Raw genomic sequence first — 72089 nt, 5'->3', positions numbered from 1 at the left:
CCGTGGCCTTGGAAAGGGCCATAAGTTCCACCATACTATTGGTGGTTCTCGCCGGGCAGCTTGGAGAAGGCGCAATACTCTCCAGCTCCACCGTTACCGCTAATATAAGTAAAGTTTGTAAAATTCATACCTAATAAACAATTTAGGACAGTCATGTCTGCTTACAGGTGTTATTTGTGTGTTAAAACTAGTCTACAGATTGTTTCTTGAATGCTTTGTCAAATTAAGAAAAAGTGCAATAATGTTTGAAGACAATAAGTGGTGGTGTATCTTGTTTCTAATAAGATAAACTTTTTTGTCTTTGCTTTATCTTATTAGGGAGTTGTATGTCAGTGTATAAAACATACTGTGGTATAATAGGTTTAAAATAAATTCTTCAAGAGAACTGAAACTAGCCCTGTAGATTTGTCTGGTGCATGTGATGAAACCTGCAGCTTTGTTGGTGATGGCAGTGCTCTGCTGGTTTACTTTCAAGTGGCTGGGTTTTTTAAGTTTGACAGGTACAGACTTTTTTAACTGTGCTTTAGAAAATCTGGGTTAGCCTGAAGAAAATTGCTTCCGCCTCCACAGTACCATTTTAAATTCACATAAAAAAGGTGAAAGCTCCTGGTTCAGGGCCGTGGCTTCATGTAATTCAATGATTAGTGGTAGTGGTATTAACACTGGTGTGTTTTGAAATTGAATGTGAGATACAATTAGCCTTAAGATTGGTAAGCCAGCAATGAATGCTAGGGTGGGAAGCTGGTAAGCCAGTGGCCATTAGATAAATTCCTTTCAAGTGTGAGAGGTCAATCCTAAAATATCTAACTGTAATGCTAATTGTGATCATTATGAATCCCTTCAGTCACATTAGGGGGGAAAGTAGTTGACTATAAGTACCTCATTCTTAGTCCAGTCAGTCTTAAAAACATCTTGGGTTACCCATTCTGCACTCCCATAGGCTACAGAAAAGGTCATAAGCGCATGGTTTGCAACTGTATGTGTTTTGTGCAGTTACTTCTCTTGTTCCTGGCCAAACTACCCTAAAACTCCTTACCATTCCACAAAGTTGGGCCATCACTTGTGCTCCCACTTTGAGTATACCACCACACTGCATTTCTATTTCTATCATGTCTTCCAGTAGACTAGACTGTTTCCCAGGGTGGATTTCAGTATAAAGAAAAGGTAGACAAGAAATTGCCCAATTCTAAATTCTGACTTTACTGACTTAAATTTAAATGCTCGTTTCTCTGAACCAATTTTCTCCAATCTTCTCTAGGGGTTTCAAAAGGCTCAGTTAATTGAATTCCAGGAAGTACTCATAGCAAGTTCATGGAAGTTCTTGAGACCTAAATTTCTTCACATACACACACACACAAAAAGATCTTAAGTCATACATTTTTATTGTGTAGAGGTTGTTCAACTAAAGGAATAAATGTCTATTAAACTAAAAGAAATGGACTTTCTGTTATTTTTTGTCATCTAGTGCTAATGTACTTTAAAGCAAACCAAATACCCTAGCCAGCAAAAAGGCATCAAAATGTGATTATGGAAATAACATAATTTGAGGTAGCATAAAATGTACTTACTCTCTCAGTTCTTTGATCATTGCATGAATTAAGTTTTTATCTAAAACTCTTCAGCTGGGTGCAGTGGCTCAGGCCTGTAATCCGAGCACTTTGGGAGACAGGCTGGAGGATTTGTGAGGCCATCCTGGGCAGCATAGTGAGACCTCTATTTAAAAACAAAAAACAACTTACACCTGGCTAATTTGGGAAAGAGAGAAAGGGTTCGGGCCAAAGGTCAGCGTTGTCTGTCTACAAGAAAACCTTGTCCCTGTCCTTGCTACCCTACAGTTTAATCTCCACACAGTAGCCCAAGGGATCCTATTAAATTGATCATGGCACTCCTGTGCAAAAAAATCAAAAGTCCTCATGATAGCTTTCATGATCTTCCCACTTTGTATGTGTGACCTCATGTCCTATTGCTGTCCTCACCACAGGCTCCTTGCTGTTCTTCAAATACACCAAACACTTCTAATACCTTTATGATGGGAAAACTTTATTCCAATATTAAGGGTCACTTTATTGGCTATTCCCTGACCGCCCCACAAGCTGTTCCCATTTGCTTTACTACTTCTGTAATGGCATGTAATTCACACAACAACATTGATTATTCAGTTTTTTTTCTTTTTTTCAGATGGAGTCTCACTCTCACCCAGGTGTCAGTGCAGTGGGGCAATCACGGCTCACTGCAACGTCTGTCTCCCAGGTTTGAGCGATTCTCCTGCCTCAGCCTCCCAAATAGCCAGGACTACAGGCACACACCGCCACGCCCAGCTAACTTTTGTATTTTTAGTAGAGACGAGGTTTCACCATGTTGGCTAAACTGGTCTTGAACTCCTGACCTCAAGCGATCCACCTGCCGTGGCCTCCCAAAGTGCTAGAATTACAGGCGTGAGCCACCACACCGGGCCCAAATTTTCTTCAGTAATAACAACAATTGGCTGGGTGTGGTGGCTCACGCCTGTAATCCGAACACTTTTGGAAACCAAGGTGAGCTTGAGCTCATGAGTTAGAGACCAGCCTGAGCAACGTGGTGAGAGTCCATCTCACAGAAAATAAAAAAATTAGCCAGGCATGGTGTTGCACACCTGTAGCCTCCGAAATCACACCACTGCACTCCATCCTGGGTGACAGAGCCAGAACTCGTCTCAAAAAAATAACAATTGGTTTCTTATAATCCCAAAAGGTGCAGTTACTAGTATTAATCCTTTTTTGCCAATGAGGAAACGCAAAGATGAAGCAACTTGCTTAAAGTCATACAGTGACAGACTGAATTCAAATCCTATACACTTAAAGTTTATTTTCTTTTTCTTTTTTTTTTTTTTTTTTTTGAGATGGAGTCTCACTCTGTTGCAAGGCTGGGGTACAGTGGCACGATCTCAGCTCACTGCAACCTCTGCCTCCCGGTTCAAGTGATTCTCCTGCCTCAGTCTCCTGAGTAGCTGGGACTACAGGCGCACACCACCACACCCAGCTAATTTTTGTATTTTTAGTAGAGACAGGGTTTCACCATGTTGGCCATGTTGGCCTTGAACTCCTGACCTCAGGTGATACTCCCGCCTTGGCCTCCCAAAGTGCCAGGATTATAGTTAGCCACTGTGCCCGGCCAACTTAAAGTTTTTGTTAGATAATACATTAATGTTAAAAATTCAAAAGATAAGTATAGGCTCTACAGTACAAACCCTTCTGCCTCCTAATTCCCGTCCTTGGAGGCAATGTGATCAGTTTAACAATATTTTTTTATTTTGAGACAGGGTCTCACTGTTGCCCAGGCTGGAGTGTAGTGGTGCATTCACAGCTTACTGTAGCCTCAACCTCCTAGGCTCAAGCGATCCTCCCACCTCAGCCTCTCGAGTAGCTGGGACCACAGGTGCACACCACCGTGCCAGGCTAATTTTTGTTTTTTTTGTAGAAACAGAGCCTCACCATGTTGCTCAGGCTGGTCTCAAAGTCCTGGGCTCAAGCAATCTTCGCATCTCTGCTTCCCAAAGTGCTGGGATTACAGGTGTGAGCCACTGTGCCCGGCCTACATATGTATTTTTTCCTTTTTTCCCCCAAGTTGTAGATATGATACACATTGTTGATTTTTTTTGTTTTGTTTTGTTATGTATCTCAGAGCTTATTCTTTATCAGTTCATGAGGAACTTTTTTTTTTTTGAGACATAGTTTTGTTTTTGTAGCCCAGGTTGGAGTATAATAATGCGATCGTGACTCACAGCAACCTCTGCTTCGCAGATTCAAGTAATTCTCCTGCCTCAGCCTCCTGAGTAGCTGGGATTACAGGCGCCTGCCACTACATCCAGCTATTTTTGTATTTTCAGTGGAGATGGGGTTTCACCATTTTGGCCAGGCTGGTCTTGAACTCCTGACCTCAGGTGATCCGCCCATCTCAGCCTCCCAAAATACTGGGATTACAGGTGTGAGCAACCACACCCGGCTGGAACTTCATTCTTTTGGTATAACTGCATGGTATCCCATCAGGTGGATGAACCACGATTCATTGGATATGGACCCTACTGATGGATATTTAAATTTCTTCCAATCTGTTGCTATTACAAAAAGAAAAATGTGTGCATACATCTTTATTGATCTGTAGAATAAATTCTAAGAAGTAGAATGGCAGAGTTAAAAATCATATGTATGTAATTTTTTATAGATATTGACAAATTATCTTCCATAAAAGTTGAACCAATTTACACTACCACCAGCAAAGTAGGAGAGGACCTGTTTATCCACACCCTCTTTAATGTATGAAATCAAATTTGGGGATACTGCCAGTCTGTTAGGGGGAAATGATATTGTTCTCCACTTTTATTTTGCATTCTGAGCATGGCAGAGGCAAAGTTACGTGCATACCATAGCTTTTTCTCTCCCCCTGAAAACACAACTAAACTACGTTGTTTTCCTGGCCTCTCATTCATTTACGCTGGGGTCATTTACTTCCCTCCAAGACAAACAACAGTTGGTATGCCTCCTCCACACTTCCCACAACTGTGGGAGCCAGTGACCCAGATAGCATAGCTATTAATACAAGATGGAAGAAAGCTGCTCAACCCCATCAGACAGCATGAGTGGTACGATTTTCTTGTGTCAAATGACTGCATTAGTTGTGTTTTGTTATTGTGGCAGCATAGCCTAGCTTGGCCCTAACTAATTCAATAAATAAAGTTGAGCATCATTTGTACATTTAAGCGCATTGATGTTTGCTTTACAGTGACTTTCCACTTTTCTATCAGAGAATCCCCCCTCCCTTATGTACCATGCTATATTAATAAATTGGAAGGTAGTTGCTAGCTCATTTCTGCTATGCTTCATTATTTTTCTGCTCGTTAGATTCTTATTTTTTGAGACGATTCTTATTTTTCTCTGTCGCCCAGGCTGGAGTGCAGTAGCGCGATCTCAGCTCACTGTAACTTCCACCTCCCAGGTCCAAGTGATTTTCATGCCTCAGCCTCCCGAGTAGCAGGGATTACAGGTGCGCGCCACTACTAATTTGTTTGTATTTTTAGTAGAGGCGGGGTTTCACCATGTTTGCCAGGTTGGTCTATTACCCCTGACCTCAGGTGATCTTCGCCCGTCTTGGCCTCCCAAAGTGCTGGAATTACAGGAATAAGCCACCAAGCCTGGCCCTGCTCATGAGATTCTTGAAGGTAACTTTATGTAGAATAAATTCTTCAAATTTCAACTGTTCATTTTCGCCTTTCAATTCTAAGTTCTGAGTTCATCCTTAAGTTCTGAAATTTCTAAACCAAATTAGTGGGTCTATTGTATCAGGCAGACTAAATGAGGCAACAATAACAACCTCCAAATTTTAGTGGCTTAAAATAATAAAGATTTGTTTCTTGATCATACTTCATGTTTTTTAGAGATCGTTCTCACTCTAGAATCCAGACTGTTAGAACAGACACTATCTGGAACACTGCAAGGTGTCCATGACAGAGGGCAAAGAGCATAGCATAGAACACCCTAACTTGTAGAGCTTCTGCTCAGGTCGTCCAAGCAAGTCCCATGGCTATGCCTGGGTACAAAGGGTGGGGAAGTGAAATCTTCCAGTGCTTGGAAAGAGAGAATCAAATATTTGTGAACAACTCTAATGTCAACCACACACAGTAATCCACTTGGTTTCTCTTTAGTCTTTGTACACATTTGAAGTATTATGGAGAACAGCTGGTATACCAAGGTGGAAGCAGGAACCAGCGCAGTTCACACTGCTAGAGAGAATATTTTGTCACTGACATTGCTTAGTATTGCCAGAATATGATGATGATAAAAAAGAATATACTGAGACTGGGCTTGGTGGCTCACACCTGTAATCCTAGCACTTTGGAAGGCCGAGGCAGGTGGATCGCTTGAGCTCAGGAGTTTGAGACCAGCCTGGGCAAGATGGCAAAACCCATCTCTACTAAAAATACAAAAAATTAGCTGGGCACAGTGGCATGCGCCTGTGGTTCCAGCTACTCGGGAGGCTAAGGTGGGAGAATCACCTGAGCTTGGGAAGCAGAAGCTGCAGTGAGCCAAGATTACGCCACTGCACTCCAGCCTGGGTGACAGAGTAAGACCCTGTCTCAAAAAAGAAAAAAAAATTAACAAACAAATATATATATATATATATATATATACTTTTACCCAGTTTTTGTTGTTTTACAATTGTCCTACAGATAATGCATTCCCTTATTGAGTTGATTCATTTGGTAAAATATGGTTATCTGCACACAACTCTGCAACCAATTCATTTGACACTTTATTATGTAATAGCATCCTTGCTGTATACCCACAAATGTTCACTGAAAAATACTTTAGCTGTATGCTGTTCAATATGATAGCCACTAGCCATCTGTGACTTTTAAAATTTAAATAGGATTTAAAAGTCAGTTCTCCAGTCATATTACCTACACTTCAAATGCTCAATGGGCATATTGGCTACCATAATGGACAGCACAGAAAACATTTTGACGGTCACAGAAATTTCTGTTGTATAGTGCCCATTTATGTATTTATTTTTGTTTATTATTATTATTATTATTATTTTTCGAGAAGGTGTCTTGCTCTGTTGCCCAGGCTGGAGGGCAGTGGCGCAATCTTGGCTCACTGTAACCTCTGTCTCCCGGGTTCAAGCAATTCTCCCTGCCTCAGCCTCCCGAGTAGCTGGGACTACAGGCACCTGCCACCATACCTGACTAATTTTTATGTTTTTAGTAGAGACAGGGTTTCACCATGTTGGCCAGGCTGGTCTCGAACTCCTGACCTTAGGTGATCACCTGCCTTGGACTCCCAAAGTTCTGGGATTATAGGTATGAGCCGTGGCGCTCGGCCAGAGTACCGATTTAGACCTTTGAAATTTTTCTTTATTTCTTCTTCTTTCTTCTTCCTCCTGCTCCTTCCTCCTCCTCCTCCTCTTGCTCCTCCTGTTCCTGCTCCTCCTCCTCTTCTTCTTCTTTCTCTTCTTCTTTTTTCTCTTCTTCCTCTTCCTCTCCTTCTCCTCTTTCCTCTTCCTCTTTTTCCTCTTCTTTTTTTTGTGTGTCATTCTCTAGTAGATGAAGATGAGGCATATGAAATCTAGTTTTACCATAAAAAGTTTTATGTATAGATTTCATATAAGAATAGTATTTGTTGCTATAGATATTTTAATTGTATAATTACCACTTTCTTTGTCAGGGCGATTTTAGGTTTTTAGAAGTTTTTGATAAGAATTTTATCCCAATGGTACAAACGGTAAAAGAATGAACTGCTACAACACCTTTTCTAAGAGAAAAGGTTTTGGTCTAAAAAGACCTTTAGTTTTCCATTGGCTGCAATTTGGCTGCATCTTTTGCCAAACTGTTGGATCTTTGATATCAGTTTTATAAATATTCATCATTCAGAGAAGAAACAATTCTTTGGATTTGTCCTAAAAGGATCGAGCTGGCCTGAAATACCAATAGGGGGTGACATGCACCAACAAGCTACACTTTGACCATCAGCTGCCTCAAACAGGATGAAGTCCACGTTGCAGTTTTTAACCTAGCAACACTCTCCACAGCCCCAACATCATTTCAGTTCAGCCTTGGGAAGGTTGGCTAGACATTTAGCTTGTCCATTGATTTTATTCTTATTAATGATGTAGTGAACATCTTCACTATACATATAGTTTTCAACCTATTTCTATATAGGAAAAATAAACTGAAAATAAAGCCTTTTAGTATAAAATGCCACTCAAATTTTCTTTAGAAAAAGAAAAATCTGCTGCAAGGCAGGGTGCAGTGGCTCACGCCTGTAATCCCAGCACTTTGGGAGGCCAAGGTGGGAGGATCACTTGAGGTCAGAAGTTCGAGACCAGTCCAGTCAACATAGTGAGGCCTCTATCTCTATATTTTTTAATTGAGGAAAGAAAAAAAAATCTACTGCAAAGGGGCTATAGTTGGCCTGTGCCATTAAACCTCATAATCACAGCATTCACACTTAACGAAATGCTGTAGCTGGAACACACACTTCAGCTCACTCTGAAATCCTGGCAAAGGGCAACTCACTCCTCCAAAATTGACAAAATCATTTAATTGGCATGCTGTGAACATCTGAACTCATTTGTTGGCAATTCTCATTGTCATTTAGAGAGAAGTTCATTATTTGGCAGTCCTAGTTAGTTAGAGACATTAACTGATGGATGATGTAATTATCAGTCATCAAATCACGAAACTTCTTTCTATGAGAGTGTAAACATACTACTTAGCTTCCAGAGGTTGATTATTAACTAAGCTAGGATGCTTTGCTTATCAAAAAGAAATATTCAAAAAATGATCATCCAAGGCTGAGCATGGTGACTCGCACCTGTAATCCTAGAAATCTGGGAGGCCAAATTGGGAGGACTGCTTGAGCACAGGAGTTCCAGACCAGCCTGGGCAACATGGTGAGATCCTGTCTCTACAAAAGATTAAAAAATTAGCCTGGTATGGTGGTGCATGCTAGTAGTACCAGATATGCGGGAGGCTGAGGTGGGAGAATTGCTTGAGCCTAGGAGGTGGAAGCTACAGTGAGCCATGTTGGTGCCACTGCACTCCAGCCTAGGCAACAAAGGAAGACACACTCTCTCTCTCTGTACACACACACACACACACACACACACACACACACACAGAGAGAGAGAGAGAGAGAGATCATCTGAGCCAGGAATCGTAGCCCACACCTGTAGTCTCAGTTACTCAAGAGGCTGAGGCAGGAGAATCGCTTGAACCTGGGAGGCAGAGGTTTCGGTGAGGCAAGATTGCACTACCACACTCCAGCCTGGGCAACAGAGCAAGACTCTGTCTCAAAAATAAATAAATAAATGTTATCATTTGAATACCATTAGTGCTCAGTAACCCTCCAATCCCCCATAACTCCTCGGTGAACTGACATTAAGTTTCTAAATATATAAAATGTTATTTACATTCTTAATTCTGATGTGTGTCATGTTTGACTTGCACAGAAAAATAAAGATCCTGTTGCATCTTGAATATGATCTAGAAAAAAATGTTTATACTATTTTTTTTTCCTAGAAACACTGTAATTTGAGATAATGTCATATGTGGAAACTGACTCCAAGTCAAGATTTGTGTGCTAGTTTTTTATTACTGAAGTGCTTTTAGGGGAAACTGACAAGGGCGTGAGGAAGTCAGACCAAAAAAACAGAAGCCTCGAAGTATGATTTAGGCTTAAAAAAAAAAAGAGAGAGAGAGACAGAGAGAAGCCAAATCAGATTGTGATTTCAGTCAAAGTCCTACATGGAGTTGTTTCTTCCTGACCCCACAGTAGGACTCTGGAGTGAAGTTATGCCTCAGAGTTTGTACCAACTCATGGCAAGAATACTGTTTTTTGTGGATCACTTGAGGTCAGTAGTTCGAGACCAGCCCAGCCAACATGGTAAAACCTTGTCTTTACTAAAAATACAAAAAAATTAGCAGGATGTGGTGGCAGGCACCTGTAATCCCAGCTACTCGGGAGCCTGAGGCAGGAGAATGACTTGAACCCAGAAGGCAGAGGTTGCAGTGAGCCAAGATTGGGCCACTGCACTCCAGTCTGGGTGACACAGAGAGACTCCATCTCAAAACACACATACACCCCCCCCCCCCCCGCCCCGCAAACAGACAAAAAGAATGCTGTTTTTTATATTCTTGCACCTGTCGGTCATGGGCGAGGGGCTACCCGAGGAGAATGTAAACTCCCAGGCACTTTGCTCCAGTAGTGGCTTCAATAGCTCAAGGCAAGCCTCCCAGGAGAGTCGCAAGTAAGGCCAGTAGAAACAGAAGCACAGAAGCTGAGGAGGGCAACATAGAAACAGTAGAAAGATCCAAAGGGATCTGGGTGACCATTAACACTGTTTGTCTCACAAAATCACAGTGATTTCCTTATCCTCACCTTAGTTGGGATTTTTTTCTGAAAGCATTTTTATTATCAATAAACCACCATTTCAAGTATGACAAAACCAGTGAACAATTCTGCGTTATTTATCTCACTGGATGTTTTAGAACTGTCATTAAAACTTAACCAGTTTTAGGTAAATATTTAAATTTGGTGTTTCAAAATACATTTGTGCCTGTACCAGAGGCATAATTATTTAATTACATACAGTCTGTCTTACATACAATGATTTTCTAATAAGCAACTAAATATTGTAAATTCTAGGCCAAGGATGTTCCAAAAAATCTTCTCACGTATCTTAAAATACATGAGGGTGTTTTTAACAAAGCTTGCCCTAAATCAGTTTTAATTCTGAAAAAGTAGTAAACATATGTTTGGCTCACTTCCTAATGAAGTATGAAGAGTATTCCAAGGAATGGTAAGTTGCTTTAAATTTTTCATAACATTATTATTATTGTTATTATTATTATTGAGACAGAGTCTTGCTCTGTCACCCAGGCTGGAGTGCAACGGCACAATCTCAGCTCACTGCAACCTCTGCCTCCTGGGTTCAAGCAATTCTCCTGCCTCAGTCTCCCAAGTAGCTGGGATTACAGGCACCTGCCACCACGCCCAACTAATTTTTTGTATTTTTAGTAGAGACAGTGTTTCGCCATGTTGGCCAGGCTGGTCTCAAACTTCTGACCAGGTGATCCACCCGCCTTGGCCTCCCAAATTGCTGGCATTACAGGTGGAAGCCACGGTGCCCGGCCCACAACATTATTTAAGATAATATTCAGGCTGGTGAAGTGGCTCATTCCTATAATTCCAATACTTTGGGAGGCTGAGGGAGGAGGATCACTTGAGCCCAGGAGTTCAAGACCAGCCTGGGCAACACGGCATGACACTGTCTCTTGAAAAAACTGAAAAAAATGAGCTGAGCTTGGTAGTGTGCGCCTGTAGTCCCAGCTACTCGCGGGGATGAAGTGGAAGGATTGCTTGAGCCCAGGAGGTTGAGGATGCAACGAGCTGTGATAGTACCACTGCATTCCAGCCTGGGCAACAGAGTGGAGTCTGTCTCAAAAAAAAAAAAAGAAAGAAAGAGAGAGAGAGAAAGAAAGAGAAAGGAAGGAAGGAAGGAAGGAAGGAAGGAAGGAAGGAAGGAAGGAAGGAAGGAAAGAAGGCAGGCAAGCCAGGCATGGTGGCTCACGCCTGCAATCCCAGCACTTTGGGAGGCCTAGGTGGGCAGATTACAAGATCAGGAGATTGAGACCATCCTAGTTAACACAGTGAAACCCTGTCTGTACTAAAAATACAAAAAATTAGCCGGGTGTGGTGGCACGTGCCTATAGTTCCAGCTACTCAGGAGGCTGAGGCAGGAGAATCACTTGAACCCCAGAGGCAGAGGTTGCAGTGAGTGGAGGTTGCAGTGAGCGGAGATCACGCTACTGCCACTGCGCTCCAGCCTAGGGGACAGAGCAAGACTCCATCTCTAAAAAAAAAAAAAAAGAAAAAAAAAGAAAATATATTTAAAACAAAAATTAAAATTAATTGTAAAAACCATGTTTTGTCCCTGGCGTGGTGGCTCATGCCTGTAATCCCAGCACTTTGGAAGGCTGAGACAGGCAGACCACTTGAGGTCAGGAGTTCGAGACCAGCCCAGCCAACATGGTGAAACCTCGTCTCTACTAAAAATACAAAAAAATTAGCAGGGCGTGGCGGCAGGCGCCTGTAATCTCAGCTACTCGGGAGGCCAAGGTAGAAGAATGGCTTGAACCCAGGAGGCAGGGGTTGCAGTGAGCTGAGATCACGCCATTGCATTCCAGCTTTGGGCCACAGAGCAGGATTCCATCTCAAAAAAATGAATAAGTAAAATAAAAATAAAAACCATGTTTTGGACTACCTGAAAACAATTTATTTGCTTGTTTATTTATTTATTTATTTATTTATTTTTGAGACAGAGTCTCGCTTTGTCACCCAGGCTGGAAAGCAGTGGCGTGATTTTAGTTCACTGCAACCTCTGCCTCTCGGGCTCAAGCAATCCTCCCACCACAGCCTCCTGAGTAGCAGTGACTAGAGATGTGTGCCACCAGACCAGGCTAACTTTTTTTTTTTTTTTTTTTTTTTTTTTTAGAGAAAGGGTCTCCCCATGTTGCCTAGGCTGCTATCAAACTCCTGGGCTCAAGTGATCCTCCTGCCTCAGCCTCTCAAAGTGCTGGGATTACAGATATGAGCCCCTGCACCCAACCTCTATGTTTCAATGTACTTGAAATCTGTGGAATGCTCAGACTTCTTAAACATAATACTAGCACATAAGAGATCTTTTATTTTTGAATTACAGGAAATTTGGAAAATCTAGACAATAAAAAATTACCTGAATCCCATTACTCAGAGAGAACCATGTTATCATTTTGGTTTATTTTCTTCCAGTCTTTCTTTTTTTTAATTGGAAAAAACTGATAAGATTTCTAGTTTTCATAATGATGGAATAAGTCATTGTGGAATGGATAATCTGAACAAACACTCCAAGGACAACTAGAAAGGCAGGTCGAATTATAAGTATATAGAATATGTCATATATATTGAGTCTACTTAAAGGCATTGGAGAGCAAATAAGCAATGAAGAATTACAGAACCCAGAGCTGGAAGAACATGGGGAATCCAGAGAAAGTGTCACATTCAGAGCTGCTTCATCCTGGGGGTATTTGCTGATTTTAGAAGAGGTAGCTGAGTATGTGAGAGGCCGAGCAACACCCTGACAGCCTTGGTGGGCTAAAGGGATAAAAATGTAGTGGAATAAGCAGTGCAGGGGGAAGGTCCTGCTAAGCTCTCTACACTTTGTGTTGGATTCCCTGCAATTTGTTCTCCCAAAGGCAGCAAGGGTGATGTTTCTGAAGCTAGTGAGATCATGGCAGTCTTTTGCTTGAAACCCTCCATTGATTTTGAACCTCAGAATAAAATATAAATAAGACCCCCAAAAAAGGCCGAAAAGTCTACACTATACAAACAGTTTTCAATCTTATTTGGGGTTGAAATGACCCAACATTCCCTTTTTATAATAGGAATTTACAATGCCCTCTTTACTGTTATGAAATTAAATTTATAGGCAATAACTAATCTATAAATATAATTTCATAATTATAATGATCATAAAAGTCAATAAGATGCCCAAATTGTAACGTGAAGAAAAAAATAAAAGTAATCTCTTTAATTTTTTTATTTTTTGAGACAGGGTCTTACTCTGTCATCCAGGCACAATTGTGCAGTGACACAATCATGGCTCATTGCAGCCTCCACCTCCTGGGCTTAGGTGATCCTCCCACCTTTGCCTCCCGAGTAGCTGGGACTATAGGCGCATGCCACCATGTCCAGCTATTTTTTTGTAGAGACAGAATTTTGACATGTTGCCCAGCTGATCCTCCTGCCTTGGCCTTCCAAAGTGCTGAGATTATAGGCGTGAGCCACCACACCCATTCAAAATAAAGGTAACCTGTGATAAAACAGTATGTATTTAAATATGTAAATATCTGGATACAATTCGATCACAGGATATAATAAAGTTGTAAGATGGTGTTTACACCTGTATTCAGAATCTTTGTGTATGCAGCCTGATACAGTTGTTTACAGTTGTGTATGCTATCAGTGGCTCTAATACCATAAACAGTGTTTCCATCATTGACCTGGTTTCTGAAGTGGTTTGAAACTCTTGGTAAAGTTTCAAACAAAACAACCAATCTTCCCTTCAATCACAAGATTATGTCTCTGATTTCATTTCCTACTACATTTCTTTTTTTTTTTTTTTTGAGACAGAATCTCATTCTGTCGTCCAGGCTGGAGTGCAGTGGCGCGATCTCGGCTCACTGCAACCTCCACCTCCCGGGTTCATGCCATTCTCCTGCCTCAGCCTCCCAAGTAGCTGGGACTACAGGTGCCTGCCACCATGCCCGGCTAATTTTTTGTATTTTTAGTAGAGATGGGGTTTCACCGTGTTCGCCAGGATGGTCTCAATCTCCTGACCTTGTGATCCGCCCGCCTTGGCCTCCCAAAGTGCTGGGATTACAGGCCTGAGCCACCGCGCCCAGCCTCCTACTACATTTCTCTTTACTTTTGCCTCTGTAGCCATTCTGGCCTCCTCGCTCTCAAATTTGATTAAGTATGTTCAGCTTTAGGCTCTTTCAATGCCTGTTCTACCTGGAACATTGTTCTCCCAAATATAGTCGTGGCTCAGTTCCTCACTTAGTTTGGGTCTTTCCTCAAACATCCATTTCTCAGTAGAATCTTCCTGGATTCTTTAAATTTTAAAATTCCTCGTCCTCGCTCTTGGCACTTCCTTGTCTCTCTTCCCTGTTTTGTTTGTCACCTTAGCATCACCATCTGACATGCTCTTGTGTTTTCTTATTGTTTATCTAGCCACCTTCCCACCCCAGAGGTTTTAAGTTTAATGCATCCTTTTTCTTGTTTGTTTTGTCCACCAATACACTCAATAGGTATTAGTGGAAGGGAGGAAAAAGAAATGGAAAGGATGGAGAGAGAGAGAGAGAGAAAAGAAAGATGGAGAAGAAGAGCGGGTTTCAGGAAGTAGCAAAGGGTCATGAGACCCAAATTTGGTTTCTTGCCTTCAACCACCCAGTGACTTCAGAAACTCGGCATTGGTTGTCGGCTCCTTGCCGCAAAGGCTGTCCCCTTTCTATGGGCACTGGGCAGAGACAGGGTGTTCTATCAAGTCTCTGTCTGGAGCAATGATGCTTATTATTAGTCAGCAGGGCCTGCTGCTGGTTTTTAAAATGGAGAGGTTAATTTTGAGGGGAGAGATGGGGAAGAAGTTCTGTAAGCTATACTACCCCAAAGCCAACTGACTACAGGTGATTAGAAAGGAGTGTGGCTTGAAGTGTTTGATTCTCTTTCCAATGAGATGTATATAATTATGGAACTGAAAACTCACAACTAAATGGAAGTCAGAAGTGATTATAGATGTGACAGAGTTTGCCAGGGGTGTTTAGAGTTAGTCCCAGGAGGCAACCTTTAAACATCTGTTATCGCGAGAGTGCCTAGAAAACAGGGCTTAATCAAAGGAGACTCAACAAAGAAAGAAATCACATAATGAAATTCCAGTGATTTGCATAAATTGCTATACTAAATGATATGCAGAGGTCCCTTACTTAACCTGTGATGTAATGATCTGAAGTGTACCTCTATAACAAATTAATCTTGCATAAGGACTATTTATTATTGTTTGCTACAAAATAACTTCTAGGCTGGGCTCTGTGGCTCAGGTCTGTAATCCCAGCACTTTGGGAGGCTGACGCGGGCAGATCACCCAAGGTCAGGAGTTCAAGACTAGCCTGACTAACATGGAGAAACCCTGTCTCTAATAAAAATACAAAATTAGCCGGGCGTGGTGGCGCATGCCTGTAATCCCAGCTACTAGAGAGGCTGAGGCAGGAGAATCGCTTGTACTCAGGAGGCGGAGGTTGCGGTGAGCCGAGATGGCACCATTGCACTCCAGCCTGGGCAACAAGAGCGAAATTCCGTCTCAAAAAAAACACAAAAAACAAAAACTTCTGTAGTTTCAGAAAGAAAACTGGCAGAGATCGCTGGTGCGTCTCACAGGAAAGAGCAGAAACTAGCAGTGTGTTCCACTTTTACTTCTTCCTCTTCCTCCAAAATCTGGGTGATTTCTCTATGCTGGGAGTCAACAATGTTAATATTAATAGAATCACTCCCTATGTATTTGTGGGATGAAGAATAATGGCCCCTCCGAAGATGTCCACTCCTAATACTGGAAATCTGTCAACATGTTACATTATAAAACAAAGAGGAATTAAGGTTGCAAATCAGCTGACTTTGAGATGGGGAGACTTTGGGCCCAATGTAATCACAAGGCTCCTTGAGATATGGAAGAGGGAGGCAGAAGAACACGAGAGCCAGAGAGAGATGACTTTACTGACGTTACTTTCAAGATGAGAGGCAAATACAAGCCAAGAAATGTGGGCAGCCTCTAGATGCTCCAAAGAGTATGAAAACAGCTTTTCCCCTAGAGCCTCAAGAAAGAAATGTAGCCCTGCTCATACCTTGATTTTAGTTTGTTAGACTCTGACCTACGGGAACTGTTAAGATCATACTCTGTGTTGTGTCAAGTGCCAAGTTTGTGGTAATTAGTTAGAGCAGTAATAGAAAACAAATACAATATTGTTTTGCTGTCTGCATTTGTCATTTAATCTCACACACAGAAGTTATTTTCTCTCCTGCCTCCCGCCTCCAGAATTCTTCCTCACTGTTGCTGGTTTCCTGTAAATTACTCTATCCTATCCCAGCGGTTCTCAATGGGTTAGGGGAACAATTTTGTCCCCCAGGGACATTTGACAATGTCCAGAGACATTTTTGGTTGTCACAACTGGGAAGTAGGTGGTATTGCTACTGGCATCCAGTGGATAGAGGCCAGGATGCTGCTAAACATCCTACAATGCACAGGACAGCAAAGAATTGTCCAGCCCAAAATGTCAATAGCACCACTGTTGAGAAAACCCTGTTGTACGCATATATCAGCTTATTTAACATATGGAGTTTGGGGACAAATATCTACATGAAAAGAATTTCTGTGCCTATCTCCCCCACTCCGACTCCCCGCCTTTTTTTTTTTTTTTGGTCCTGCTTTTTTTATACATGCATTCTCAAGGGGGTAACATCACCCCTCAGGGGATAAAAATTGGTTTTTGAGGGATGTCTTCATCATTTTGTGCTGCAATAACAAATTACCGTAGACCAGGTGGCTTAAAGAACATTTATTTAGGCCAGGCATGGTGGCTCACGGCTGTAATCCCAGCACTTTGGGAGGCTGAGGCGGGTGGATCACGAGGTCAGGAGATCGAGACCATCCTGGCTAATATGGTGAAACCCCGTCTCTACTGAAAATACAAAAAATTAGCTGGGCGTGGTGGCAGGCGCCTGTTGTCCCAGCTACTCGGGAGGCCGAGGCAGGAGAGTGGTGTGAACCCGGGAGGCGGAGCTTGCAGTGAGCCGAGATCACACCAATGCACTCCAGCCTGGGCGACAGAGCAAGACTCTGCCTCTAAATAAATAAATAAATAAAATTTAAAAAATAACATTTATTTATCACACTTTTGGAGCTGGAAAGTTCAAGACACCAGCAAGCTGGGTGTCTGGTGAGGGGCCTGGTCTCTGCTTCCAATATGGCGCCTTGATCACTGCATTCTGACATGGCAGAAGAACAAAAAGGGCCAGGACACTTCAACATCTTTTACAAATATATCATTCATGACTTAATCAACTCCTAACGACCCACCTCTTAATACTATCACATAGTGATTAACTTTCAACATATTAATTTGGAGGAACACATTCAAACCATAGCAAGAGATTTCTAAATTTAGCTCAAAGAATGGCAAAGTAATGAACTGAACTTTACATTAGTTCAAAAGAAATAGGGGAAGGTTTGTCTGTATGTTTTTATCATTTATCCCTCCCTTCCTTTGTTCCTTCACATGTATGCGGAAACTTTTTTTCATAAAAAAAACTAAACGTCATCTCATCTTTCCTCACCCCCAAACAAACCACTCCAATAAACCAAACCCAAAAGCCAAAAATAATTGTATCCTTATGCTTTGCCATGGGTATAAAGTAAGAAAGCACACATTTTAGGCAGCTGTGGGCCATGCTGTCATAATGATATGTCTCTTGTGATACTGGGAATCTGAATGATTAAACTGATTATTCAGTTATTTGAATGATGTCACTCTGTTGCAGTTCCTCTGGCTATTTTGCTTTCATACTGCAAATGTGTTAAAAATTTAAGTCCCAGCTTGAACTTTTCTTTATGCTGAGATCAGCCTTGTGGATTGTCTCATTATACAGTGCCTGCCCGGGTGGCACTTCTGGGCATGCTGGCAGCACTCTCGGGTCAGCGGGAACTTTTTCAACTCAATTAATAAAGCAAGAAAGGGATCTGGTTGACCTACAAGGTCCAACTCTGCAAGAAGTAACTCTAACTACAATGGTGATTATTCACAACTTGCCCATCTTCTGAGAAAGTAAAGCCTTTTTCAGAGGCATTTTTCCTTCCTTTAAATGAAAGCATCCATTCTTGCTCTCTTGAAAAAAAAAACTTTGAGAGAATATCAGAAGACTTATTATCTCTGAGTTTTTTTTAATCTATAGAAGATGGCCTAAGAGATCCATGCAATAAATGATTTCTAAATCCCGAAAGAATGGCAAAATAAGGCTGTGAGGTTTGCTCAGCAGGACCTGCTCCAATCCAATCCACCCTCTCTTTCCCTTTGTACCTTGAAGGTGATCTTAATGCTTTTTCAGTTTTTATTTTTATTTTTGAGACAGGGCCTTGCTATGCTGCCCAGGCTGGTCTCAAACTCCTGGGCTCAATGGATCCTCCCGCTTCATGAATTGGATAAAAAAGAAGCAGAAACCATCAGGCTTTAAAAGAATATCAAATTCATAATGAATATTATTGTTAAAAAACCCCTGACAATGGCTAAAACTAAATATGGTAAGATTTATTGCCAACTCAAAAATAATAAATTAAATCTTAGCACAAGGGAAAATCTGCAAAATTTGATAAGGCAGATGGAAGAAATTAGTTCATGAAAGAAAGGTGTTAATGGCTGAGGCTCTGATTGGCAAAAAAAAAAAAAAAAAAAAAAAAAATCAATGAATCAACTCTTTTTTTTTATTTTCCTTTTTTTGTTGAGATGGGGTCTTGTTCTGTCTCCCAGGCCAGAGTGCAGTGGTGTGATCAGGGATCACTGGAGCCTCTACCACTAACACCTAGGCTCAAGTAATCCTCCAACTTCAGCCTCCCAAGTACCTGGCACTATAGGGACGTGTCATCATGTCCAGCTAATTTTTTAAACATTATTTGCAGAGATGAGGTCTCTCTAATGTTACCCAGACTGGTCTGGAACTTCTGGGCTCCAGTGATCCTCTCCCACCTCGGCTTCCCAAAGTGCTGGGATTATAGGTGTTAGCCATCACACCTAGCAAGAAGTAAATTTGTTTTCTAGAATGTAGATAATACATCTATAGATAGATAATTAGTAAAGGCTCATGGTCAGGCACAACGGCTCACGCCTGTAATCCCAGCACTTTGGGAGGCCAAGGCAGGAGGATCGCTTGAGCTTGGGAGTTCAAGATGAGCCCAGGCAACACAGCAAAACCTCATCTCTACAAATAATTTTTTAAAAATTAGCCTGATATGGTGGTATACACTTGTAAAGTTCCAGCTTTTTGAGAGGTTCACGTGGGAGAATTGCTTGAGCCCAGGAATTCGAGGCCGCAATGAGCTATAATCACGCCACTGCACTCTAGCCTGGGCGACAGAGAGACCCTGTCTCAAAAAAAAAAAAAAAAAAGAAAAAGTGGGGTTGGGGAGCATAATAGGAGCATTTATTATGAGACTAGCAGGTTTGACCTAGAGTCTATAGGCAGAAATCCATCCAGGCCTGGAAGATGATCTGGAATCACAAACCCAAGCAATGTGCTCTTTGCATTCAAAATTCTATCCTGTCATATTACGGGACAGAAATACCGGTTGCTTGAATGTGTGGCGTAGAAATTCTGAAGGGAGGCAGCCACTAACCTTATATACTTAGTTACATTGGCCTGTAAGCCCTGGAATACAGGGCTGATCAATTTTCTGGCTACTGGCTTTCTAAGCTCGTGCTCTCCCAAGCTTGAGAGTGCCTCAGAATCACCTGAAGGGCTTGTTAAATACCAATTGCTGGCCTCGCCCTTAGAGTTTCTGGTTCATTAAATCTGAGGTAGAGCTCGAAAAATTGCTTTTTTTTTTTTTTTCCTTTGAGACGGAGTATCACTCTCTCGCCCAGGCTGGAGTGCAGTGGCATGATATTGGCTCACTGCAACCTCTGCCTCCCGGGTTCAAGCGATTCTCCTGCCTCAGCCTCCTGAGTAGCTGGGACCACAGGTGCGTGCCACCACACCCAGCTAATTTTCTGTATTTTTAGTAGAGACGGGGTTTCGCCGTGTTAGCCAGGATGGTCTGGATCTCCTGACCTTGTGATCCGCCTGCCTTGGCCTACCCAAAGTGCGGGGATTACAGGCGTGAGCCACCGCGCCTGGCTGAAAAATTGCATTTCTAACAAGTTTTCAGGTGATGCTAATGGTGCTGATCCAGTGACCACATTGTGAGAATTTTTGGTCTAGGTGACTTTCCCAGTGAGGGAAGAATGCACTGCACTTGGAGAATTCACCAGTGGAGGAGAGTTGCTGATAATCTGAGGCTGAGTGAAGAGTTGATGGTTGAAAAGGGAACCACCTGGGTCTCTAAGTCTCCTCTGAGTATTGGTGACAAGGTAGGATAGAAAATTTAGGAGACGCCTGAGGCGGTGTAATCCCAGCACTTTGGGAGGCTGAGGTGGACAGATCACATGAGGCTAGAGTTTGAGACCAGCCTGGCCAACGTGGCGAAAACCTGTCTCTACAAAAAATACAAAAATTTGCCGGGCGTGTGCCTGTAGTCCCAGCTACTCGGGAGGCTGAGGCACAAGAGTCCCCTGAACCCGGGAGGAGGAGGTTGCAGTGAATGGAGGGCCATAGACTCTGTCTGGAAAAAAAAGAAAAGAAGAATAAATAAAAGAAAACTTAGGAGAATGGTCAGTTAATGAACTCATACTAGGAGAGATTGCACAGCTGGGAGGAATTCTCATTGAAGTAGGTTTTCAACAGAATAAACAGGAAGATTGAATGGGAAAATCTGTGAATCAGCAATATATATATTGTTCCTTTAGATAGCACGCCCTGTTGTTAGGGAAAGTTTTGTGTTTGATGGGGTTTTTTTTTTCTTTTCCCTCACCCCAGGGAAAAAGTAGGATTTCTTTTTTAACTGTGACCAATAGAGTACTGAAAATAATCAGGCATTTCATATAGGATTTTTTATTTATTGAACTGTCATGCAACTTTTCTTCTTTATTTTCTTTCTTACTTTTTAAAAAAAAATCTGTTTAGTATGTTATTAAATCAATGCAGCGCTTAAAAAAATTCAACTGGGGTTTCCAGATGGCATTATTTTTTCCACTCTATTCAATGAAGCATCTTGGCCAGATGGTTTCTGTTGTTGATTGTCTTGGATTTATATATATATATATATTATTGTGTAGACTGCACTCATTACATTTAGACATAACCCTTTTTCCTACTAGATTCTTCTCCAAATGAATGAAAAGATACTAGATAGTATTAAGATTAGACAATAAGAGACTCAGAATAGGCAAGAGATTGGGTCTATATCTGAAATATAATTTTGCTGACCTTCAGCTCCACAGAGAATACGCTCCTCAAAAATAGAGTGGAACCATTATGTGGAGTGAGGGCTTTCCTGTACCTACTTCTTATCTCACTTTCATTCCTTTCTCTGGAGCATCCATTCTCCTTATCCTAAAACTTAGAAAAATACTTCCAGGTACCTCTCATTGAGAAGTACAGTATTTTTTTTTTTTTTTTTTTTGAGACAGGGTCTCATATTGTTGCCCAGGATGGAGTGCAGCAGTACAATCACCAATCACTGCAGCCTCTAACTCCCAGGCTCAAAGGATCCTCCCATCTCAGCTGCCTGGGTAGCTGGTACCTCAGGTGAGAGCCACCACACTCAACAATTTTTTTAAGTTTTTATAGAGACGGAGGTCTCACTATGTTTCCCAGGCTGGTCTTGAACTCTTGGGCTTAAGCCATTCTCCAGCCTCAGCCTCCCAAAGTGCTATGATTACAGGTGTGAGCCACCGTGCCCAGCCATCTTAAAATTTTAACAAAGTAATGTGGTCCTCAAGTCAGGGTGCATTGTATATGTGTGTGATTCTTTAAAACTGTTCCCTTTTGAAAATGATAGTTGCAAGAATATATTCCATCTCTCATGCTATTCAAGATATGACCTTGATGCTCCTGTTATAAAGAGATGAGGTCCATGTCCCCTACCCTTGGATCTGGGTGTGATTGTGACTACTTTTTAACCAGTAATGCAGCAAAATTCATGCCACATGACTTCTGAGGCATGATCAGAAAACGTGATGCAACTTCTCCTTTATCCCATGAAACACTTGCATTGGAGCCCTAAGCGGCTCTGTAAGCAGTCTGACTGCCCTGAGGCCGCCATGTTGTGAGGAAGTCCAAACTAGCCCACATGTAGAGAGCCTGTGGTGAAGCCCCGTAACTACCTAAAGAGGGAAGTGCCCAGCTAGCCCCTAGCAGCTCCATCCCCCTGCCGTTCCAGCTCCACCCACTGTCTGATTGCCAAGAGACCCTGAGCCAGAAATGCCCAGCCAAGAGCTTCCTAGCTTCCAGACCAACAGATGTCATCAGAGATAACAAAATAATACTGTTATCGTATGCCACTAAGTTATGGGGTGATTTGTTATACTGCAGTAGTTGACTGGAATGTTCCCTAAAATGGGTGAGAATGATTCAGAACAATTATATCAGTGAGGTTTCCTTAGTTACAAACAGGAGAAACTGACTCTGTCTAATTGAACAAATGTATACGATAAATGTCCAAATCAAGAAACGAGAAAAATAAGATAAAAATAAAATGGAAGGATGGAGATCAAGATAAAGAGCAGAAATCAATGAAACAAAACAAATTTAGTCAATCAATAGAGCAAAACATTGGGCCACTGAAAAAGTTAACAAAGTAGATAAAAGTTTAGTAGGACCGATCAAGAAAGAAAAAGCACAAATAAATAAAATTAAGAATGGGAAACTAGACCAGGCACAGTGGCTCATGACTTGTAATCCCAGCACTTTGGGAGGCCAAGGTGGGTGGATCATGAGGCCAGGAGTTCAAGACCAGCCTGACCAACATGGTAAAACCCTGTCTCTATTAAAATACAAAAATTAGCTGGGCATGGTGGCATGTGCCTGTAATCCCAGCTACTCAGAAGCCTGAGGCAGGAGAATGGCTTGAACTGGAAAGAGGTGGAGGTTGCAGTGAGCCGAGATTGTGCCACTGCACTCTAGCCTGGGCGACAGAGCGAGACTCTGTCTCAAAAAAAAAAAAAAAAAAGGGAAGCTATAGAGTTGATATCAATCAAAGACATAAGAGGATACACACAACTTTATTCCATTAAATGTGAAAGTTTATACAACATGGACAAACTCCTAGAATAATAATTTATCAAACTGATTCAGGAAGACAAAGAAAGCCTCTAAATCTGTAATGACGAATTTGGTTGCCACTAGTCACATGTGGCTATTGACACTTGAAATGTGACTACAGCAACTAAGGAATTAAATTTTGAATTTGATTTCATTTTAGCTAATTTAAATTTAAATTTAAAAACTGACAGGGTGTGTAGGCTCACACCTGTAATCCTGGCACTTTGGGAGGCTGAGGTGGGAGGACTGCTTGAGGCCATGAATTTAAGACTAGCCTGGGCAACATAGGGAGACTCCCATCTCTACAAAAAAAAAAAAAAAAAAAAAAAAATACTGGGGGGGGGGGGGCACCCACCTGTGGTCCTAGCTAATTGAGAGGCTGAGGTGGGAGCATCTCTTGAGCCCATGAGTTTGAAGCTGTAATGAGTTATGTGATTACGCCACTGTACTGCAGCAGCTTGGGCGACAAAGCCAGACCTGTTTCTAAAAAAAAAAAAAAAAGACTGCAACAGTGTGAATTTTTTTTTTTTTCATTAAACACAACTTGACAGTTTTGGTTGGGCTGTATTTAACTTTAACCACTGCATCTCATAACCTATTATTACTGCATTGTAGTGTGTGTGCTGGAGTTATGCACTGTTTTCAGCATTGCCCATAAACACATAACTGGTCTAGTTGGTGTCAATGAATTGATTCAGTTTGAATGAGTTTTTTCTATGCACAGATGTAATAGTGGAGTATGTTTATTTAAATATTTTATGAAGACATCAAACATAATTTACATAGTGATACATAAATCATAATTAAATAGAAATTTTTATTATTTCGTTATAACGAAATCACTTTTCTAGTTAAACATTAAGTATAGACAAAGTTTTAAATTTAAAATAAGACATATTATGCAGAATTGTGGAGCAATATAGAAACTAATACCATGAATGGAAAGGTAAAGAAAAAAATAGCCTGGAAGAAGGTAAGTCACAAATGTCATGATGAATGGCAACTGCAATTTGCTGTGGCAGAGCAAACTGCCAGAGCTATTTGTTGCTATGTGATGACGTCACTGCTCTGACACAAACATGCTTGGAAATTTTTGTGTTTTAAATGTCTCTGTTTTCATTTCTAATAAGTAGATCTTGATATAGTCCACAAAAAAAGCACTTTGTGGTCTTCAATAATTTTAAGAGTGGAGAGAAATTCTGAGATCCAAAGTTCGAGAACTGCTGATCTAGGGCACAGAAAAGGCAGTTTAAGCGGCATGATGTTTCGGTATTAGCAACTAGCAGGACTCATTGGAACATTTTAAAACGAGGAATGACCTTAAATGTTTTTAATTGGCCTTATCTTTAACAGACTCCATCTTTCTATTTTTTTCCTAATGCCCCTCCTTCATCTAGGTCCTCATACTGCAGTGTGCCAGTTGGCCTATCTTATGAGTTTGGGATAAGAAGACTCTAATATTTAGGTTCTTCTTCCTTTTATTCACATCTAGATGGACCTATCTTGTGTTGTTTTGCAGGCTCTGTTAATCGTATGTAAGGGCTAATGAGGTAGCTTTCCCAGGAAGTAATTTGCATTTTTAACAGATAACTTTTGAAGACACAGTCACTTCATTCAACGTTATTTTGGTCAGAATGAGGAAGGTGGAGTAGGCTGAAATCCACTATGGATATTCTGAGAATCCGAACAGACTGAGCCATAGACACCACAGGATTAATAAATGAGGCTCCTTGGAATGGCAGCAGCACAATGCAATTTCCACTGCAGCTACAGCACACTGGGTACTGCCCGACCAGAGGATGCTGCTGAGCATCCTCCTCTGGCACTAGGGAGCCCAGCAAATTTCAAGTGGCCAGTGGTGTGGCTTGTGACTGACTTGGGTTACAGCTCTATAGCCTCTGCTAGTTACTTGCAAAGTCTCACAGGAAGAAGACAGCCTCTAAAAAACGCTCATAGACACCGATATTATTTTATAGGCATTATCATCGAAAAGAGGGTCTTGTATCCTTTGCAATGGCTATTTTTCACTTACATTCTTCTTTTCAAATTTAAATAGTGGTAACCTCTTACAGATTTTTAAATAGTCTTTTATTTATTTATTTATTTACTTATTTTTGAGACAGAGTCTCATTCTGTTGCCTAGGCTGGAGTGCAGTGGCATGACCTCAGCTTACAATAAACTCTGCCTCCTGCGTTCAAGGGATTCTCGTGACTCAGCCTCCCTAGTGGCTGGGATTACAGGTGTGCGCTACCACGTCCAGCTAATTTTTGTATTTTTAGTAGAGACGGGGTTTCGCCATGTTGGCCGGGCTGGTCTTGAACTCCTGGCCTCAAGAGATCCGTCTGCCTTGACCTCTCAAAGTGCTGGGATTACAAGCGTGAGCCACCGCGCCTGGCCTAGAGCAGTTAGTTCATGGCAAAACTGTGAACTTCAGAGTTCCCAAGTACCTCCTACCTCCACAAATGCACAGCTTCTCCCACTATCAAACATCCTGCACCACAGTGGTACATTTGTCATCACTAATGAACCTACACTGATATATCATTCAAAGCCATGGTTTATTATTTTATTTTACTTTTTTGAGACGGAGTTTCGCTCCTGTTGCCCAGGCTGGAGTGCAATGAATGGCACGATCTAGGCTCACCGCAACCTCGGCCTACCAGGTTCAAGCGATTCTCCTGCCTCACCCTCCCTGGTAGGTGGGATCACAGGCATGCGCCGCCACACCCGGCTAATTTAGTATTTTTAGTAGAGACGGGGTTTTTTCCATGTTGGTCAGGCTGGTCTCGAACTCCTGACCTTAGGTGATCCGCCCTCCTCGGCCTCCCAAAGTGCTGGAATTACAGGCGTGAGCCACCGCGCCCGGCCTCAAAGCCATAGCTTACACTTTTTTTTCAATTTTCATTTTTTTTTTTTTTTTTTTGAGACGAGGTCTCCTTGCTCTGTCACCCAGGCACTGGGGAGAGCATGACTCACTGCAGCCTCAACCTCCCATCTCAAGAGATCCTCCTGCATCAGCCTCTTGAGTAGCTGGGACTACAGGTGCACACCACCAAACCTGGCTAATTTTTGTATTTTTTGTAGAGACGGAGTTTCGCCATATTGCCCAGGTTAGTCTCCAATACCTGGGCTCAATGATCCTCCCACATCAGTCTCCCAAAGTGCTGGGATTACAGGTGTGAGCCACTGTGCCCAACCAGGACTCACTCTTGACATTGTAGGTTCTACAGGTTTTGAGAAATGTATAAAAACATGTATTCAGCATTATAGTATCATACAGAATACTTTCCCTGCCCTAAAAATCCTCTGTGCTCTATTCATCCCTCCTTCCCCTCTAGCCTTTAGTAACCACTGATCTTTTTACTGTCTCCAGTTTTGCCTTTTCTTTTCTTCTTCTTCTTTTTTTTTTTTTTTTTTTTTGAGACGGAGTTTCACCCTTTTGGCCCAGCCTGGAATGCAATGGCGCGATCTCGGCTCATCGCAACCTCCGCCTTCCAGGTTCAAGCGATTCTCCTGCCTCAGCCTCCCGAGTAGCTGGGATCACAGGCATGCGCCACTACCCCGGCTAATTTTCTATTTTCAGTAGAGAGGGGGTTTCCCCATGTTGGTCAGGCTGGTCTTGAAGTTCCGACCTCAGGTGATCCACCCGCCTCGACCTCCCCAAGTTCTGGGATTACAGGCCTGAGCCACCGCGCCCGGCCCAGTTGCCTTTTCTAGAATGTCGTATAGTTACAATCACACAGTACATAGCCTTTTTAGAGTGGTATCCTCTTTTATGATTTCTTTTCTGCCTTCTAGACTGTTCATATTAACCTCATTTTACCTGTGTAGAAGTAGATGATGGTTGATACATGAAAATGAAAATGCAAGCAAGCTACGAAGTGTGGCCTGGGGAACTCTGCATCAGCATCACATGAGGGTGATAAATTCCAGAGGCAGGGAAGAATAGAGGGCTACCGTGGTTAGGGAACTGTGTTTAGAAGGATTTGGGTATCAAGCAAGCCTTGGAAAGAGAAGCAGGACACACATCTGTGCAGGGCGAAGCAGGTCAGGGTAAGTGGCTGAATGTTTTCAAAGCGTAACACGAAGCCATTGGAGGCTTTTGAGCAGAGTAATCACATTTATTTACATTTTAAAAATAACACGCTGACTGCTGGGGAGAAGCGACTGTAGGAGGACCCAAGGAGCACTCTCCTAGTTAGGGAACCAGAGCAGTAGCTGAGGGAAGAGATAATGGTTTGCTCTCGCAATGCCAACGGTGAGAAACACGGATTGAACATATTTTGAAGGTAGAATAGCTCAGACTTGCTAATGGATTGAATGGAGAATAAAAGGCAGTGAGAGAGAGTGTTAGGAGAGAAACAATTTTGCTGGCTTCAGGAACTTGCAGATTTACCAACATAGTAAATATTGATACGGTGAAGAAACCTGGGGGTGGGGAAATAGGGTGTTGCACATGTAATTATGTCTTCCACGTGACATTTCCCCCCACTTTCTATACTGAAAAATTTCAGAGCAAACTGGAAAGAATTTTACAAGGAACATCCATATCCCCATTGCTTAAGTTTAACATCTTACTATATCATCTATTCATGCCTCTATCAGCCCATCTTACTTTAGTAATGCGTTTAAATTGCGGGCATCAATGCACTTTCCTCAGAATTCACCTCAGCACGCATACAATTTGTTTCTAGCTTTTTTCTTTTGATCTGAAATTTACATTCAAGGTGAAATGCCCAGATCTTAACTGCACATTCGCTGAGTTCGGACACACGCGTACACCCGTCTAAAATCTGAGATGCAAAAAAGGGGCATAATCAAACGGGCTGCTGGATGAAAGAATCTGGAGATTAGAAGAGAGGTCTCGCCTTGAAATATAAATCTGGGAATCACCAGAACATAGGTCTACTTAAGCTATGAGATTGGATAAAATCACCTACAGGGTGGAGAGGGAAAGGGAAGGGTCTGTGCCCTCAAAGACCACCGTTTGGAGGTCGGTCGGGTGGAAGCGGGGCCGGGGGCGCAGGGGTTGAGCAAGCCCGAGTCAGCCGGGTTCCTGGGAAGCACCTCTGCTCGGCGCCAAGCCACCGCTCTGACCTGGGAGCCACCAAGTTGGGGGGCAGGGCTGGGAGCAGGTCATGGAGGGGGCTGCGGCCAGAGGCGGGAAGAGCAGCCGGGAGGAGGGGAGAGATGAGGAGGAAGACGGAATATGAGGCTGAGGGAAACGGGTAAGAGGTTTACGGCGCGGAGGGGAAAAACGAAGGAAGAGGAGGGGCTCGGCAAGAAGGAAGGGGAGAAGGGGGAAGAGCAGGAGAAAAGGGGAGCCGGGGAGCCGGGAAGCAGGAGGGAGGGAGAGAGGGAGGGAGGGGAGAGAGGGAGGGAGGGGAGCGGCGGGGCGGAGTCGCCGCAGCGGCCGGCCGAGGGCGGGCGGAGGGAGGGGGTGTGTGCGCGGGTCACATGGTCGCTGCTGCCCTCCCCGTCAGCCGCCCTTGCCGCCGCGGTGCGCTGGCTGCAGGAAGCCGCCGCGCCGCCGCTTTTGTTGTCAGGGACCCCGCGAGGAGCGCCGCTCGCCGGCCGCCGCCACCCTCTCTGGCTGCAGCCTGCTCTGCGCTGCGCGGCCTGGGGCCCGGGAGCCCCACCCGCTCTGCCCATGAAGGGGCACCGCGACCACCGTTGCTTCCAGCCCGGGGCGGCGCGGCGCTGAGGCGGCGGCTGCGGCGCTGGCCCCTCTGCGGGAAGCGGGCGGCCCCGGCCCCCTCCGCGAGGGCACCATGGAGGTGAATGCGGGTAAGAGCCGGACTGCGGCGGGTGGGGGATGGCCGGAGGAAGCGCTCGGAGCCCGCGGGGCACTTCGGGGGGCGGCGGCAGGGGGTGTCCCCATGGCCGGTGGGGCGGCGTGGGCTGCTGTGCGCCGCGTGTCCGCCTCTGGCTCAGTTTCCATCGCCCCCCTGGCCGCCCCGCGCCCGCCCTCTCGTCTCCCTGCAAAGCCGCAGCGCGGCCCGGCGGCGCCCGACCCGGCCCCCCCCCTCACATGGCCCGGCCTCGCGAGCCACGTGCGCGCTGTGTTTACGTTCGGCGGCTCCCGGACGCCGGTTGGCTGGGCGGGCGCGTGACGCGGCATTACATAATGGGTGCTGAGGCGGCGGCGGCGGGCGGGGACACGTGAGGCCGGTCGGCTCCCTGACCCACATTCCCCGGGGCCGCAGGGACACGTGGGGGCGGGTGCGCGCGCGCGCGCGCTGGCTGGGAGCGCCGCAGCCTCCCGGGAGGCTCCGCCCCTTTGGAAGCCTCGGGGTAGTGACGTAGCCGCGATTCCCTCCTCCCCCGCGGGGTTGCACACTGCGGAGGAGGCCGCGCGTGCGCGCCCGCTGAGCCCCGCGGCGAGGGGGACCCGACGCGGGCGCTGACACCGCATTGCGCCGGGCGCCGCAAGCTCTTTTTGCGAGGTGACCCCCAAGGCGCGGACCCCGCGCGAACCAAGCGAACCGGCGCCTTACGAGCTGGTAGCTGTACACCTTGCAGATTCCGAGGAGGAAGTGCGGGCCGAGGGCGTGCTGCAGGCCGGAGGAGGCGCCTCGGGGAAGGCTTGGGGCTTTCCCTAAGGGATACGCTCGAAGGAGCTCCGAGGTGCTTCAATCCCAAGCGACGCCCTGCAGACTGGGTAGCACCGCCCCTGTTAGGATGCCGCCTCACTGTTTACAAAAAAAACCCGTTTCCTCTAGGAAACGGTTCCTCTAGACCTGTCTCATATACTCACAGTCTTAAAAACTGCTTCCAGATCCCCTTGGGCTGGAATTTTCCTGTAAACGGGTCATACCCAGAGCTGAGCGTGCAGCTCACGTATGGTCAGGATGACTCAGGTGATAGTAGGTGACTCCAACACTATACGTAAGACTGGCCAGTCTTCATTTGAGAAAAACAAAACAAAACAAAACAAAAAACCTGTGCGTCGCTGAATTTTCCTGAGTCTGATCAAGAGAATTTGGCTTTATAAATATTTTTCTTGTCACATTTTGTTATATTGCAACAGAACAATAGGGTGCCCTTCCTTCCTTTTGTCTGCCCCAAATGATGGGGCAGAGCTGAAGTAAGTGAGGTTATGGAAACAGCCAGGTTTTGTTTTATTTTTTGAGTTATAATGCGCCTCTAAGAATCTTGCCTTGGTAACAAGTGTATTGTGAACTTTTCACCAAGAGTAAAAATAGTCATTTTCAAATTGTGTGTTATTTACTTATTTTTAAAATTTACTTACTTTTTTTTACTTACCTCACAAAAATCTGGATCTAGTTGTGTTTTAATTACCTAATGGACCTACTTAGTCTTTGAGAGCATTTTAAAAAATTTTACGAGTTTATTATAGAACTAAACTTACACATGTTAGAATTTAGAGGTGATCAGGGTGAACCTCTTCTAACCTACCCTTTAGCATGAATTCTAGTAGCTTTAGTAGTCTCATGAGGGCTGGCTCAATTAGGAAGTTTTTCTCTGGTTTGAGCCCTTTTCCAGTACTTCGCTGTTCAAAATCTTACCCTGTGGAGCTACACATTATAAAAATTCCTCCGGATGAGTGTTGACCATCCCCTTCCCTGTTGACCATCCCCTTCCCCCTTCAGTTCTTCCATTTGCAGTTCTCATCTCTTGGTCCTTGCCCAGCGTTGTTTTTTCAGATCACTCATCATCCTTGCCCTTTGGGATGGAGCACCCAGAAGTGAACAGGCTCTTGTGGAAATGGTTGGATAATTATCAAGTTCCAAGTTGCCTTCTTTGTCTTGGATCCTGCTGCAAATGAATTCTCTGGCAGGCTTAGTTTTTTTGGCATATTGCTTTGCTGACTCACAGTAACCTTGCAATCAACTAGGACCTTTCACGTGAACTATTATGAAGTTAGATTTCATTAATTGTGCAGATAATTGCATGACCTGAAGTGTAGGAATTTACAATGATCGTTCTTAAAATTACTCTTGTTTATTTGGCCTTAGGTTCAAAGCTGTTATAAGCTGCTACCCACCATATTTACAGTTTCTACCATCTATCTGTAAGTGAGAGGTTTAATAAGAATTCACTTTAACTGGCCGGGCGCAGTGGCTCGCGCCTGTAAGCCCAGCACTTTGGGAGGCTGAGCCAGGCGGATCTCCTGAGGTAAGGAGTTCGAGACCAGCATGACCAACGTGGTGAAATCCCTTCTCTACTAAACGGACAAAAATTAGCTGGGCGTGGTGGTGGGCACCTGTAATCCCAGCTACTCAATGAGACTGAGGCAGGAGAATAGCTTGAACCCAGGAGGTGGAGGTTGCAGTGAGTCGAGATCGCGCTACTGCACTCCAGCCTGGGCAAGAGTGAGACTCGGTCTCAAAAAAAAAAAAAGCCTTTTAACTTTTGAATTTTTGTAAACATTGACCAAGGTGGGGCCAGATTCAGTGCTGTGTGGCACACCTCTACCCTTCCGTCTAGTCTGGTGTCATTTGACAAACATTCAACCAGTGATCATGTAATCTTACTGTCCTTCATGACATCTGTGTGTCTGCTCTCCCCATGAGTAATGTGTGAAAACAATGGACTGAAAAACTTGGAAAACAATTGTAGAGGTGGGGCAAAGAAATCTTTCCTTGGAGTGAGGAAAAGCCAGAATTGAAGTAAGAAGTTGCTGGACTGGTCAGTACAGTTAAGAGATTCGAAAAGAGTGTGGAAATAACCAAAAAGAAACCACTGGATCCTTAAGACACATTAAAAAATGAGGTGAAGAATGTGTAGGGAGGGTTAGTTTGGTTTGAACCATTTTGATGGAACCCTTCTAGTATAGTGATGACAAAAAAATAATCATCAGCCTCTTATGTGCCAGGCCCTTTACATGTGTTCCTCACGTTAATTCCACGAAGGAAGATGCTGTTGCCACCATCTTAATGATGAGGAACTAAGTAAATTGAAGCTAAATAACTTCCAAGCAAGTAGTAGAGCCAGAATTTGAATCCATGAAGTTTACTTGGGAACACAAACTGTTAACTACTGTGCTATAATATATTTTAGCCTGCATAATATTTGAAGATTTATGTACTACTTAGTGTCCTGTCTTCTTGAGGTTGAAGGAGATACCGCATGTGTATGGATCCCCACTCAATTTGCAATGATATATGTAGGTTATAGTTGGTGGAAAAGGATAGTCATCTGCAGGGCCTCCCAGTTTCATCAGTCCTTTCTCTAGTCATGCTGGTTTATTTCCAGACATCAGATTACACCTTGACCTCCTTCTCCAGTAATTTACATGGAGATTAAAATAACATCTATTTTATAAAATAAGACCCATTTGGCTGGGCACGGTGGCTCACGCCTGTAATCCCAGCACTCTGGGAGGCTGAGGTGGGCAGATCACCTGAGGTCAGGAGTTTGAGACCAGCCTGGCCAACATGTGAAACCCTGTCTCTACTAAAAGTACAAAAATTAGCCGGGTGTGGTGGGTAGCCATAATCCCAGCTACTTGGGAGACTGAGGCAGGAGAATCGCTTGAACCCAGGAGGCGGAGGTTGCGGTGAGCTGAGACCACACCATTGCGCTCCAGCCTAGGCGACAGAGTGAAACTACGTCTCAAAAAAAAAAAAAACAACAAAAAACACCCACACCATTTATTTTTGTGTCACCCCATTTAAAAAAATGTCTCTTATATGATAACATCATTTGATAATTTACACCCCCTTCAATTCCCCACTTAAGATATTGCCACCTTGGATGTGTTTACCCCTGTTGATCTCTGCCCTCTTTAGTGTGATCCTCAGCAGTTCCCAATCGTTTGTATGAAACATTGCTCCTGATAACATGGGTGTTTCCCCAGTTGGTTTATAAGGCATTTTAGGGAAAGGACCGTGCTGTTCTCTGGAGCCCTGACACCCAGGACACAATTGGAATTTTAATGCTTCTATTAGATCTACTCTACTACTCTTTGAGTAGGAATTACTTGTAACACTTTTAAAATGAGGAAACTAAAGCTTCTTGGTGATAAAATGTTTTGTTGTAAGCCACAGGGCAAAAAAGTACAGTCATGACTTGAAGTCAAACATACTCTCCAGGTTGGTGGACAGTAGGAGTGGGAGGGTTTAGATGATGGACAAGTCTAGAAAATGGGTAAGGAGACCCGAAGATGTGCAGGAATATCAGTGCTTCCTAGAAGTACAAAATTGGATATTGACTTTTGGCTTGTCTGAAGTTGACCACTGGGTAAGCCCTAGCCTGGGAACCTGGCCCAGGTCCAGGGTCCCTTTCAACTGAAAGTAGAGAAGACTGCCTCAGCTAATTTTAGCTCAAGGTTTCAAAGAGGTACATTCTGCCTGTTTCTTGGAGGTGTTGGGACTTGCTGGTTCAGGGATTTTTACTATTTTTACTTTATCATCAAAAACAGTGTATGAAAAAAGCGCTTTAATAATCCTTATGAACACCATTTCATTTCAATCTTGTAATAAGTGGCAGATGTTCCAATTTTATAGAAGATGACTCAGGTTTAGAAAGATTGAAAGTGACTTGCTTGCTCAGTTCTTCTCACCAGATAAGTTTGTATTCAGGAATTGGACAACCTTGACTTTAAACTCTGGCCTGCTACTTAGTGGCTGACTTATCCTCTCTGAGCTCTGAGCTCTGAGCTCCTTGTTTACAAAATTGAGTTAATGAAAGTTAATTCACAGAGTTCTTGTGAGGATGAAATTGTGTCGTTTATTCTTGACATCCAGTGGTGACTTACAGTTTCACTTTCTTTTCTTCATTAGGTTGAGGAACTACTAGATGTACTCCTTATCTTCTAAGAAATTAAAATTTAACCCATTTGGGTTGCTATCAGTCAGGTTCATAGATGGGTGTCTAGTAGCAAGAATAGATGCTGAGACAACTAAATCAATATTGAAGGTCTTGCGAGGAGAATACAGCTGTTTCTAGATGGATCCTCTTTGATTTTCTGGTGCCTGGCACAAATGCTTGTTTTCTTAAGACAGGAATTGGATCTTAACTGGGTTGATAATAGCCCAGTAATTTCTTTTAGGTTGGATATTGAAGCTTTTGCAAAGGAAATTGTTTTTTAGTTAATTAATTACCATCAATGCTTGCAACCAATTTTTGAGCCATCTGCATAGCTCTAATTTCTTTTCTTTTCCTTTTTTTTTTTTTTTGAAGAGTTTCACTCTTGTTGCCCAGGCTGGAGTGCAGTGGTGCCATCTCGGCTCACCACAACCTCCACTTCCCGGGTTCAAGCTATTCTCCTGCCTCAGCCTCCTGAGTAGCTGGGATTACAGGCATGTGCCACCATGCCTTGCTAATTTTGTATTTTTAGTAGAGATGGGGTTTCTCCATGTTCGTCAGGCTGGTCTCTAACTCCTGACCTCAGGTGATCCGCCTGCCTCGGCCTCCCTAAGTGCTGGGGTTACAGGCATGAGCTACTGTGCCCGGCCAGCTCTAATTTCTAAAAGTGAATTTCTTAGCTAAGGTAGTCAGCAGATCTTGTGAACATAAATGACTGAAAATGTGGGCCCTAGGAAAGTCTTACTTCCAAGCGAAAATATCACTTTCTTATCTTTCATTTTTCTGAGATGTTAAGTGTGAATTTAGTACCTAAGACACTATTTTAGAGAAGACAAATAGCTGTGAGATCTTTTGGAATTTCATTGAGGACTAAGAATATTTGTCTTTGTAAAGTGTCCTATTGTGAGTGGAAACACTTGTGAAAAAAGTAGCTGTGTGCTAATACCTGGAATTTTTAATGTGAACTTAAGATCTCTAAAGTTTTATAAAGACAGCACAATGGTTTTACCCAGTAACATGACACTGGCTAGGTTTCCGGGTTAAATTGGTTTCTCTTTGGATTCACAGGGTATTAATGATACTCTGGCAGTTGTGTCGATGAAAATATCAATCTTTAAAACTGTGGGCCGATTTGGTTTGAATTCGCTGATTGTAGCCATTTTTAAACTTCATTGTGCAAATAATTGCTTGGAGAGCTTGTTGAAAATGCACATTCCTGAGGATGTGTTCTCCAGTCTGGGCAGGGCCTTGGAAACATGTATTCTGAAAAAGCACCAGCTAGTTTTGAGGATATGTATTTTACATAATTTCTCTGGGTGATGAAAATAAGTTGGCAGTCTTTCTTGTTGTGTTGGTAGTTTTGGAGTTTTTAGATTTTAAAATGAGTGGTGGATGAAAACTGCCCTTGGTCACTTTGTCTTCCAGGGAGCACAGATGAAGTTGTTGGCTTGTGGCAGTGTTCTTCAAACTGGGATGTGCATCAGAATCACCAAGAGGGCTTATTAAAGTTTCTGATGCAGTAGATCTGGAGCAGAGCCTGATAATTTGCATTTCTAACAGATTCTGGGTGATACTGATGCCCCTGGTCCAGGGCCCACACTTTGAGATGGTTGGTTTCTAGTTAGGGACCACGTTGCAGGAAAAATATTAATTGCAGGATTAATTAAGGTGAGATGCACATAGCAAGAGAGCATATGGACAGTGAGTCTAACTGTGGGAAGAGCAGATTTGCACCTCTCACCTCATGATTGATTCCAGGCATAGGCTTCATGAATAAAACAATGGATGGAATTGTCTACGTTAGTGATGTTTTTGTCTTTACAAATCAAGTGCATATTGTTGGATTTATGCATGTTAAATTTGTGTCTGGGCGGGGCATGGTGGCTCACACGTGTAATCTCAGCACTTTGGGAGGTGGAGGCGGGCGGCTTACCTGAGGTCAGAAGTTCATGACCAGCCTGGGCAACATGTTGAAACCCTGTCTCTACTTAAAAAAAAAAAAAAAAGAAAAAAAATTAACCAAGCGTGGTGGCAGGTGCCTGTAGTCCCAGCTACTCAGGAGGCTGAGGGAGGAGAATTGTGTGAACCGGGAGGTGGAGGTTGCAGTGAGCTGAAGTTGCACCACTGCACTCCATCCTGGGTGACAGAGTGAAACTCTGTCTCACAAAAAAAAAAAAAAAAAAAAAAAAAAAAATTGATGAAAAGCATTGTGTGTTTTTTGGCATAGTAGGCAACTGTTTTATCTTCCCTTCTGGGTTGCATTCAAACCCCTTGAGAGCTGTGAGTGTGCTTTCCTTTAGCCTCAGTATATATAATTTGTGCTTAAATATATATGTGATATCTAATACATGACAAACTGAAAATGACTTAAGATTTTTTTTAATTGCCTGAAAATGGAAATGTCTATCTTTTTGGGATTGTTTTGGCTTCAGCATTTTGCTATGTGGATTTTTTGTTTAAAAATGATTGATAGGCTGGACATGGTGGCTCACGCCTGTAATCTCAGCACTGGGGAGGCCAAGGTGGGTGGATCACCTGAGGTCAGGAGTTCGAGACCAGTCTGACCAACATGGTGAAACCCTGTCTCTACTAAAAAAAAAATGTAAAAATTGACTGGGAGTGGTGGCATGTGACTGTAGTCCCAGCTACTCAGGAGGCTGAGACAGGAAAATTGCTTGCACCCAGGAGGTGGAGGTTGCTGTAAGCCAAGAAAGCCGAGATCGTGACACTGCACTCCAGCCTGGGTGACAGAGTGAGACTTGGTCTCAAAAAAAAAAAAAAAAAAGTCAAGGCCAGTTTTCAGAGGGGTTGTGGAGGTTATATAAAATTGCAAATCACATTTTGAGAATAACTCTGTGTAGAGGGAATTAGCTTCAGCCTTACTGTTATTTTGGTATAGCATGCATTCTTCCAGCATCTTTAACACCTATAAAGAGCGAGTCAGAAGAACAAGGAGTGAGTCTGGATTTCTTAAGAGCTGCTTAGAGATGAATGGCAGAATGGGGTAGAGAAGGGAGAGTACTTAACTGGGGATTGGTTAGTGTATAGCCACATATGTCTTCTGGGAACACCGAAACAGAAAGGTGTGGGAGCAAGGGCTATGAAAGGATCCCTTATCTACCATTCTAAATGTTACATCTGTTCTGGGTTAACCTGTGCTTTTAGCCAAGTGTTGGGGGAGGCAAATGATAAATTCATTGTTCCTAGGATTGTGTCAGATAACAGTATAACAGAAGATGCAAAGAAGAGACCAGAACCAGATTTCTTTGTGACCAGTTTGTTTAAGCAATGAAGTTACTTAGGAGCATGTTTTAGTCCTTTTAGGAAAAGATTGGAAAATGAAAAGCTTTAGGTATGAGGGTCTGCATGTGCTCAGAATATCCAAGGCAGTGAAATCCTTCTCACTTTTAATTTTGTCTTTCTCTGAGACAGAGTCTTGCCCTGTCTCCAGCCTAGAGTGCAGTGGCATGATCATGGCTCACTGCAGCCTCAAACTCCTGGGCTCAAGTGATCCTCTTGCCTTAGCCTTCTGAATAACTGGGACTACTAGAGGTGCTGGGTGCAAACCACACACAGCAAGTTTTTAAATTTTTTTGTAGAAACAGCATTATCTTATGTTGCCCAGGCTATTCTCAAATTCCTGGGCTCAAGCGACAATCCTCCCGCCTCAGCCCCCAAAGTGGTATGATTACAGGCATGAGCAAGTGTGCTGGGCCCATCTCCCTTTTTAAATCAGTGGGAGTTACATGTGCTTTGAAGTTTGTGGAAGCAGGACGAATAATGGGAAATAAGGAAATACTTTACTTTTTGCTTTTTGTGTAAGCAAACATTTCATATCATCAGTATCCTATTTCTAAAGTTAATGGCTTTGCTGTTGAGATTTGCAAAAATAAAAAATACATACTATCTTGTATCTAATTATGTGATTTTCCTCCTATTTTCTAGGAGGTGTGATTGCCTATATCAGTTCTTCCAGCTCAGCCTCAAGCCCTGCCTCTTGTCACAGTGAGGGTTCTGAGAATAGTTTCCAGTCCTCCTCCTCTTCTGTTCCATCTTCTCCAAATAGCTCTAATTCTGATACCAATGGTAATCCCAAGAATGGTGATCTCTCCAATATTGAAGGCATCCTGAAGAATGATCGAATAGATTGTTCTATGAAAACAAGCAAATCGAGTACACCTGGCATGACAAAAAGTCATAGTGGTGTGACAAGTAAGTTACTTTAGTTTTCTAAAGATGGCTGCCATTAATTGCAAATGGGGCTTATTTTATCTGCTTTTCATATAGGGGGCCATTATATTTCTGGGTACAGTTTTCACTCCCTGCTGGGTGATCATACATCTGTAGTTAGGGAAGAAATCAGTGATGATTTTAGAAGTTATAACCTAGGGGCTGTCATTAATTCTTGCCTCAGAGCAAGATATGTGGTTATGTACTCTGCCTGGCCCTGGTCCCTCTAGGGTACCCTCTTTTACTACATTTCACAGTTACTTTTCTTCTGGACTACTAGAACTAAGTCTTGTTTCTAGAACAGAGTACTTGCTCATTTTGGGAAGGGGTTACATTAGTGAAACTGGAGTCGGGAACATTTGGGATTAGGAAATGTTGGATTGGGATAACCAAATGAGTAGTGGGATTTGGACCTATCTGGCCCCTGTAGGTGAAGTAAACTGACACGGCTGCTTGTGGAGAGACATCCCTTTCAACCTTTTATTGATTGACTTCTCTGCCTGAATTCTTAATTGTTATCCAGAGAATTGGTTTCTTAGTTCTGGTTGCATGTCTGATGTAAAGTAACTCTAAATTTACAAAATTTCTTATATTGTGCTGATAGGTCTGGAAAAAAAATAAATTTACAAAATTTCAGTGTAATTCTAAAATCAGGAAAGGAAAAATCCAGGTCTGTGAGGTGTTTTTGTCAGTGCCATAAGCTGTGTTTAAAAGAAAATTATGGCCGGGTGTGGTGGCTCACACCTGTATTCCCAGCATTTTTGGAGGCTGAGTGGGGCAGAGCCCAGGAATTCAAGACCAGCTTGGGCAACATGGCAGAACCCCATCTCTACTAAAAATACAAAAATTAGCTCCGTGTGGTGGTGTGTGCCTGTAGTCCCAGCTACTTGGGAGGCTGAGGCATGAGAATCGCTTGAACCTGGGAAGTGTGGAGGTTGCATTGAGCCGAGATCACGCCACTGCACTCCAGCTTGTGCGACAGAGGGAGACTCTGTCTTAAAAAAAAAAAAAAAAAAGAAAATTATGATTATGATTACTTTTGATTTGAAAATATTTTTCTTTTACATTATGAAAGTAGATACATATCTTTTAAAAGCTCTTACAAGTTGAATGAAATAAAATATCTAATTGGAAAGAAAACAGACTCAGTGTTTCTTCCTGCTTTTTACTTCATGTCCTTTTGTATCCTAGAATTTAGTGGCATGGTTCTACTGTGTAAAGTCTGTGGGGATGTGGCGTCAGGATTCCACTATGGAGTTCATGCTTGTGAAGGCTGTAAGGTAAAGCATGCTTTTATTCCTTTAAGCAACTGATTCTGGGATAAGAAGTTGGGTTTAGATTTACCAATTTCCACAACTGATAATCTGAGAGTGAGTGAGAAGTCAGCTGCTCTTTTTAAGTTCTAAGCATTTTATGTAGTGTATAAGCATAACTTGTTTTGAAAAATATTCTTTGTGTGTGTGTGTGTGTGTGTGTGTGTGTGTGTTTTGAGATGGAGTCTCACTCTGTCGCCCAGGCTGGAGTGAGGTGGCACGATCTCGGCTCTCTGTAGCCTCCACCTCCCAGGTTCAAGTGATTCTCCTGCCTCAGCCTCCTGAGTAGCTGGGACTACAGGCACCCGCCACCATGCCTGGCTAATTTTTTGTGTTTTTAGTAGAGACGGGGTTTCACCATGCTAGCCAGGATGGTCTCGATCTCCTGACCTTGTGATCCGCCCGCTCGGCCTCCCAAAGTGCTGGGATTGTACAGGTGTGAGCCACCGCGCCCGGCCTGGAAAATAGTCTTAATTCAGTGAAAGTATTTCTTTTTTCTTTAAGATTTTGAACAAAGTAAATTTGCTGTCTCAATTAAACATACTTATTGTGTTAAACCAAGTGCACCAAATGCTCATTCATTAATGTGTCAAGCACAGTTCTAGGTGGCAGTGAAATAACAAGGAACAAAACAGACCAGGCGCTACTCCTGCCTTGTTGGAACTGAGTTTAAACCAAACTTTGAATTAGGTCTCATCACATACTTTGACTGAATGACACATCAGGTACTGGGAGCTGGGAATAATTCCTAGATACTTGAAAAATATGTGATATCTTAAGAAATAATGCCAAGTGAATAAAATAATCCTGAATATAAGTTGAGCCCTTGGGAAAGCTAGTTTATTTGTAAGTTTAGTTGACTCGTTTCCAGTTATTGCTATTAAGAGTATTGGTCAAGTAATTCCAAGTGAGATGGTCTCTACCTCCCTACCTGTATACAGGGAGTCTTTCTCTCTTTTTAAAAAAACTTGGCACAATCTTTTCTCCTGAGTATCAAAAAGTAACGTGACGAAGACACATGTTCTTGCTGTTCTCTGACTTGAGGCCACAAGCAGGAATCTAGTTTGGCAAGACATGATGAGTAAACAAGATAATGAATATACATGATGGGAGAGGAAATATTTTCAAGTGTGGCTCTGAATGAATTGTGAGTTTGCCAGTTTTTCTTTTTTTTGAAAGGGAGTTTAGCTCTTATTGCCCAGGCTGGAGTGCAGTGGCACCATCTCGGTTCACTGCAGCCTCTGCCTCCTGAGTTCAAATGATTCTACTGTCTCAGTCTCCCAAGTAGCTGGGATTACAGGCACATAACACCACTCAAGGCTAATGTTTGTATTTTTAGTAGAGTTGGGGTTTCATCATATTGGTCAGGCTGGTCTCGAACTCCTGACCTCAGGTGATATGCCCGCCTCGGCTTCCCAAAGTATTGGGAGTATAGGCGTGAGCCACTCACCCTGCCAAGTTTGCTAACTTTTAATGGTTGGGTAACTTTGTAAGACAAGTCAGTATTTTGTATAGATGTAGCATTTTTTTCATTGTTTAAAAAAATCCTCTCTCTCTCTCTCTCTCTCTCTCTATATATATATATATATTTTTTTTTTTAACAAAAATGTGAAGTAATATTGGGGCAGGCATTATTCTTATTTTATAGCTAGAAAATAAAAGCACAAACTGAATGAGCTGATTGCGTATTCTTGATAAATACACATCTGTGCAGTACTCTTAAATGTGTCTAGTTCAGCTCTTGTATCTAAATCAAGTATACAGTATCACAATAATAAAATATAAAAATGTTATGTCCCATGACTACTTAGTATAGATTCAGGAAATGTGTTTAGTTGTCATATAAAAGGAAAATGCAGTTTAAAATAATTTTGGTAATTGCATTCTTGAGTTTTCTGTCCTCCCTGGTACCATGAAACTGGAGATCTTTGAAGACCTATCATAGAATATGTACTTGAATTGTTTGTGGAGTAAAGGCAGCTGTTTGTAGCTATCTAGTTGGGAACTGTCTTTCCTTGGATAGTTAGCTACTCTGTTGGTGTGTGGTGTAACACTTACCTGTTGCTGACATGTAGTCAGTGACTTCTGATGTGTATAAGTAGGCCTTGCCAGTGTCAGCAGGTAATGTTCGAGGAAAGACCAACTTCTATTAATGTAATCCACAATTCTAGTGAGGGGATTGTAGCTATCAAACATACTTCTCAGTCAACTTTTAAGCAGTCATTCAGGCTGAGTGCAGCAGCTTAGGCCTGTAATTCTACCTCTTTGGGAGGCCGAAGCTGGAGGATTGCTTGAGGTGGAGTGTGAGACCCACCTGGGCAACGTAGGGAGACCCCCATCTCTACAAAAAGTGAAAAAGCTGGATGTGGTAGCACATGTCTGTAGTCCCAGCTCTTGGGAGGCTGAGGCAGGAGGATTGCTTGAGCCCGGGAGTTCGAAGTTGCAGTGAGCTATTATTGCATCATTGTACTCCAGCCTGAGTGACAGAGTGAGACCCTGTCTCTTTAAAAAAAAAAAAAAAAAAAAAAAAATGGCTGGGCGCAGTGGCTCATGCCTGTAATCCTAGCACTTTGAGAGGCCAAGGTGGGCGGATCAGTTGAGGTCAGGGGTTCAAGACCAGCCTGGCCAGCATGGTGAAATCCTCTCTCTACTAAAAATACAAAAAATTAGCCAGGCATGGTGGCAGATGCCTGTAATCCCAGCTACTGGGGAGGCTGAGGCAGGAGAATCCCTTGAACCTGGGAGATGGAGGTTTCAGTGAGCTGAAATTGCGCCACTGCACTCCAGCCTGGGCTACAGAGCAAGAGTCTGTCTCAAGAAAGCAAACAAACAAACAAAAAATCAGGTTGGGAGTGGTGGTGGCTTATGCCCTGTAAGTCTAACACTTTGGGAGGCCAAGGCCGGCAGATCACTTGAGCCCTGGAGTTTTTTAAGACCAGCCTAGGCAACATGGCAAAACCCCATTTCTACAAAAAATACAAAAATTAGCTGGGTGTGGTGGCGCATGCCTGTAGTCCCAGCTGTTTGGCACACTGTGGTGGGAGAATTGATTGAGCCAGGGAGGTCAGGGTTGCAGGGAGCTGTGATCATGCCACTGCACTCTAGCCTGGGCAACAGAACGAGATCTTATCTTAAAAAAAAAAAAAAAAAAAAAGGTCATTCATACTTCAAGAGTTTTGGAATTTGTAGCGAATAAAAGTATGAGATGGAAAATGTGCAGCCTGCAGGCAGGGTCTGTTAACAGTTGTGTGGTTGTTGCAAGGGGTGCTTTGGGTAGGGCAAAGAATCTCTAAAGGGAAGAAGAATTTTGTTTGGTTGGTAGGTGTTAGGTTACTCATGCCAATAAGAATGGAATTAAATTCTGTGTGTCAACATTGTATTTCCCTCTGTCCTAAGACATAGTGTTTCCCAGATAGCGAGTCATACACTGGTATGGACTGTAGTTCGTCATATATACTAGATAGATATGGGAACAGTCTTTATAAGAAGTTCGTTTAGGTGTTTTTAAATGGATGAGTAAATCTTCCTTTGTTCTTAGGGTTTCTTTCGGAGAAGTATTCAACAAAACATCCAGTACAAGAAGTGCCTGAAGAATGAAAACTGTTCTATAATGAGAATGAATAGGAACAGATGTCAGCAATGTCGCTTTAAAAAGTGTCTGTCTGTTGGAATGTCGAGAGATGGTATGTACCTAGTTTAAAGAGTGTTCCTAAAGTGTGTGGAGCTTGGCTTTTATTCCTCAGCATGAACCACAGCTATAAGCTGGTTACCAAGAACCCTCTTGTGTTTAAGGTGAAGTAGAAAACACATTTTCATGCTTTACAGGACACCAAATTGATTAAAGTCATATTTTAGCATTATTATCCCAGAAACAATTTTGGCTAAATGTTGGTGGTTGTTACTACTTCTAAAAAGAGCCATTTTTTTCCTATGCAATTTGATTACTTTTTTTTTCCTAAAAACGATGGAGTTTAAAAACATTTTTTGTATGGCCGGGCATGGTGGCTCATGCCTGTAATCCCAACACTTTGGGAAGCTGAGGCGTGTGGGTCACTTTTGGTCGGGAGTTCCAGACCAGCCGTGGTGAAACTCCATATCTACTAAAAATACAAAAAAAAATTAGCTGAGCATGATGGCATACACCTGTAATCCCAGTTACTCGGGAGGCTAAGGCAGGAGAATAGCTTGAATCCAGGAGGTGGAGGTTGCACTGAGGTGAGATCGTGCCACTGCACTCTAACCTGGGTGACACAGTGAGACTCTGTCTCACTGCAGCTTCCATCTCCCGGGTTCAAGTGATTCTCCTGCCTCAGCCTCCTGAGTAACTGGGATTACAGGTGCCCACCACCACACCTGGCTAATTTTTTTGTATTTTTAGTAGAGACGGGGTTTCACCATGTTGGCCAGGCTGGTCTCAAACTCCTGACCTCGTGATCCGCCCACCTTGGCCTCTGAAAGCGCTGAGATTACAGGCATGAGCCACTGCGCTGGGCCAAAAAAAATTGTTTTTTAACTTATATTTTGTTTTTAACCAGAAGCCCAAACTGCTCACCATAGCTTTTCTCGATATAGCAATCCTTTCCTCTTTGTTTTTGATTTCTTAACATTACTGAGGATCTCATTTCTTCTTACATGAATTCTCTCTCTTTCTTAGCTCTGAGATGGTAAGGTGCTTTTGGGGCACAGATTCTGAACACATGGAAAGGAGATGCAAAATTGAAAGAAGTATTAGGGTCTGGAGTGGAGGTAGTTGCTCACTTCTGGCATGATCTGTTTTCATGCAAAATAAAATTCGGAGTAATTTGTGGGACCAAAAGTATTATCTGTGGATGACATTATTGTAAGATTGGACTCTTCTATTATGCTTTTTCATTTTTTGAATAATTTTGTGTGTGTGTGTGTGTGTGTGATTTTAAGTAACAACAGGTATGAGGTTTTCAGAGGGACCAGTAGGGTTATTTAAGAATTGTTAAAAATGAACTTCGTATTTATCTAGGGAAGGCCCACCTAAGCAATTCCTTAGGTTACTCTAGTATCTTACTGATACAGACATAGAATATTGCAATAAGGAATTTCGTGTTTTTTTTTTGAGATGGAGTCTTGCTCTGTTGCTCAGGCTGGAGTGCAGTGGTGCCTGCTCAGCTCACTGCTACCTCCTCCACTTACCTGGTTCAAGCGATTCTCCTGCCTCAGCCTCCCGAGTAGTTGGGACTACAGGCATGCACCACCATGCCCGGCTAATTTTTGTGTTTTTAGTAGAGACAGGGTTTCACCATGTTGACCAGGCTGGTCTTGAACTCCTGACCTCAAGTTATCCACCTGCCTCGGCTTCCCAAAGTGCTGGGATTACAGGTGTGAGCCATCATGCCTGGCCAGCGGTTTCTTGAATAACAAGTTTCAGCAATTGATGTTTTTTTCAGTTGCCTGAAAATTTTTTTTAGTGCTAAAAGTACTAGTGCTATAAAAATAGTCGATGGATATTATGATTGTCCTAAAAGAATAAAACTGACAATCATTTGTGAAGGGAGGAGTAGAGGTAAAGTATCAAACATGATTAAGTTGTTTGTTTTTGATAGCAGTAATGTCAGAGGCTACGATTAGATTAACAAGGCTTTCTGGGCAAGTATACTGAATTTTTATTGTCTCTGTATAAATACTAGACTAGAAGGAAGCTTTTCTTTCTCCTAGTCTCCAATAGGATTATTGGAGACAAGACACCTAAGACCAGCTTCTAAAAGAGTAGAAGATGACTTATCTCATTTTTAGTTATTTCACTGGTTTTAATTAAAATCTACCAAGTTTATTTGTCAGTAAGTGCATTTCTACTGGTTGCGGAATTTTTTTTTAAGGATTTTTTTTAAAGAGGCTGGAAAAGAAGACGGCAGATAACAGTTAGATCTTGAGAGTAAAGTTACAAAAATGAATTGACAAGGGCCAGGTGTTGAGGGAATGATTGTACCTACCAGCTTCCATTAATGGTAACGGATGTATGTAGCTGAATCACGCATGCCTTCCTGGGAACAGTCCTCAGCTTTGTTAGTAAGGAGCTGTGTAGTAATACTGGTCTGCTTCAAACTGGTTTTCATTAGCTAATTTCCTATTTCTTTTTTCTTTTTCTTTTCTTTTTTTGAGATGGAGTATTACTCTGTCGCCTAGGCTGGAGTGCTTTGGCACCATCTCAGCTCACTGCAAACTCTGCCTCCTGGGTTCAAGCAATTCTCCTGCCTCAGCTTCCAGAATAGCCGGGTCTGCAGGCGACTGCCATCACACCTGGCTACTTTTTGTATTTTTGGTAGAGATGGGGTTTCACCATGTTGGCTAGTCTGGTCTCAAATTCCTGACCTCAGGTGGTCCACCCACCTCGGCCTCCCAAAGTACTGGGATTACGGGCATGAGCTACTGCACCCATCCAAATTTCCTGTTTTCATAGACTTTGCTTATAAAATACCTAGGAGATACATTTCCTTAACTTTGTTTTAGGGGAAAATGGAAAATTTTCTCTCCCTCTCCTACTTCCTTTGGTGTATCAAGACCAGCAAGTTTAGAAAAATGTGAACCAGAGACGTGTAGACTCATTCTTTATATGTATGACTAGAGGCCATAGCTATTGGATAATTTTGTGTTATTCTTTTATATAAAACAGGTCTTATTTAGAATATAGATGTTAAATATCTTTTTCTTCAATAGCTGTTCGGTTTGGTCGTATTCCTAAGCGTGAAAAACAGAGGATGCTAATTGAAATGCAAAGTGCGATGAAGACCATGATGAACAGCCAGTTCAGTGGTCACTTGCAAAATGACACATTAGTAGAACATCATGAACAGACAGCCTTACCAGCTCAGGAACAGCTGCGACCCAAGCCCCAACTGGAACAAGAAAACATCAAAAACTCTTCTCCTCCCTCTTCTGATTTTGCAAAGGAAGAAGTGATTGGCATGGTGACTAGAGCTCACAAGGATACCTTTATGTATAATCAAGAGCAACGAGAAAACTCAGCCGAGAGCATGCAGCCCCAGAGAGGAGAACGGATTCCCAAGAACATGGAGCAATATAATTTAAATCATGATCATTGTGGCAATGGGCTTAGCAGCCATTTTCCCTGTAGTGAGAGCCAGCAGCATCTCAATGGACAGTTTAAAGGGAGGAACATAATGCATTACCCAAATGGGCATGCCATTTGTATTGCAAATGGACATTGTATGAACTTCTCCAATGCTTATACTCAAAGAGTATGTGATAGAGTTCCGATAGATGGATTTTCTCAGAATGAGAACAAGAATAGTTACCTGTGCAACACTGGAGGGAGAATGCATCTGGTATAGTGAAATCAATTTTTTGCTTACGTTGTATCAGGGAAAGCTTTGAAAATTTTACTTAGGAGATATGCTAACTTGAGATGGTGTCAGAAAACCTAAGAAATTTATAGACTTAATTTTGTACAGTATTTTAGGTCAAATAATTTTAATAAACATCATTTGTTGAATGACCTAATTTCATACCCAGCTAGGTACAAGCATGTGATTTGATTGATCTGGGATTGGGATTAGGATTTTATGTAAAATATTATTCATACACAATTGGTCCTTTAATTCTTGGAAATCCCTTTGAAAATTTAAGCATTCTGATTAATTAGTACCTTACTAGCTTTGGGATTTTCTCAAAGGGCTGAACTTTTCGCTTGCCATAGTTAAAAATTCTTTGATTTCTATAGAAGGACTTTTTTTTTTTTTTTAAACCATTTTTATGCCAAAAGATCTTTGAGTATAGAACATAGATGTTTTATTGCTTGATAAATTTAGGAGTATTTTAATTTCATAGGCTAGTTTCTAAGGATTTTCGCAGACTTCATCTTATGAGATGACTTAATGTAGGTCATATCATTCAAGCTTTTCTATTTTTCCATCAAATACGACATTCTACATGAAAGTACAGTGTTCATATTCAGCCAAAATTTCATCAAAAACAGCATTTCCAGTTTAAACCATGAGGTCCTTTGATAGTGCTTGGTATTTTCTACTGACAGGTAATTAAAGTCGTCTTTTTCATTTTCAAAATAGTTGACTCTACCTCAATCTTCATTAAATTTTTTGTTGTCACTTCGCAGTTACTTGATTCTGTGGACCTTATGTTAGGCTAAGTAGTTGCTTTTTTTTTTTTGTTTTGAGACAGTCTTGCTCTGTTGCCCAGGCTGGAGTGCAGTGGTGCGACCTCAGCTCATTGCAACCTCCACCTCTTGGGTTCAAGCAGTTCTCGTGCCTCGGCCTCCCGGGTAGTTGGGATTACAGGCGTGCGTCACCATGCCTGGCTAATTCTTGTATTTTCAGTAGAGACAGGTTTCACCATGTTGGCCAGGCTGGTCTTGAATCCTGGCCTCAAGTGATTCGCCCATCTCGGCCTCCCGAAGTGCTGGGATTATAGGCTTGAGCCACCATGCCTAGCCAAGTGGCTGCCTTAATGAAGGAAAAATCTGTAGGCATTTGGGTTCTGATTTCATGATATTCTCCATGGTTTTGTAATCATCCCATTCCTAGATTTTGTGTGGATTTAGTGAAAATTTAAAGGCTGATTTTACTAACAGAATGTACAGAGTGTGTTTCATCATCTTTTTGGTGTTCTTAAAATAACTTCTTGGCTTCCTGTTTTCCCTCACCTAATCCTCATTTAGAAGGCGCACCTGTATGTGCAGTCCTTGTTTCCTAATTGAACAAGTAGAAGTCAGTGATCACACCATTGTTTTTGAAACAAATGGGCAGTGACTTTTTTTTTTTTTTTTTTGAGTCTCACTTTGTCACCCAGGCTGGAGTGCAGTGGTATGATCTTGGCTCACTGCAACCTCTGCCTCCTGGTTCAAGCAATTTTTCTGCCTCAGTCTCCCGAGTAGCTGGGACTACAGGTGCACGCCACCATGTCTGGCTAATTTTTTTAATTGTTAGTAGAGAGGGGGTTTCACCATGTTGGCCAGACTGGTCTCGAACTTCTGACCTTGTGATCCGCCTGCCTCGGCCTCCCAAAGTGCTAGGATTACAGGCGTGAGCCACTTCGCCTGGCCAGGCAGTGAGTGACCTTTTTAACAAAATGAGGCACCTTGCTGTTTTTTGCTCTTGGAAATTACAACATTGTAATTCTGCCTATTTAGAAATAAGGGAGTTTTGAAATACTAACTAAATGTGAATTTGGGCCTAGACCTGTGACTTCTAGCTGTGTTGGACAAATCACTAAACCTCGGAGTCTCATTTCTCCACCTAAGAAATGGAAATTATAGTCTGCCATAAATAACAGATTGAGAATCACACAAGTGAATTTGTTTGCAAAATTATAAAACACCATATACTAGCATAAGGTGGCAGCAGTGTTACAAAATAAATGCTTAAACCTGTGCAACAGGTGTTTGAAATAGCTTGTTATTGATGGTATTTTTGCTTAGGCTATGTTTTTTTAATGATAAGTTAATTGCTATTTATATTAGGTTGCCAAGAGGCGTTCTACAGTATGGTGGGCAGCAAATAGATAAAATGCTAGTATTTCAGTAGATTTTACTTGAGTTTTGGGGGTTAAATTCATGTTGGGGTTTCTGATAATTGAGATGCCGCTTTTGACATTTCTTTACCACCTTTTAGTATTTAATAGTTTTTCCGTTTTGTGTATACCAGGTTTGTCCAATGAGTAAGTCTCCTTATGTGGATCCTCATAAATCGGGACATGAAATCTGGGAAGAATTTTCAATGAGCTTCACTCCAGCGGTGAAAGAAGTGGTGGAATTTGCAAAGCGTATTCCTGGGTTCAGAGATCTCTCTCAGCATGACCAGGTCAACCTTTTAAAGGCTGGGACTTTTGAGGTAGGTTTTATTTATCCTGAATATTGATGCAGGCAGGGGATGTAATATTTTATTTTCATGAATATTTTAATTCTTTTTGTTTTTTGAGACAGAATCTTGCTCTGTCACCCAGGCTGGAGTGCAGTAGCGCGATCACAGCTCACTGCAACCTCTGCTTCCTGGGTTCAAACATTCTCCAGCTTCAGCCTCCTGAGTAGCTCGGACTACAGGTGTGAACCACCACGCCTGGCTAATTTTTTTTTGTATTTTTTTTTGTAGAAACAGGGTTTCGCCATGTTGCCCAGGCTGCTCTCAAACTCCTGAGCTCAAAGCGATCTGCACACTTTGGCCTCCTAAAGTGCTGGGTTTCCAGATGTGAGCCACTGTGCCCGGCAGATGTTTTCATTCTTTTCTAAGTCAGTATTTGTAGTCCAGAGTCTGAAATTATCAACGAAATAATCATCTCAGGGTTTTGGGAAAGAGACTTGGTAAATCCAGAATTGTTTAGGATTTTGTGTTTATTTTTTACTTATTATTTAGGATTTGAAATATAGGTATTCTGTATCTCCAGCATATGAACTGCTAAGTTCTAGTATTCCTTTCAGATGTGGATTTAACAAGTTTCTGCAGTGTTAGACACCTCCTGAAAGCCTAGCCTAGCATTTACTGTATCCGATGCAGAATAAGAAGGGCAAATAGGATGTGGTTTTTGTTTTTTGAGAGACTGTAGAATATTTTGGGGATATGTCAGACATTTCTTAGGTGCCACCTTAGCTCCTCCTGGCTTCACCTTGCTTCAGGATCCTTGATTACTTTTCTGTCCTGCTTCTCTTACAACACTGTATCCTGCCTGAGCTTGGGGTAGTCTCTACTGTATAACTTAGAGAAGTGCCTCTCCTGGTCCTTAATTAGGTGTCTTTCACTTTCTGTCTGCCCCAGGGCATCCCTTTTGCTGCCAAGGTGTGAGATGCCTTGGGACCTAATTAAGGATAACTCTGAGATTGGGGTGGTGAGAGGAAGTTGATGTTTGCTGGGCCAAATCTTTGAACCTTTGATGGATGGGAGAAGTGAGCCAGGGCTGTATTTTCACTTCTCCCTGGATCTAGTATAATGGAGGAAGTGAGATAACTAAGTAATATAATTGTGAACTGATTTAACTTGGATGTCAATTATAACATGGTGCTTAGAACACTTACTGTGATAGCTTTCTTTGTGGATAGTCTCTTTGGGTTATGGTTTCTTGAAGCAGTTCAGTTAGACTTCATCTGCTTCCTTTGCCTTGGCTGCATTTGATGTGTTGATGTTTCGAAGTGTTGCTGCATTGGAATTTTGCTCTTTTTACTTAAGGCATAGAGGCCATGTGGTATACTTGGCAGCCTAAAGTGTTTCTTTAATGCCTTTGGCCAGGGCCCAGTTTTAAATTTACTGGCACTATTTCTTGCTCTAATTTTATATTGCATTTCAGAATCTTTGTTAATAGAATGGCAGAGTATCTTTGCAATCAGTGGCTAGAATTTCTTTTGATGTTCTTCTTGGAATATTTATTGCTTTGGTAGATAATTTGTCTTAAGAAAGTGGATTCGGGACCGGGTGCAGTGGCTCATCCTTGTAATCCCAGCACTTTGGGAGGCCGAGGCAGGCCGATCACTTGAGTCCAGGAGTTTGAGACCAGCCTGGGCAACATGATGAAACCCTATCTCTCCAAAAAATACAAAAATTAGCTGGGTTTGGTGATGTTTATCTGTATTCAGCTATTCAGGAGGCTGAGGTGGGAAGGATCACTTGAGCCTGGGAGGTTGAGGTTGCAGTGAGCTGTGTTGGCACCTCCAGCCTGGGCAACAGAGCAAGACCCTGTCTCAATAAATAAATAAATAAATAGGCCAGGCGTGGTGGCTCATGCCTGTAATTCCAGCACTTTGGGAGGCTGAGGCGGGCGGATCACCTAAGGTCACGAGTTTGAGACCAGCCTGGTCAACATGATGAAACCCCATCTCTACTAAAAACATAAATTAGCTGGCATAGTGGTGTGTGCCTATAATCCCAGCTAGTTGGGAGACTGAGGCAGGAGAATCCTTGAACCCAGGAGGCAGAGGTTGCAGTGAGCCGAGATCGCACCACTGCACTCCGGCCGGGGCGACAAGAAGAAAACTCTGTCTCAAGAAATAAAATCACTGGACGTGATGGCTCACGCCTGTAATACCAGCACTTTGGGAGGCCAAGGCGGGTGGATCACCTGAGGTAAGGAGTTTGAGACCAGCCTTGCTAACATGGTGATACCCTGTTTCTTCTAAAAATACCAAAAATTAGCTGGGCGTGGTGGCACGCACCTGTAATCCCAGCTACTTGGGAGGCTGAGGCAGGAGAATTGCTTGAACCTGGGAGGTGGAGGTTGCAGTGAGTGGAGATCACGCCATTGCACTCCAGTTCGGACCACAAGAGCGAAACTCTGTCTAAAAATAAAATAAAATAAAACAAAAAAATAAAATGGCTTTGAGTAAAAGTAAACCCTGTTTTTCTTTTATAACTTTCTTTTATATATGTGGGATGATTCATAACTGACTTGAATATTAAGTTATTTATTATTGCTGTTAGACTTCTCCAAATACATTTCTTTTTCTTTTTACAGGTTTTAATGGTACGGTTTGCATCATTATTTGATGCAAAGGAACGTACTGTCACCTTTTTAAGTGGAAAGAAATATAGTGTGGATGATTTACACTCAATGGGAGCAGGGGATCTGCTAAACTCTATGTTTGAATTTAGTGAGAAGCTAAATGCCCTCCAACTTAGTGATGAAGAGATGAGTTTGTTTACAGCTGTTGTCCTGGTATCTGCAGGTAAGCAAGCTGGTTCAAAATTGTGCCACACCTAGCATATAGTGACCAACTGGGGAGAAGGTGGCATTTAACAGGTTCCAGAAAGTTATATGGAGGGAATAAGGCCTTAAGGAAGATGCTAAATTGTATGACCCTGTTATTTTTATGTAACTAATTTTTTCATTATAACAATACATGTCAAAGTGCTATAGGAATAAAGTAATACTTATATCTAGACCTTGTATTTACCACTGTTAGTCTTTAGCTTTTTGTTCATAATTTTTTTTATGAGTCTAAATCTTTATTTCATGGATTTGTTAGAACAGTATGTATCTCCAGGTAGGTGGTTCTAATATGAATTGCAGTTTTTATTCAAATACAATGTGGGATACTTGAAAACATTAAAAGTATCAAGAGGTATTAGTATGGTTTGTTGCAGAGAAATGTGAATTAGTTTTAGGCTTTAGTCCAGCTCTGCCATTGAATTTTGTGGGTAACTTGGGTAAGTAACTTTACTCTTTTGCGTCTTGGATTCCTTCCTCATCCTGTCAAAGGAAGGGGTTGTACCATGTGAGCCTAGTATGGTGTCTGGCATAGAAGAGCTACTCAGTCACTATTTGAATGAGTGAGCAAGATTTTTGAGTTTTTAATGTTTATTTATATGAGTCATTTATGATGTTTCCCAATGTCCCTGCCATCTTGCATTAACGTTACAGTTGTTTCTGACCTGAAGTGTTTTGATTCAGATAGTACCCATTAAGGCAGAGATTGTTACTCCCAATAACAAATTGGAAATTGAGACACTTTCCTGGGTACGTCTAAGTAAGTGCCAACTATTTTTAGGTATCGTTTTATTTCCAACATTTGTTGGAAATTTTTTAGTATTTGGTTATGACTTTGTTTCCCATTTGCTTCCTACTGTGTAAAGGGCACGGTGTTAGGCATTGTGAGAGTTATAAGTTGTGGCCTCTGATTATGTGATGAAACCATAAATTAGTAGCTCTTTAAAGAGAACAAGTTCTTGGCCGGGTGTGGGGGCTCACGCCTGTAATCCCAGCACTTTGGGAGGCTGAGGCAGGTGGATCACCTGAGGTCAAGAATTTGAGACCAGCCTGGCCAACATGGTGAAACCCCATCTCTACAAAAAATACAAAAATTAGCCAGGCATGGTGGAACATGCCTGTAGTCCCAGCTACCCAGGAGGAGAATCGCTTGAACCCAGCAGCCAGAGGTTGCAATGAGCTGAGATCATGCCACTGCACCCCAGCTTGGGCGACAGAACGAGACTCCGTCTAAAAAAAAAAAAAAAAGAGAGAACAAGTTATTTGTATAATTTTAAGGGCCTTACCTCAGCAGATTAAAGACATGCCAATTGGTAACATAATTTGGCTACCTTTTCTGACCAGCTCTACCTGGATAACTAAAAATGTGTATATACATGGGAGTAGTATGAAAGAACATGTCAATAAGTGATATCTGTTTTATTGCTAACTTATAATGCTTTTTGCATTTTACCTATCATTTGCAGAATCTCTTGATAAGTAATTAGTATTGGTTTGAGTTGACATCAGATTAATAAATCGATTATTTTGAACCCAAAGATAATACTTGTTAAATTATTTATCTGATGAATATGCCTTACCTACTAGGTGCTCAGGGGGAAACAAAAAGCTTTAAGGCACAAGCTTGCTAAGTGTTTTCATTCTATTTGGAGAGCTGGAACTACACAAAGAGCTTTATGCTACTAAACCGTGTAGTTCTGACTGAGGTAAGTTGGAGTTGTAGAAAGGAAGATGAAATCATCTTGGAAGGCTCTGTGGGGAAAGATAGAAGTGGAGCTGGAATTTGAAGGTTGAATTATTAGGCTTTCCCAATGAAGAAAAGATGGAAATGCATGGGAGAGTACGAGATAGGGCCAGGGAAGGGTCAGGTGGCCAAAGCCTGGAGTGTACATCAAGGAGGAAGGGGGACAAAAGCCTTCAGAGTTAGGGGAGCACCAGGTTATGGACTAACAGCTATGAGAACTAAGCAGAGAGGTTTTAACCAAAATATGGGGCAGAAGAAAGTCTGTGTACCTTCTTAAGTAGGAGAGTGATCCGGTTGAACAAAGTAATGTTTACCATTAATTCTGCATTATTATTGTGGTGGGTGGATTAGATAGGTAAGTTATTAGTGCTAGAGAGTTAGGTTGAGAAGCTTTTGAAAGGACATGAGGTATGAGGCAGTGGGGTGAACTCTTATCAAATAAATTAAGGCAGGTGAGATGAAGTAGCAGGGCCAACATCCCAGAGGTAGTTCAGAGAAAGAAATGACGGCAAAGGGGTAGAGGGAAACTGTCTATGCCAGGAACCTTGTTATTTCATTTATATTTTCTCTAGGAACATGATTTTTAGTTTGATTTAATCTGGTTTTGAAAAAGCCTTTTTTTCTGATTATAAATTTAGTACGGGCTCTTTGAAAGTGTAGAAAATATTAAAATGGAAAAAAAAAAGGTTATAATATCACTACCAGAAAAGATCACTATTAATATTGGGGGTCTTTATCCATTTACCTATCCATCTATCTATTTACCTGTTTGTTTATGTAGGATATATTTTAAAAATGGAAATATTAAGTGCAAAAGACTGATTGTAAAAGGATACAGTGTATTCTCGTTTTTGTTAGGTCACTATATGAACATATACAAGTACACATTTTTGAAGTTTCATGTAAAATTTTAATCCTTACCACTTAAAAATTACTAGCTTTTTTTGTTGTTGTTGTTGTTTGTTTTTTTTTTTTTTTTGGAGATGGAGTTTCACTCTTGTAGCCCAGGCTGGAGTGCAGTTGCTTAATCTCTGCTCACCACAACCTCCCCCTCCCGGGTTCAAGCAGTTCCCATGCGTCAGCCTCCAGAGTAGCTGGGATTACAGGCATGCGCCACCATGCCTGGCTAATTTTGTATTTTTGTGGACACGGGGTTTCTCCATGTTGGTCAGGCCAGTCTCGAACTCCCAACCTCAGGTGATCTGCCTGCCTCGGCCTCCCACAGTGCTGGGGTTACAGGCATGAGCCACTGTGCCCGGCCAAACAGCAGCATAAATTACTAGCTGTTTTTAAGCAGTATCTAGGCAGGAAAATAAAATTCAAAAGCTACAGAAGGGTTTAAAATGAAAAGTCTCTGCTTCTTTCCTCTACTGCCATCCTGATTCCTCAGAAAACGGGATTTCTTAACATCCTTCTTTTTAATTTCTGGTTGTTGACCACCCAACTCTGAATACAATGCTTATATCTCTATCTCTCTCTCTCTTTTTTTTTTTTTTTTTTTTGAGACGGAGTCTTACTCTGTCGCCCAGGCTGGAGTGCAATGATCTCAGCTCACTGCAACCTCTGCGTCCCGGGTAGCTGGGATTACAGGTGCCCACCACCATGCTCAGCTAATTTTTGCATTTTTAGTAGAGACGGGGGTTTGCCATGTTGGCCAGGCTGGTCTTGAACTCCTGACCTCAGGTGATCCAGCCTTCTTGGCCTCCCAAAGTATTGGATTACAGGTGTGAGCCACCATGCCCAGCCAATACCTCTTTTTATTTAGTAAGTATAACTTACAAATAAAAGTATCCTTACTTTTCCCTCTCAATTTTCTTATGTTTTATTTTTCAATTTACTTTTGGTTTTATTTGTAATTTTAATATACTCACATTTTTTGACCTTTACTTATATATAATGTCTTTTGGATAGTTTAGGTAGAATCTCTTCATTATTCCAAGACACTTGTTTTTCCTCTGTACTCTGACTTTGCTGTAACATTCCTTTTATGTAGTCAATTAAAACATATCTTGTTCTATAACTGTTTGTCATGGTTTGATCAGTTGATTCCCAAAGTTGAAAAGTCAAAAGTCCCCATTTATAGTATTATGATTGTGTAAATACTACTTACAGTGTTCACACAGTGAGGTTGAAATGGTAAAAAATAATTGAAACCTCTTCTCCAAGCCTCTGCACCTTGAAGGGTGATGTTCCTTGTATCAGGGAATGAATGGATAGTTTATTTCAGTTCTCTATTAATTGTTTAGAATTAAGTAACATAGTTTGCTTTATCTTTTTTTTTTTTTTTTTTTTTTTTTTGAGATGGAATCTTGCTCTGTCACCCAGGCTGGAGTGCAGTGGCCGGATCTCTGCTCACTGCAAGCTCCGCCTCCTGGGTTTATGCCATTCTCCTGCCTCAGCCTCCCGAGTAGCTGGGACTACAGGCGCCCGCCACCTCGCCCGGCTAGTTTTTTGTATTTTTTAGTAGAGACGGGGTTTCACCGTGTTAGCCAGGATGGTCTCGATCTCCTGACCTTGTGATCCGCCCGTCTCGGCCTCCCAAAGTGCTGGGATTACAGGCTTGAGCCACCGTGCCCGGCCTGTTTGCTTTATCTTTAAAATACCTTTTTCTTTTTGGGAATGTATAGTTGTCTTCTATTGTTTTGGGGTTGTCAGAAGAAATGCTAATTTCTATGTATCATTATATAATTTTATCCTCACAGTAGATCCCTGTGAGCTGAGACATGTTATTCACAGTTATATAGACAAGGGATTTGAGGAAGAGAGGGGTTAAGAAATTTACCCAACGTCCATTTTTAATTACTGGCTAAGCAAGTACTTGAACTCCCATTAGTCTGGCTTCAAAGCCTTTCCATTATACTGCTTATTAACAGAATAGCTCTAGTTGCTAAGGGGTAGAAAAATCTCAAACATGATATTTGCCTGTAAGATTGGAGGAATCCTGATATCATGGAAGGGGAATTATACCTGGAAGGTAAGTTTCTTTTCAGGTTGTTTAAAGTAACAGCAGTTACTTCCAGTTGGAGATTAAGGACTGGCATGTAGGTGTGAGGTCAAGGCTCATTTACATACAGATTTTAGTTGTCTTCATAGAGATTTTTGTTGAAGGTTTGACTTTCATTGTGTAGGAAGTGAAAATAAATAGAATATTTGGTGAGGAGTACAAGCTTGGGAGTGTGATGAAGAACCAGCAAAGGAGAGAGAAGATAGATATGTAATAAGTTAAACTCTACAGTACTAGTGTAGCATTTAGTGCACCATTTAGAAGATGAATTTCCACTTCAATATGTGTACTCTTAACATTATAGTCTCTAGAAGATTGTTTACCATCCAACCAGGTTTGTACCTTAGGTTCTTTGGCCTTGAAATCTTAAAAACCATGGTTTTAGAAATTGAGACTGTAGAAAAATTTAATACAATCTGTGGTTTTAGATGTAGGCATCCATTTCCCTGAAGTTCTGAGTTGTATAACGAAGCATAGGTCATGTAAACACAAAGTAGCCACTGAAAGACCAACGACTTAAAACATTTTTAAATTTTTTGTGTGACTTCTTCCTACACCTGTCCAACCAACTACTACTAATACTAGTTCCCACTCAGGTATCTTCGCCACTTATCAGTTGTTTCTTTCTTTGCCCATCTAGATTATTTTGTTTGTGGGGATTACTGTCATTCTTTCTCAGTTTTCGGTATTATAAATTGCTAATCATATGATTGAAACCAGAGTTACTTGTCACTTAATGACGTAAATATGTTCTGAGAAACGCATTGTTAGGCAATTTTGTCATTGTGTGAACATCATAGAGTGTACCTATATAAACCTAGATGGTATTTCCTACTACACACCTAGGTTTTATGGTATAGCCTATTGTTACTAGGCTACAAACCTGTACACCATGTTACTGTGCTGAGTACTGTAGGCAGTTTGTAACACAATAAGTATTTGTGTGTCTAAACATATCTAAACAAAGAAAGGGTACAGTAACAATAGATATGAAAGATAAAAGCTGATACTTATGTAGGGCATTTACCATGAATGCAGCTTACAGGACTGAAAGTTGCTCTGGGTGAATGAGTGAGTGAATGATGAGGGCATGTGAAGGCCTAGGATATTACCATACACGACTATAGACCTAATAAACACTGAACACTTAGGATACACTAAATTTATTAAAAGTTTTTTTTTTTCTTCAGTAATAAATTAACCCTAGCTTACTCTGTTTTACTTTATAAACTTAAATTTTTAAAAGCTTTTTGAGTCTTGTAATAACACTTAGCTTAAAAGCAATACATAGTACAGCTATACAAAAATATTTTCTTTATATGTTTATTCTGTGCTTTTTTCTATTTATAATTTTTTTTTTTACTTCTTAAACTTTATTGTTAAAATCTGTGACAGACACACACATTAGCTTAGCCCTACACAGGCTTAGCATCATCAATATCACTCTTCCACCTCTATGTGTTGTTCTACTGGAAGGTCTTCAGGAGCAGTAATATGCATGGAGCTGTCACCATCTATCACCTTCTGTATTTCTATGATGACAATGCATTCTTCAGGAATATCTCCTGAAGGACCTGCCTGAGGCTGCTCTACAGTTACCTTTCTTTTTTTTAAGTAGGAGGGATGGGCGAGGTGGCTCATGTCTATAATCTCAGCACTTGGGGAGGCCCAGGCTGGTGGATCATTTGAGGTCAGGAGTTCTCAAAAAATAACAAAAAATAAAGTAGAAGGACTATACTGTAAAATAATGATAAAAAGTATAGTATAGTAAATACTTAAATCAGTAATGTAGTTGTTTACTATTATTAAGTGTAATAGGTTTGCTTACGCCAGCATCACTATAAACGTGTTAGTTATGTGTTGTGCTATGATGTTACGACAAAAGCTGCGATGTCACTAGGCGATAGGAATTTTTCAGCAACGTTATAATTTCATGGGACCACCCTTTTATATGTGGTCTGCCATTAACTGAAATGTTGTTATGTGGCACATGACTATTTTCTTCTGTCAGAATGTAAGCTCCTTAAAGAATTTCTGGTTTTGTTCATTGCTGATTTCCAAGCACCTTAGAACAGTAACCAGGACATATATTTAATAAATGTTTGGCAAACGATTTCATCAAGTGAAAGAAGGTTATTTAAACAATTACTTGACTATCAAAGGCAAGAGAGACTCTTCAAAGCATTACTGAAGGCTTTATTTTTATAAAGATAACTTATGATTGGCCAAAGTTAAATGTCAAGAGAAAGAGATCTCTGCCACTAGTTTTGTCTGAAAAATTGTGACCCTCCTTCCCCCCACAAACCAGTGTCCAACATTTTTTTTTTTTTGGAGACAAGATCTTACTCTCTCACCCAGGCCTGGAGTGCAGTGGCATGATCTTGACTCACTGCAACCTCCATCCCCTGGGTTCAAGCGATTCTCGTGCCTCCCTCCTTCCAAGTAGCTGGGATTACAGGTGCCAGTCACCATGCCTGGCTAAATTTTGTATTTTAGTAGAGACGAGGTTTCACCATGTTGGCCAGGCTGGTCTTGAACTCCTGACTTCAGATGATCTACCTGCCTTGGCCTCCCAAAGTGCAAGGATTACAGGAATGAGCCACCATGTCCTGCCCCAACATTCTCTTCATTTTTGAGTCACCCAGACTGGAGTATAGTGGAATGATCATGGGTCACTGCAACCTTGACCTGGGTTTAAGTGATCCTCCCACCTCAGCCACCCAACTAGCTGGGACTATAGGCATGTGTCACCATGCCCATTCAATTAATTTTTTTTTTTTAGTAGAGACTAAAGTCTCACTATGTTGCTCAGGCTGATCTCAAACTCCTAACCTCAAGCCATCCTGCCTCGGCCTTCCAAAGTGCTGGAGTTCCAGGTATAAGCCACTATGCCTGGCCTTTTTTTCCAAGAAAGAATTAGCACATAGTTATAATATTCAAATTTTGTTAAATATAAACTAGCCAGGTGCAGTGGCTCATGCCTGTAATTCTAGCACTTTGGGAGGCCAAGGCGGGTGGATCATGAGGTCAGGAGTTGAAGGCCAGCCTAGCCAAGATGGTGAAACTAAAAATATAAAAATGAGCCGGGTGTAGTGGTAGGGGCCTGTCATCCCAGCTACTCAGGAGGCTGAGGCAGAGAATTGCTTGAACTCGGGAAGTGAGGTTGTAGTGAGCCGAGATCACGCCACTGCATTCCAGCCTGGGTAATAGAGCAAGACTCATCTCAAAAAAAAAAAAAAGATAAACTTATTTTTTATCATTTTTCTGCATTAGAGTTAAACCTTTCTTTTTTTGCCCTTTACTATTAAATTTTAGTTATTGTTTTAAGTGCTTGCATTGCAAATGACCTTTTTCAGCTACCACTTAAAATGGAAGACCTCCTCAATATCCTTGTTAAAAAACGAAAGGGAATGAATGGCCAGAAGTTTTGCTTCCTTGTAGAAGTTAGAAGTCTTTTTCTTATTAATTACAACCTCCCATCTGGGGGACCATTGAATATTTTTGTGTACTCCTGCCTCCTGTTATAAAGGGAAAAAAATACTCTTGCTGATGAAAAAGTCTATGGGTGACCTACATAAGTTTACCTAATTTTAAGATACTTTATTGCAGGCTTTTGCCAAATGACTGGTTTATTAACATATTGTATGAGAAATTTAATAAACACAATATGCTAAATGAAAGTGAATGTAGGGTAACATAGCAATAAAGTTGCATAGTGTATTAGTTACCTATTACTGCATCACAAATTGTCCCAAAATTTGGGGGCTTGCAAATGCAAACATTTAATCTCACAGTTTTTGAGAGTTTAGATATGATACGTGTCTCTGACTCAGGGTTTCTTAGGAGGTTGTAGTTAAGTTGCGGACAGGGCTGTGGTCTCATCTGAAGGCTTGAGTAGGGAAGGATCTACTTTCACTTGTAGTTATCGGCAAGATTCAGTTCCTTGCAAGCTGTTGGACTGAGCACCTCAGTTCCTTGCTGACTGTTGGCTAGAGCCCACTCTTAGTTCCTTGCCATGTGGGTGGGCCTCTCCACAGGGTGGCTCACAGCATGGCAGTGGCTTTTCTCAGAGTAAGTGAGCAAGAGTGTACCTAAGATGGAGGCCACAGTTTCTTATAAGCTAATCTCAGAACTGACATCCTATCACTTCTGCCATACTTTTTTTCATTAGAATTTGATAAGTCTCGGTCCACTTAATAGGAGGAGATTGCACAAGGGTGTGAATACCAGGATGAGGGGATCATTGGAGGCCATTTTAGGGACTGCCTACCACACATGGTGACATACAAATGGGAGTATATTCCATATGTATTGAAAATATGTTTATATACTACATTATTTTATTTTGCTAATTAGAAGCAGTTGAAATAAGATGACATCTAATTTTAAAAAGTCAGAACCTCTGTTTTTGTGAATAAAAATTCTTAAGCAGTAAAGAATTTTGATTTATCAAACGTTTTTTGTGATATATATGCTTTATATATAGTAAGTAGCTAACGACTTGTTACTGAGATTTTGAGAAATTTGTCAACTTTTGCCTTTATTCAAATGTATAACCTTGTTTTCTATTCATTAGTGACACTGATGAGCAAGAATTTTATTTATATTTAATGTTAATAATTTATCCTGTCTTTCATATTTCCCTATTCCTGATCTCTCTTAGATCGATCTGGAATAGAAAACGTCAACTCTGTGGAGGCTTTGCAGGAAACTCTCATTCGTGCACTAAGGACCTTAATAATGAAAAACCATCCAAATGAGGCCTCTATTTTTACAAAACTGCTTCTAAAGTTGCCAGATCTTCGATCTTTAAACAACATGCACTCTGAGGAGCTGTTGGCCTTTAAAGTTCACCCTTAAGGCCTTTGTTTATTTAAACATGAACTGATGGTAACTGTACATTTTGTGCTAAAATGCGTATTTATATGTGTATACCATATATGGAGACAGAAAAGACCTTTAAGACAATAAAAGATTGTAGGCTATCTCTGTAATCATGCAATAGCTGTTTGGATTGAGAACTCTTCAGCCATGATTAGACGTTGACCGCATCTCCCTGACAGACCAATCAGCTGTGTCGCACTTAAACTGGAGAAGTTACACTGAAGTATAATCACACTGAATGTTAGACTTTTTCATCTGCCAAAACCAAAAACCATTTTGATCTCCCTGTGGTATAAATATGACGCACAATCACAAGTGTATGAGGACTTAGAAATTAATCCTTTGTGGTAGGAGTTCTGTTGAATGATGGAAATCTTATTACTACCACAAGACTATTTGATCTGGTAATTGGAGACTTTGGGATTTAGGAGATTTCCATGTCTGTATTTTACTCTACCACTGTTAAAGTGTGTGGTCCTGAGTAGTTTACTTGCTTGTGGAAAATGAGAATTGATAGTGTCCCCAATGCCCCACCTCACAGAGTTACTAAAAAATGTCTGTAAAGCATATTTACCTCTTGGGAGATAGGCACTATGTAAATAAGGTAAAATTTTTTGTTATTATAATTATTCATAGTAACATTCTTTTCTTCTTTCTAAGCCTTTCTGGGAAGTCATTTCACAGTCCACACCAACCATATTAATATTCAGGGTTCCTGCATATGTGTGGGGTATCCTACTGATACACACATACTCGAAGTTTATGGGTATAACAGAGACATAGTACATGTACATAATATGTATGTGAATATAGTTAAACATATTATGTTTCTTCACAATATTTTAAACTGTGAAGAACTTTATCATACAGTAAACTTAAAACAAGAGGTGTCAAAAGACCCAAATTAGGTGCATTTTACCTGTTGATGATGGCATAACCATTGCTTTAAAATGTTTAGACAGTAGAATATTGAATTTATGCTCTATTTTTGTTTATTTAAGCAACACTTAATGTAAAAGTGCAACAGGCAGTTGAGTCCAAATTTCAACGACAAAAAAAACCCATGTATTTTAGAGTTCATCTTTGGCAAAATCTTTGGTTCAGGGTACTAGTTGTTTAAAAGTTGATTCATATTCTTACCTTGTGCTGAAAAAGGTTGCATTGCTGCCCCTTATACACATGCTGCAGCTTGATGTTAAAGAATTTTTATTCTTTCAGAAGAATTATTTAATGTTTAAAGAAACTGTTTAATATGATGGCATGTGTGTGTGTGCGCGCGTATGTATGTTCTAAGTCCACTTCTTTTTTCCTAAATAACACTACAGGGATTTTGTCATATTAGATTTAACTTATAATTTGAAAAATCATCTAGTGTGTGACCTACAGGCTTAGAAATGGTATAGTCAAGACATTTTATCCACATTTCTAATAGTGGACTTGATTAAATAGATAAGATCAGCATCTGTTTATGGTAGTAGGAGAAATAGCCAAAGTTGAGGATTTTATGTATGTTTTTCTGTTTCCCTGGAAAACAGCAATTAATTGGATTTTTTGGTAAAGATTGCCTTCTATATAATGTTTGGATTATATAAAATTGCAAAAACGATAAGAGCCTGCTTTACTGTACTAAGCCTGTTACTTTCCTGACGTGTGAGCAGAATGCCTTATTTTGTAATCTTGTTTAACTTGTTGCTACTGGGACTTGATTTACTGTGGCACTAGTTAAGTAAGTTGAAAAAAAGTTGAACCCTCTCATTATTAAAGAGGAAAGGCAATGGTGATGTCTGTAATACAATATAAACCATAATTGTGATTTACCTTAAGTAGGTATAACTCTTATGGGATATACAGTATAGTTTTTGTGAATCTTTACATGATAGCATTATCTTTTTATAATTTTTTTTCCTAAGATAAACAAATGCATAGTTTTCTTCTATGGGGGATAGAAACAGCTTTTTGAAGTAATATTGAAAACCTCAAAGATCATGTTGATTAATTTTTGCCTTTTGCATAAACCTCTTTATAACATGTATCTTTAAAATAATTAAGTCTTTAGGAATGTATAACCAGAACTATGTTAGTATTGCTTATAAAACTTTAGTTAGGTTCAATATATACATATATACATCTCTATATAGGTATATAGATTTGCATTTTGTCTTGTAAAATTTTATTTGGATAAATTCCTCCTGTAGGTAATGGGAAACAAAATTAATAGTTCATATGTCACTCATAGCTTTTCTATATTTGAAAGTAGCCCAATATGAAACTTCTGATTCTAAAATTAAACCAGCAGCCTATTACAAGCACATTCTTTGATTGAGTCATTGGTTATAAACGTACTAAATGCAGAGAAGACAGCCAATTTAGGAAACTTCTGAGTTGGTGGGACACTGTTGATTAATAATGTACTGTATGAATTAAGTGATGCTTTAACTTTGATTTTACATTTTAAAGTTAAAATGTGGGCATTATGTCGGCAAACTTAAGGGCATTATGTCAGCAAGCTAAAACATTTTTTTTCTTGTGCTTTTAATGTATCTCTTTACATGATCTGAGAGAGGATTCAAGTTGATAGAAATAGCTGAGGGGAAAAGGGGAAACATCTTGGGATGAAGCTTGTCCTTATGGTGATGGTTTAATTACAGATTTAAAAATGAGAAGGAAATTTCAGTGGATTAAGTGTATAGCTTTCATATCTACATTTCAAGAAATTACCATTGTAAACTTGATAAGAGATGATTTATTTTATGTAAACATCTTTGCAAAGCAAGGTGTAGCAGCTCAGCTAGATTTATTACTGTGCACGAAAGTAAATACCTATCTCAATTATTCTTTTTCTTTTCCAATATAAAGTTTGCTGAATGTACAAGAAGAGTTTATCACTTAGGATATAGAATTTTTTTAGGGGTTGGGGGGAGGGGATCTGTCAGGAAACTATTACCTATAAAAAAAGATTGACTTGATTCGATCCAAAAGAGAAAACTTGAAGCTATTCTGGAACTAACATGGAAAAATGAAATGGCTATTGTTTAAAAAATGATAGAAATACATTGTTGATGGGACATGAGTTAAGTTTATTTTCTACAAACTGTAATTGATGAGGACATGGATAATATCTTCATGTTTCTGAGAAGTAATCTGTATGTGGGGGGAGGGGATAATAAATATTTCTAACCAACTGTGGTGTTTGGTGTCTAATCTACCTTGCCATTTTTGTAAAACTATAATGTAACTCACTACAAGTATCTTTCCCCTGAGCATAGCAGGATCTTTTATGTAAATCTCTGATTCAGCTTGGGGAAATGTGTGTGTGTATGTATATATAGATATATATGTGTGTGTATATATGTATACACATATACATGTGTATTTATATGTATGTGTATATACGCACACAAAGGGCTTAAAAAGAGATTTTAGAGTTTAGAGATTCCGGCAAGGACTGTTGCTATTTTCTGTAATGCCAACCGAGTAACGGTTCATTGTGTGTAATAAGGTAGTCTTTCTAGGAAGGAGATGTGAGAGAGGAATGGGGTACTTGATATAACCAGAAATCACCCTTGGCCATGAATGGGGTAGGGCACCTCCGCAAGACTACTAACCTCTTTTTCCTTTCCTATCAGTTGTTCCCATGTTGGCGAAATTAAGATAGCTACTTAAATCTGCATTGTCTGCAGTAATATTGTTAGGCAATCTTGGGGGTGTTGCTTTTCTGGCTGGAAACCCGTGGCTGGTGGCACCTTTGCCTGAGATTTGCTCGGGCCCACTGGGCTTGTTCCACCCACTTGGCCTGGCAGGCTGTACTCAGCTAACGCTACTGGCCTGGATCCCATGCCTCCAAGGGAGACTGAGTCAGGCATGGAGCATCAAGGAGTGTGTGAGCGAGTGTGGCATCCAGCTACTGTGCAGACAAGTCAGCTGCTGCCACGGGGTGGACATCTCCAGGTGCTGGCGCTCTGCGAGGCTGCAGCTGGACCAGGCACACCATAAGCAGCTTTTCCAGCTGGCACTGGGGAATGCAGTGGTGGCCGGAAGGCTGAAGATGCCAGGAACCACAGAGCCCCAAAGAGGGAATCACAGCTTTGGCTTGGGGAGCTCCCAGGTGTGAGGTCCCTAAAGGGCTGACTGCAGCTTTTCTGTCCTTGGCCCACAGCATGGCGAGCAAGGGGCATGTTTCAACCCTGTTTGTGTTACAACTTTTAGCTTTGCCATTCATTGTGGGTCCCAAGTTCTTGTCCTGCAACCAGGAAGAATGAGGGTACACAGACAAGTGGAGGGGAAGATGAAGAGGAGCTTTGTTGAGTGATAGAATAACTCAGAGGGGACCTGCAGTGGGCAGCTCCTTTCTGTAGCCAGGGTATCCCAATGAGTGTTTAGGCCTAGCAGAGAGGAGCCCCTGCAGTGGGAAGCACCTGGCTGTGGGCAGGTGGTTGTCCCACTCTCTGGAGCTCTCAGCAGAGGGAAGGTCCTAGAGTGGGTGGCTCTTCTCCGCAGGCAGGTGGTCCTGTCATCTGCAGCTCTCAGCAGAGAAGGTAGTTCTTCTCTACAGCTGGTCATCCCTTGGTCTCCCCATCCGCTCAGCAGAGAGGAGGCCCTGGAGTGGGTAGATCCTCTCTGCAGCTGGTCATCCCTGCTTCTTCCCCAGCTCTGACAGCCTAGGGATTTTATGGGCCTCAGAGAGAAGGAAGTGCATGCTGATTGGTCCATGGGCAGCCATGGGCTGACCTGGAAAAGGCACCACAAGTTTCCACTCGGGTCCACAGGGCTGGCGGCTCAGTCCTCAGCTTTCAGACCCTGAAGGTGGGGCCTCACTGGGGACCCGCCTCCTTCCACCCAGGAACCCGTCTGCCTCTTGCTGCTGTTAATGACCGTAGGGTTCGGCCCCGACTTTGCTCCAAGGTCGGAGTGGGTGCCAATAGCAGGGGGAAGCCAGGCAGTGGGAACAGGGACTTCTGAGCCTGTGAGGGCAGGGGCAGTGGGGGGGCCTTCCTCATGCACCCAACAGTGCAGGGTGCTTGAACCCCAGAGGAGGAGGCTTCAGTGAGCCGAGACTGCACCACCACACTCCGGCTTGTGCAACTGAGGGAGACTCCGTCTCAAAAAACAACAGCAAAAACAGTGCAGGGATGTTTGGGCGGCTGCGACTGCACCCAGGTGGGTGGGCCTCCCACCGGCTTTATAGAGCATGCAGCCCTGGAGGCACCTCCTTGCTGCAGCTGGTGTGATGCAGCCATGGGCTGTCTGGAGCAGCTTCTGCCATAAATATCCACTAGGTTGGCCGGGCGCCGTGGCTAGCGCCTGTAATCTCAGCACTTTGGGAGGCTGAGGCTGGTGGATCATGAGGTCAGGAGTCCGAGACCAGTCTGGCCAAGATGGTGAAACCCTGTCTCTACTAAAAATAGAACAATTAGCCAGGCGTGGTGGTGCACACCTGTAATCCCAGCTACTTGGGAGGCCGAGGCAGGAGAATTGCTTGAACCCGGGAGGCGGAGGTTGGGGTGAGCCGAGATGGTGCCATTGAACTCCAGCCTGGGCGACAAGAGCGAAACTCCGTCTTAAAAAAGAAATCCGCTGTGTTTCTGTGGATGTTAATTTATGTTACGTGGGAAAAATGGGCTCCTTGATCAAGTAAGTTTGGAAATGCTGGGTTAAACAAGGTTACTGAGATGTCTCCATGTCAGTCCTGTTCTGCAGTGAGGCAGTGAGCATTGTGAATCCTTTAAGGAAGGGTTTAACGGGATGCGATTTTTATCCAACTTTCTTCCTTAAATAACCCCTTTGCCTTTTTTTTTTTTTTCTGTGCTGAGCACTTCTTGGACTCTTAGGAAAGCTTTTAGGAGAAAAAGCCTTGTTAACCTTATACCCACTTTGGGTGTTGGTCAGGATGTTTATCGAATTCAGTGGATTATTGCACAAATTTGGATTTTATTTTGTCCTCTTCTTTGCACAGTTTAATAAGCAAGCTCCAAGTAAACGTGTGGTTGATGGAAAACAAAATGGATTAAATTCCTTCTGAAATTGAGGAATGCTGTCTGTGAATACAGGAATAAAGATAATCACTTCACAGATCTGGTTTTAGTTTTTACACTAGATTGGGCCTGTGTTAAAATTTGTTATGTTTGATTTTTTTATTCTCTGTCTATATAAAAGCTTAGAAACAGCTGTGGCATGTGTTTTAGTAGCCACATCAGTGTTGCTCTCCACTGTGTAAGAGTTGGATGCTGTGGGGTGATTTTTGACACCAGACTACAAAATCCACTTAAAACAACACTGCATGCAGTGAGTAGAGGAGCCCTAAAGGGAGGTCTTGGAGGAAGCTCAGAATTTCTCCATTTGCTTTAATATGGGGCACATTCCCCAGAATGTAAACATGCTCTCAGTGCTCAAAGTTAGCATTTCCCATACTTTTTAATGCAAGTTGCTGATGGGTTGGATCAGTATTTTTAAAATGACTCAAAAACAAAATCCACAGGTGAGTATGGTGTTCCTAAAATTTTTCCCCCTATTTTTTCTGCTGGAGTCTACAGAGCCAAATACGATCTTCTAAAAGTCTCTGAAGTCAGTTCTGTATTTTTTTATTTTCTATTGTCTCATATTGCTCTGAACACCTTAACTTCAGCAGTTTTCCCCCTATTATTTTCTTGCTTTGCTTATAAATACTCATCTGTTTTCTCCCCCTGCAATAGCTGTTTAATTTCCTGTTCAAGTTCTGGAGTTAAATGCAGTTAGGGTCGTTTCCAAAGTGGAGAGCACCTACCTACTTTCATTCTCTTGATCAACTTTTTGTTCCCTACTATGGCTGCGGTTTTCCTAAGCTGTTTTATCTGATCAGATTTTCAGTGCATGGACTAATGGTTTAGTCACTTATTATTATTATTGTTATTTTTTGAGACCGAGTCTCACTGTGTCGCTTAGTCTGGAATGCAGTGGCTCAATCTTGGCTCACTGAAACCTCTGCCTCCTGAGTTCAAGTGATTCTCCTGCCTCAGCCTCCTGAGTAGTTGGGATTACAGGCGCACGCCACTGCACCCAGCTAATTTTTGTATTTTTAGTAGAGACGGGGTTTCACCATGTTGGCCAGGCTGGTCTTGAACTCCCAACCTCAAGTGGGAGGCCTACCTCAGCCTCCCAAAGTGCTGGGATTACAGGTATGAGCCACTATGCCTGGCCTAGTCACTTATTAATTGCACACATTTATTGAATATCTATGTATCAGGATTAAAAAAAAAATCCAGTGCAAAATGAGGTTCCATGAAAAGCTGGCCAACTAATTCAGATAGTGTTAGGGGAGTTCTATGCATGTGGAGCACAATGGCTACCAATCCCAGCATTTTGAAGGATAATTGCCAGGCACTGCTGTTGTAGACCTTATAAGCTGGAGCTGGTTGTGAAGGCTCCTGAGGTCTGATTCTTGTTTCTAGGAATTCAGGGAGCCATTATAGCTTCAACCATTATTACCAATTACATTAAGCTTTCTATGAAATGAATTGTATTTTTAAAAGACAATGCTCAAAATTTACTTCCAAAGTATTTGACTGATATTTACAGTTTTGAGGTTAAATACCTTAGTTGTTTATCTGCATGGTGGAAATACTTCATAATGTTATGCTCCTGGACATCTCTTTCTTGCTCATGAGGGCAACTTGGTAGCTCAGAATTGGCTAGGGTGGGATTAATATACCACAGAAATCTGCAAATACCATGTCAATCAGGGTTTGTGTTATTACTTTGTTGATTATCTAGACTTGAAAAAGTGATGGGGAAAGTGTTAATAATACAAATTAAACTTAAAAGTGTGTCATGTCTCTAGTGGTTAACATTGTGGATAGCACAGAAAATTGAAGAAGTATTCTAGTGTTTGGAAATTCAGCAAAGAAGTCACAGACATTAAGTCAAATTCTGACATAGTTTTCATTATGTTTTTGTTTCATTAGTTAATATACATTCAAATATCAATCTACATTCATGCCAGAACTGTGCCTGTTGGTCAGATGCAATTTAGGCAGAAATCAAGTACATTGCTTTCTGTGAGAATTAATTAGTTACATGGAATTTACAATAAAGAGTATTATACATTTTATAAATTGTGCTCTGTATGCCTTTTCAGTAAAGTTAAATAAATACCTACACACATTTTTCCTCCCCAGAGAGCTGGTTGTTAAACATTTACCACTGCAGCACTATTTTCATACATTAATTCATTTGATCTTAACCCCAAGAGGCAATTCTGTTTTCTAGATACAGAAACTAAGGCTCAGAGAGTTTTAAGAACTTACTCAAGGTTACACAGTTACTAAATAAGGGCTGGGCTGCAAACTCAGGCATTTGAGCTCCAGAGTCTGCTCTTAACTGTATTCATAACTGGGCTTGGTGTCTCCTCCTTGGCAGAGTGGTTTTTGGTAAGTTTGCTTTGATCTGTACATATGTGGAGCTAATACTCATTTATGGGATTGTCTGGGAGTAAGAAAAGGGGAAGCTTTGGATCCTAGTCAAAGATTCAATACATAAGAGGAATTTAATGTTATCTTCCACCAGACCCAAATACATTTTTCTCTCATGTAAAAGGGATAAAATACTTACAGTGGATGTAAGACTGAGGGAGATGTATTCAAAGACCCTCTGCAGTGAAGCCTGATACATATACTAAGTAATTGCTTTTTCATCGTAGATTAGAATAGCCTGCCCTAAAACTTTGTATAAAGGAATCATTGTGGAATGTACTTGCTATGGCTTGACTTTCTCCAGTAAAATTCACGTAGAAATTTAATTGCCATTGTAATAGTATTAAGAGCTGGGGCCTTTAAGAGGTGATTAGTGCCAGGTGTATGGACTCATGCCCGTAATCCCAGCACTTTGGGAGGCTGAGGCGGGTGGATCACCTGAGGTCAGAAGTTCGAGACCAGCCTGACCAACATGGAGAAACCCCATCTCTACTAAAAATGCAAAATTAGCCAGGTGCAGTGGCACATGCCTGTAATCTCGGCTACTTGGGAGGCTGAGGCAGGAGAATCACTTGAGCCCAGGAGGCGGAGGTTTCGGTGAGCAGAGAGGCACCAAGAGCGAAGCTCCATCTCACAAAAAAGAAAAAAAAAAAAAAAAAAGAGGTGATTAGGCCTGGCGTGGTGGCTCACGCCTGTAATCCCAGCACTTTGGGAGGCCGAGGTGGGCGGATCACCGGAGGTCAGGAGTTTGAGACCACCCTGGCCAACATGGTGAAACACTGTCTCTACTAAAAATACAAAAATTAGTGAGGCGTGGTGGTGCGTGCCTGTAATCCCAGCTACTGGGGAGGCTGAGGCAGGAGAATCACTTGAACTCAGGAAGCAGAGGTTGCAGTGAGCCGAGATCGTGCCACTACACTTCAGCCTGGGTGACAGAGTGAGACTCCATCTCAAAAAAAAATAAAACCAAATACAATTTTAAAAATGGGTGGTTAGGCCATGAAGGCTCTGCCTCTTTGAATGGATTATAGTGGGATTGGGTGGTTCTTATGAAGGGTGAGTTTGGCCTGATTTCCTCTCTCTGTTTCACATGCTTGCTCACCCTTCTGTTATGATGCAGCAAGAAGGCCCTCACCAGATATGGCCCCTTAATCTAGGACTTTCTAGTCTCCAGAACATAAGCTCAGTAAACCTCTTTTCTTTATAAATTACCCAGTTTGCACTATTTTGTTATAGCAGCAGGAGCTGGACTAACAGTTCTCTTCTGTGTCAGGCTTCTTCACCCAGCATAATGTTTTTGAGGTTCATTCATGTCATTCGTGTATTGGCAGTTTGTTCCTTTTCATACCAAGTCATGTTCCATTGTACAGATGTATCATGGTTTATCCATACTCCTATTGAATGGACATCTGGATTGTTTCCAGTTTCGTTATTATGTATAAAGCTGTTATGAACACTCCTTTGTATATGCAATTGCACTGTTTTGTGATTTAACGCTGGTATAGAATCTGTGCTAAGTTCTAAGAGTTCAAGAGGCAGTATATAATGGAAAGCGTGAGAAACAAAAATAAATCATGAAGAGAATGAATACTTTCTGTCTTCAGTCTTACTGAAAGAGCAGTATATCAATTAGAAGGTGCTTAAACTCTGTCTAAAAGGGAGTTCAGGCAGAGCATGGTGTCTCATCCCTGTAATCCCAGCTGTTTGGGAGGCCAAGGTGGGAGGATTGCTTGAGGCCAGGAGTTCAAGACCAGCCTGTGCAACATAGTGAGCCCTCGTCTCTATTAAAATATTTCGGAATTAGCTGGGTGTGGTGGTTTGAGGCTGTACAATGAACTGTGCACTCACTGTAACCACTGCACTCCAGCCTGGGCAATAGAGCAAGACCCTATCTTTAAAAAAATAAAAATTAAAAAACATGGAGTTCCTTAATAAGGATGCTTATTAATTTTTTTCCTACACAAGACTTGTAG

General features: G+C 41.7%; 2 protein-coding genes across 4 annotated transcripts in view; both read left to right on the top strand.

The window, feature by feature from the left end:
• The window catches only part of RPL15 (ribosomal protein L15), a 2538-nt gene extending 2384 nt beyond the window's left edge, over positions 1–154 (top strand). For all 3 annotated transcript variants that reach the window (XM_023207299.2, XM_023207300.2, XM_023207301.2), the window contains exon 4: positions 1–154. This exon is cut by the window's left edge and continues 203 nt beyond it. In XM_023207299.2, coding sequence (XP_023063067.2) covers positions 1–103 — 103 coding nt within the window. In that variant the 3' untranslated portion in view covers positions 104–154.
• A 28329-nt stretch (positions 155–28483) lies between these two features.
• On the top strand, positions 28484–64854 carry NR1D2 (nuclear receptor subfamily 1 group D member 2). Its single transcript, XM_023207298.1, has 8 exons — positions 28484–28818; positions 37750–38016; positions 39226–39314; positions 42886–43030; positions 46035–46663; positions 48998–49183; positions 51789–51999; positions 61452–64854. The coding sequence occupies exons 1-8, from the start codon at positions 28803–28805 to the stop codon at positions 61646–61648; spliced, it is 1740 nt and encodes a 579-aa protein (XP_023063066.1). The 5' UTR covers positions 28484–28802; the 3' UTR covers positions 61649–64854.
• Positions 64855–72089: the final 7235 nt, after the last annotated feature.

Source organism: Piliocolobus tephrosceles, chromosome 2 (genome assembly GCF_002776525.5).
Source record: "Piliocolobus tephrosceles isolate RC106 chromosome 2, ASM277652v3, whole genome shotgun sequence".
Taxonomy (NCBI): domain Eukaryota; kingdom Metazoa; phylum Chordata; class Mammalia; order Primates; family Cercopithecidae; genus Piliocolobus; species Piliocolobus tephrosceles.
This window is presented reverse-complemented; position numbering and strand designations above follow the sequence as displayed.

Excerpts from the sequence above, each read along its gene's own strand:
- NR1D2 (XM_023207298.1), top strand. Across the intron at positions 46,664-48,997 it reads CTGGAGGGAGAATGCATCTG|GTTTGTCCAATGAGTAAGTC; the intron begins GTATAGTGAAAT and ends TGTGTATACCAG. Across the intron at positions 52,000-61,451 it reads TGTTGTCCTGGTATCTGCAG|ATCGATCTGGAATAGAAAAC; the intron begins GTAAGCAAGCTG and ends GATCTCTCTTAG.